At 34.7% G+C, this 72,089-nt stretch overlaps 3 non-coding genes across 3 annotated transcripts; 2 read left to right on the top strand and 1 right to left on the bottom strand.

Moving 5' to 3' along the window:
* Positions 1 to 21,907: 21,907 nt before the first annotated feature.
* TRNAG-GCC (transfer RNA glycine (anticodon GCC)) lies at positions 21,908 to 21,978 on the bottom strand. Its single transcript has one exon. It is a non-coding gene; the product is annotated as a tRNA-Gly (tRNA).
* A 3,574-nt stretch (positions 21,979 to 25,552) lies between these two features.
* Positions 25,553 to 25,623, top strand: TRNAG-GCC (transfer RNA glycine (anticodon GCC)). The gene has a single exon. It is a non-coding gene; the product is annotated as a tRNA-Gly (tRNA).
* An 11,769-nt stretch (positions 25,624 to 37,392) lies between these two features.
* TRNAG-GCC (transfer RNA glycine (anticodon GCC)) lies at positions 37,393 to 37,463 on the top strand. Its single transcript has one exon. It is a non-coding gene; the product is annotated as a tRNA-Gly (tRNA).
* The last annotated feature ends 34,626 nt before the right edge of the window (positions 37,464 to 72,089 follow it).

A 72,089-nucleotide genomic window follows, 5' to 3' on the forward strand; every position in this document is an offset into this window, starting at 1 on the left:
TTCCTCATTTAGAAATCACCACAGGGGACCAAACCCATCATAACAAGCAATGGGAAGTAGCTCATAACAAAATCACAAAAGAAAACATTTCACAAATGAGACCCAGACAATTATCAGTTAGAAGCAGGGCAAAAATATGTAACCAGTTTTTACTATCAAAAATATAAAAATATGGTACCTTGTAGCCAACATTAATTACAATGGCAACAAAGTTGACAAAATTCACAGAGAATGTGCAAAATGTATTTGGGATTCGAAATACGAACCCATACGAAGGTGTACAATATTTCATTATATAGAAACTGGAGGACTTGGTTTAATAAATGTACATTTAAAAACTCTAAGTGCAGAGCAAAACTCATAGAGAGAGCTTACTCAGAACAAAAAGCATGGAGTGCATATGTCATGCACTACATGCAAAGAATAATGCCCCACCAAATAATTTGTTCCCTTCCGCAATCGAATGGCAAAATACCAAAAATGTTCATTGAAGTTGCGGAGGGGTACAAATTCATTAATAACCATATAGAAATAAAAGATATCCTCAAAATGAAACCGAAAATCTCACGCGAGCAGTTATACCACCACAACAACACCGAGAGTTTGAAAAAGGTAAAATTAAATTATCCAATGTACTCAAAAAAGCATTCAGATTACCTATATACCCTAAATTAAAAACATTTTATTACAAGGTCTACCACGCTTGCCTACCCACACATACGTATACAAAGGTATTCCACTCCAAGTCCCAGCCAAATGTTACTTCTGCCCTGAACCAGAAACACTATATCACCTAATGTTATACTGCCCCCATACTTCTCCAATATGGAACACTGTTCAGAAATTCATAAAACACAAAGAACCGGTCACAGAACACACAGTATTCTGGCAAAAGGACGGAAACATAACAATAACCGAAGCAATTATAATTATTCCATAAATTCTGTCACATACAGATGTGGCAGAATTTATGGAAGAGATACAGGCCCAGATATAATGCAAAAACTCAACAAACTAAATGAAATCATAACAGACATAATAAACAGAAAAAAGATAACAAACAATGGCGGAAGACAGGCCTTATCTCTGAAGAATATGAAGAAAACATACAAATAATGGAAATAAAAGCCCCACCATAAAGAAAAACACATGAAAACAAGCCAATACAATTCACTCTGAAAGGAAAAATAACTGAATAGAAAATTAAACACATAATGTAAATATGTATATGTAAGTGTAGAAATATTTTATAGTAATGAACATATCTATTTGCATAAGAGGAAGTATATGTCTTTTGATATTCAGATAAGGTAAAAATATTGTTATATTTCAACGTGTAATTTATGTTAAATGGCAAAATAAATGCCCAAAAGATTGCACAGGACTCTAGGTGAAAATTGATATTGGGCATGTTATCATGTTGTAAATGAAAATTGTTAACTGAAATAAGCATGCTATGTACTTATTGTATATATGTAAATAGTTCGTCCGAATGTATATAGATGCTTTTGATAAAATAAAATATTATCAATCGTAGAATACTCACCTACCACGCGGATAGCCCGGGTTCGATTCTCCGCCGATACAGTTATTTTTTTAAAATTCTGTTTAAAATTTTAAATACTGTTTATAATCAGTGTTTAATAATCTCCGATCATTGAAGTGCACAGTATTTTGTATTTGAAATCTTCCAGTGGAATTCAATTTCGCGGATAATAATACTTCTATAGAAAAGGGATACCTCCTTGTTGTTGGATTAACAAACAAACAATACCAACAAGGTGGAAGAGCACTAATATGGCACACGCCTTCAGCTAAATGACAAAATTACAACTTTTATCAACTGCAATAAATTTTGCAAAGAAACAAAGATTAATTATACAAATTAAAAAGAAATATTCGTAATTTGAAATTTGCATTTAGCTCGGAATGTATTTATAAATATATTCGGTATTTTAGACGTAATTTAAAGAAATAAAGTGTATTTATTTTATTATTATTTCTGCAATAAATGTTTTTGTTCACAATTTTTTCTCTGAATTTCTTCACAAGTGAGCAATAAACAAAAGTTTATCGCTCAATTGTGAAGAAATTCAGAGAACAGCAGATTACCTCACAAACGTTTCCTTTTTCTGTCACATTCGCTTTGAGAAACTGAAAGATCAAGCCATTCGGCACTCATAAAAGTAACTTTCCTATTGAAGACCACTATTTTAGGTACAGATTAAAGAATTTTTAAAATATTTACACAGTACTTAATTCTCTTGCTGAATAAACATTGAACATTGACAAACATATCTTAACGGATCTGCATTAGGTAAGTCAGAAGGTAAAACGTTGTGTCGCGGGGTATCGGTGGTTTAGTGGCGGATTTAATTCGATTCCCTCTCGGTGCATTGGATGTTTTTTACTCTTGCCTTTAAGTAACATACGGCTTCACAATGCCTTATTGGTAAGATAAAAATTATTTCCTGATGTTAGTGGTTTCCTGATCTTTGTCGTACGAAATAACGTTTGACTAGGAAGCTCTTTGTAATCATCATTTGATAAATATCCTCTTTTATGATCATTGATGATTTTATTATTTTCAGCTTTAAATATTTTTTGTATTCTGCATGTTCCGATTCATATTCAATCTCATGGATAACAATAAAGTTGATTTTTTACTTCTTTTCAAATTTTGACATCAACGGCGGCTCATAGTAACTATCTTCAATGAAAAATCACACACTTTAGACAGATAGTTTAGACGCATCCACGGTTATATCGCGCGCATCATCCCGATAAATATCAGCACAAGCTTCGCTACGATCGGTAAGTGGTCGTTCATACGGCTTTGAATATGGAAATTCCTTAGTTCACAAATCCGTACTTAGGCGAAGGGTGTTCTATTTAGTCGTGAAGTTTTAGAGCAGAGACAGGTTGGCGTTTCAATAGTGGTAACAGAGACTGAGGATCGTATCTAGACATTACCCACGACAGTAATTGTTCTCTCGTATGGATTTTGCTACATTAATGTTTTAATATGTACGTGGATTTAAAAAGAAGAGATATTTCATATCCCACATTGTAATAATACTACTTGGCCAATTGAAGCCTTGAGGCCTTTTGTTCAATGTATAGGTATATTATAAGTAAAAGTTTCTAAATAAGAAATGTTTACCGCTTATTAAATATGATATCTCTCTTTTCAGTAGTGTCTACTTACATACGATGATTACTTTGTTGTTGTTTCTCTGGTCATGGCTTTGAAATTTTATTTCTTTATTAGCCAGTGCAAACTATTGGCTAAAAGTGGTATTTTTGAGAATGAAAAATATTGATAACATATCAATGGACTATTTTATCTTGTAAAATAATATAAAACAGGATTATATGCACTGCATGTTAATTGATAATATGATGTAGACTGAGCAATGCGCACTAGAAGGAGCCACTGTGGTAGTCATAGTAGTTGGTAGTATGACTACAACGGTAGTCATCAAATGAATTCAGGTATAACGAAACAAACTCTTAAACAAAATTCAGCAGACAGACCTATATTAGGTCATGAGATGTAAACAGTAGATAAAAGAAAATGAAGCGTAGCATGGGTGGTTCAATGTAGAATACTCACCTTTCACGCAGGTGGTTCGGGTTCAATTCCCAGCGAATGCACTTTTTTTCTTCCTGTCTTTGAGAAAATACCTTAAGGCCTTTTGGTAATTTCTCTTGTTTCTTATCGGTGATGATTCCTATTTTTTCCCTAGTTTGTACGCTTTCTTTTTCTTGGTCTTTTTGATTTCAATCAGTCTCATAGAAAATAATCCTGAATTGCTTCTTGAGCACCTTATTGCCAGTGATTTGAGAAGGCACTGGTTCATAAGTTGCATTTTCCAATGCTATCTGATGCATGTTTTAAAACATTCTTCTCTTCTCGATGTCTGAGCTACATTTTCAAGAATCTGAAATATTGTGCATTACAACAGCACACGATACTTGACGGCTCCAATCCCTGATTCCACTGGCACCGAGAAAGAGGCGATGGGAAACCATGGCTCTGCGGCAGTTTCCACCAGCATTTCGACATGAAAGAATATTTTCTTCTGTCCGATTCATCCTCAGAATTCTCATTTAGTCGGCCAGTTATGGTCAAGACTGGTTGGGTCATGACTTTGACCGACTATATCAAGGTCATATTTCAGTCGCGGTTACGCCCTTGTACGTGTGAGATTCACCATCCGAGCTCGTATTCTAGTAGTGATATTCTACGTTGCAAATTAAAGCATATACAGGGTGTTCGGGATAAATTTGACAGTTTCGTAAGGAAAAAGAAAATCTTCTTTGTATCTATTAAATTTAATGAATTGACAAAAAAACATTACAGGCAGAGTTAATTACAATACTATCAACAAGATTTACTCAAAATAACCACCATTAGCATCGATCACAGCTTCAATTCTGCTTCGGAACCTCGAACAAGCTGATGCTACAGTCTCCCTGGGAAGGGCCGCAAAAACTGTTTTAATTTTATCCATTAACTGGGCTTTTGTATTACTGGAAGTGCGATTGGTGTCTTTTTCAACTGCGCCCCATACAAAATAATCCATGGGGTTAAGGTCTGGGGAGTTTGGAGGCCAAACATTTGGACTGGTGAAGTCGTAGAAATTTTCAGACAACCATTTTTGACTTTTCCCAGAGGTGTGGCAAGGGGCCGAATCCTGCTGCCATACATACGGCCTACCATTGGCTACCCTTGTTATCCAGGGCTTGACTACAGTTAGCAACTCCACGAACAAAGCCCGAATTCCAATGCCAGGGTTCTTCAACACCTGTTCCTGCAGATTTGCGAGGAATTCTGCTGTACGAACGCAATCAGATCGTCTGCTAGGGATCTTTCTTCTTGCTACATCCTCGTAGTCACCATTGCAAGTCTCTAGTTCATGCCTGATTGTTTTTACTGTATTCAGGGAGCATTGGGCAGCAGTCGTAATATCCTTATTTTGATGGCGGGCACGAATCATCATGATACAAGTTATTCTCTTCCATGATTCAGGTGGGTTCCAGCTATCCATCCTTTCTGACATCTTGTATATGAATGAAGAAGGGTCCAAACTTTTAAATGAAGAGAAGTGTGTGTTAATACATGTAACTTACGGAAAAATATAATTAATTATAAATATGTCAAATTTATCTCGAACACCCTGTATTTCAAGGATAAGTATGCTGTAAGAAAGCTCTCGTAGTAACGAATTTGCAATCGCGTTGGTCTCCATGCTATTGGAATCGGCTCTTCTAGTTGTCTAGTTCTGTATGTCCTCTAAATTGCACTAAGTATGTAATATTCTTCTGTCGTATGCACTTTGAGTAACAGCCATAACAACATTCATCAATCGTAAAACTCAATTCCCTTGTGAGATCAGTCATTAACCAATGTAATTAATCGTTAAAAAGTGGACTTTTATCCAGTGATTAAATACTGTGTTAATTGTATACACATTTAGACTTATTAAATGTGGTCTAAATTGTCGAGTTCACATTGCATATTAATTGCTGTGGTTTCAGTAATGCACACGAGATGGCACCACCATGAAAGCGTTGTCATCGAACGAATTCAGGTGTAAGAGAAAATGCTTCTAAACAAGTTTCAACGGACAGACCTATATTAGGACATAAGATGTAAGAAGTAGATAAAGGAAACTTGGCAGCGATGGTTCAGTGGTAGAATACTCGCCTATCACGCGGGTAGCGCGGCTGCGATGCCGGCCAATACAGTGACCTTTTCCCCCTATCGTCTTTAGATCACGTGGTGCTTCCCATCATTTCAGTGGTAAAATGGCCTGTTTTTAGGGATAATATAGCCTACTAACAATTATTTGGTAATTTTTCTTCTATCAGATCACTGACATAATTTTTCCTTTCTGTCTTTCGGATTTGCATAAGTTTCCTTATTCTGAATCTTCGACTGAATTTAGTCTAATGGATAATATTCTGTCATTGCTAGCTTGTGGAGAGACTAAATGTTCTAAGAATTCCAACAGCGATGCTATCAGAACTTCTACCCAGGTAAGGACGTTCTAGGCTGCAAGATCAAGTGGTAGGTTCAGATTAAATGAGACATCGGTCGTCAATCGGGCTGCGAATTTATATTTCAGTGGGCTTCCTGTTTGGAATCAGTACTCCGAGTTCTAAAAGAAGTTGTCACGGGTGTCATTACTGACAATATTAAGATAGGAACCCGAGCGTATAGAGTAATAATGGATGTTTAAGTCTGCGATCGTAGTTACCTGGAAAGATATGAATGGCTAACAGTCGAAGAAAAATCCATAGTGCTTTGATGAAAAGAACTGACGTCTTTCATCGGATCAACAGGATACACAGTGAGTAGCTTTCCTTTACAAATAGAATGATTCCAACAGCAATTGAAAGAAAAGAACTTATCAAGAAGATAACAACGATAAACCTGACTTCTGAAATGTTGGTAACAGTCGCAATAATCTTAGGAAACACAACACCTTTTTGACACTTACTCTCACGGCTTCTTTAGATATCAAAACAGCTGTATGACCTTTTGCTCATAACTGGGTACAAATACCAGTAAATGGTTGAACATTCTCCTCAAAGACAGTGACTCAGGACAATGATGGGAACATTTAAGATGTTAGACAAATATCCCAACATCCAATTAGGGATAACCACTGTTCTTTTTTTTTTTTTTTTTTTTTTGGCTGAAGGTGAATATGCTGAGCACATGAAATCCAGCAAAATTGATAGTTTTGATGATATCTCTGCTGATGTTTTGTGTTTTTTTTTTCAAATTTGGAATCAGGAGATATGCATATCAACGGTGCCTCATAGTAACTATCTTCAATGATAAATCAGACAGTTGAAAATATCAAACTCTCTCTCTCTCTCTCTTAGCTATTAACGGAGAAGATCTCTATTTGTATTTCAGAAAAAAAATCCTTATTTTAGTTGTATTACATGTATGTATTACTTAATGTATTATTTATTTAATATATTACTTAATCACATGTACTATTTAATGTATATTACAGAAAACAATTCTTTTAGAATCACAGTGCAGTTTCGGATAATGTAAGACGCACACATTCCAAGAGAAAGGTTGTGAAACGTCACATTTTGTTTTACTTTGCTTGCATTTCTATAACTAAATGTTGACTCTCTCAGCTAGCTGGGAGAGCTCACTGGAAAATTCACGCTGTCTTTCCACAGTTTATCTTTATTTCAGGTGTAAACAACCTGCAAAATGAAGGCCAATTTCATTAACCTTAATCGACTCAGATCTAAACAAAATCACCAAAATAACAAGAGTGAAAATTTGTACTCATTCTGAAATAAAATTTCAAGTCGTTATGTTAACATTTTCAAATAACTCGATTTACATAAAAACCGGCGTAAATATAAGGATACAAGCACTTCGCCAATAAGTCTGTTGGCTAATCACTTGTCATTTTTTGAGAGAGAAATTCTTCAAACTTGAATCCTTTTCCCTATCCATCATTTGTAGATTAGCAAATATTGGTAGTGATGACATTTACTCTAGTTTGAAATGCGCTATTTCAACTTTCGCGTGTTTAAGAGAACGATATTAAGATGTATGGCACATCCTTGCTGCAGTTATAGTGCAGGCTACATATCGTCTATCAAATGAGATCGCTTAACTGAAAAAGAACCAAAGAAAAAGAGAAATACAGAAGAAGCACTTCAATGGTAACCTCAGAGCGAATATGAAAATATGTTAAAAATAAATGAAGTGCCTAATTTTGTTTATATTTGAAACTGTAAGGTGCCACGTACAGAAGAATAAGATATGATCATTGATCACATAGAAGAATGTTTCTTAATTACCTTAAGAATATATATATATATATATAACAGAAAGTTTTTTACCTTTGGGTGTAAAATATGTTAAAGATACCAAGAAATTTTATAATTGGTTTTAATCCTTTTCCCAAGTAAGCGAAACAAAGTTATGCGCGTAAAATATATTCACGTCTGAACTACTTGTATATAAGACTGATGACTTCATATCACTTGCCTTAGTATGTATCCCATAATGATTTACGGTATGGCATACATACTAAGAAATTTTATACTTATCAAGTTTTTATACATACCAACTAAGAAATTTTATACATACATCTGCATTACTTCATATGTACATATGAAGTAATGCAAACACAAATAGTGAAGTAACACAAATAGTGAAGCCCGCCAACATGAGATAAACTGGACCACAACATTAAACCTTCATATATGCCTCGATGAGGTAGACTCCTATCACATAAACAGTAACCTTAGTTATAATTTACCGGATTCATTTAGCTCTACTATCAGATACTGGCATACTCGTGAAGTCACACGCCCGCAGATGCCTAACAATCGAACTTTAGCTCGGAATGTAGCTTCAGTTTTCAAACTTAACTGTAGTTTATAGTCGGTTTTTAGTGGTACAATGTTTCTTTGTGTTTGCTTTCAATGTTCTCACGCCTGAAGAAGTCGGCTTTCCGACGAAACATGTTGTGTGTTAAATAAAATTAATTGTTTGTCTGATTCTCAGAATTCAGTCAGTAAAAAATATGAACACACACACACACACACACACACACACACACACACACACACACACACACACACACACACACACACATATATATATATATATATATATAAAGTGATAAGATTATTAAATTCCACTCTTATGTGAAATGCGAAATTCAGATTCAGATGTGAAATTTACAAACTAGAAGTAACTTATTTATAGATTTAGAGTTTCTTGGCACAGGTTATAATTTTCACAACGCAAGTGAACGATAATTCTTTGCCAATTTTGTGATGCTTAAAATCCTTTATTAGAATCATCCACATGGTTGCATGCAATAGCCATCGCGTTTTGTTAATTAAACAAATTACCTGAAGTTCCCTATCCACCACGCAGTAACTCTGTTAAAATCGGATATAAAGTGAAATTGAACGTGGAAGGGATCGACAACCGAAGTCTTTTGACAGCTCAGTTGAGATGTCTCCGAAATGTCCTGATTACAACAGTAGTTAAACTGCTCATGTACGATTATCCAACTGAGAACGAATATTTTAATAACGACCACCGATCTCCTGGAAAAAAATAACAATTTGCCATTGTCTCAGATCCTGTACTTCATTTTAAAAATTTTTTTCCCTTGCGTGATGCAAGGGGAAAAATGGTTCTCGCACACCAGTACAGACAATGGCTCCAATTATTGTCAGTGGTGACTTCTCAGGCTGTGATTGGTTCAAAGAACGTACAAAACAGCAGAGCCTCCCCTCCCTGATAAATTTAGACGTAAACATAACTATGTTAATATCAGGTGGTGTATTTTCTGTGACTTGCGTCACCGAATCTGATGCTATTGATTCAGTCGCATTATATTTATTGACGTGGGTTATTTATCTTTTTGGTTGTTATTTTCGATGTTTCTGTTTAGCAGTGTTTCTTTAAGAGTTTCATATCTGACATGATAAGACACCACGAATAAGATCAAAAACCATTATGCGGATAAATAAAAAAATATGACATTTCAAATTTCGTATAAATAGAACAAAATGAGTCAAAAATGACACAAATACAAATAAAAACTACTCGATACAACAATATCAAAAAAAAAAAAAACGCAAACCAAAAATAAAGAGGAAAAAATAAAAATAAAATGCAGGTAACTACTTTACAAAAATATTACACAACAATCTGATGATAACAAAGATTTCGAGATATTCGTGCGTGCATGAAGGAAAAATGAACAATAATATAGGACAACAGCCATAAGAAGAAATACCAACAATATGTTCAATATCAATGGGAATCCCAGCACAAGAGACAACAGGCAGAACAAAACAAAATCGAGTATTAGAAAGAGTGAAAACGCCATCAGTGTCATTGATATCGACGGCAGTGACAACCAACAGAAGCACAGAAGAATGCACAGAATGGCACATAACGATATTCAGAATACCAGGAAATATAAGAGGATAAAGATAAGCTTTTTAAATGTTATTTTTTATCATAAATCCCGTCATATCATAAATAATAGCATTTATAATATGACGGGCAATTTTACCTTATTGCGGACTGCATATAAAATATTCTCGAATCAAATTGGCAGATAACACAATAAAACAGCAAACACCAAAAAATTACACTATTAGAAACACTACGATGTACCGATGTTTGGTTCTTGGTACCTGCGTTTCTCGTATTGGCTTTCGTGTTTCATTTTATTTATTTATTTTTTTGGTGATGAGTTAGTTTCACTGACTTTAAATTGTCAAGTTAGCTGTCGAGTATATGCGGCCCTCTACCTAAACTGGTCACACAAAGGCACCATTTAAACATTTTCCGATTTAACATTTAAGAAAACAACATTCAGTAATGCACACACATTCCCAACAACCCGGAAAAACATCACGCACACGCACACCTGTCTCCCAAAATGCATCAACGTTCGTACACCCCCCCCCCCCAAAAAAAAACATACAAACAAATCACACCAAAGTACGTACACGTGTTTCCCCCCCCCCCCCAAAAAAAAAAAAAAAACTTCAACATACACACACCTGCTGTACCTAAAAAAAAAAAAAAAAACACGCCAACGTATAACTCAATTAATCATAAAGATAAACTCTGATTTTTAAGAGAACACACACAGAAGAAAGAAAAACGAGGGAAAGTAAACATCACCACAACAAGCAAGAACACAATAGCAATGAAATAACAACAAACTTACTTCAAGAAATACTAATAAGAAATACGATTTGAAAATAAAAACTCAAAGCGATTTCAGGAAAAAACAAAAACGCCTCAGTAAACGAACTGACAGCAGCACATCCGGTGATGATAATGACAACACGACGTAGTTCACTTAATTTCGTAATCTCGGTTACACGGAAGGGAGAGCTCCCGTAAAGTATGATCGAGTAAATTGTTGGAAATATTTAAGTCCTCTCTGAGGTATTTGCCGTGGCTTCGATAATTTCGAAATACTATACACAGTAGTACAAATCTCATTAATGGCTGCTAATTAGGACTTTTAATGTATTGGCTTAATTAAAAGCACGGGAAGTAAAAAAAAAATGATACAACTTAGTTAAATTAAATAATATAAGTTTTAAACCCAGTAGTATCTGAAATAATTTAATCCATATTAAATATATATCTTGAAGGAAATAATCAAGAGGACAGATTATACGTATTTGGTTAAAACGAAAATGAGTTAGTTCTGAGAATTCAGAAGTGACGTAGCCTATGACGAAACCGAGTTAGTTGGAAATGGTTGTTTGGTCAGTGAAAGCACACTGAAACGAAATACAGTTGTAGTACAAACGAATATACTACTTATTGGCATTTTAATTAACTTCATACGACTACGACCACACAGCCGAAGGGTATACTCTCAAAAACACTCTGCCACGTTTAAAGCTTTTCATTTCGATATATTTCACTGAGAGAAGAATGGATATTTAATACCCAGTTCTCTCAATACGTGAAAATATTTCTGTTATTTATTGCTATAACTTCAATTGTATATCAAATTGTGATTTCAACTGAATGAAAATTGAATTGTTATCCAGTTGTATACAGAAGTAAGATGACTGATGTGCATTCATCGAAAGAACTCAGGTATAAGGAATCGCATACTTTTCAACAAGTTTCACTGATGTGACCTATATGGGGATATGAGATTTCAGAGGCATATAAATTAACTACATTCGTGGTATCGGTGGTTCAATGGTCGAATAATCGCGTACCACGCGGGTAGTCTGGTTCGATTACCAGACGATGCAGTGATTTTTTTTTAAATTCTGTCTTTCTAGAACATATGGAACTTCGAAATACCTTAATTACGAAACAAATTCTCTTAATATTCGATTAACATCTGCTTTATGAAAGAAATATTTCGACTCCCATGCTGTTTAAAATCAGTGTTTAATCATCTCTGATCACTGAAGTGCACAATATTTGGAATCTTCCAGTGGAATTCCATTTTCCGGATAATAATCCTTCATAAAAAAGGGATATCTCCTCGTTTGTTTGATTAATAAACAAACAATATCAACAACATGTGAAAGTGCACTAAGCATTAAGTATGTTTTCACACCTTCAGGTAGATCACAAGATTAATGCATTTATCAACTTTGCAAGAAATATTACAGAGAATCAAATATTTAATTATACAGATTAAAACTGAATACTCATAATTTGAAATTTATTTAGATAGGAATATATTTATAAATATATTTTGTTTTTAGACATAATTTAAAGAAACAAAGTGCATTTATTTCATAATTATTCCCGCAATAAAGAACGAAAGTGTATTGCTCAGTTGTGAAGAAATTCAGAGAACAGCTGATCACCTCACAAATGTTTCCTTTTTCTGTCACATTCGCTCTGAGAAACTAAAGGATCAAGAGCCATTCGGCACTCATAAAAGTCAGTTTCCTAGTGAAGACCACTATTTTAGGTACAGATTAAAGCTTTTTTAAAATATTAAAAAAGCTTTAATCGACCCGTATTAAGTAAGTCATAAGGTATAACTTTGTGTCGTGGGGGTATGGGTAGTTCAGTGGTTCAGTATTTGTCTCCCATTTCGGTGGATTTGATTCGATTCCGTTTCGGTGCAATGGATTTTTTTTACTAATAAGGAACATACGGGCTTCACAACACCTTAGTTGTAAAATAAAAATTATTTCCTGATGAATGGTTGCAGTACAAAGGGACATTTGACTAGGACACTCTTTGTAATCAGCATTTGATAAATTTCCTCTTTTATGATCATTGATTATTCTTGTTGCTTTCAGCTTTGAATGTTTTTGTATTCTGCATGTTAGGATTTCTATTCAGTCTCATGGATAATAATTTCCGATTACTTCTTTTCGTAGTTTAGACACATCCGCTGTTCTATCACGGGCATCATCCCGATAAATATCAGCACAAGCTTTGCTGCGATCGGTGAGTGTTCGCTGATACGGCTTTGAATATGGAAATTCCTTAGTTCACAAATCCGTACTTAGGCGAAGGGTGTTCTATTTAGTCGTGAAGTTTTAGAGCAGAGACAGGTTGGAGTTTCAATAGTGGTAACAGAGACTGAGGATCGTACCTAGACATTACCCACGACAGTAATTGTTCTCTCGTATGGATTTTGCTACATTCTATACTTAATGGTTTTAATATGTACGTGGATTTAAAAAGAAGAGATATTTCATATCCCACATTGTAATAATACTACTTGGCCAACTGAAGCCTTGAGGCCTTTTGTTCAATGTATAGGTATATTATAAGTAAAAGTTTCTAAATAAGAAATGTTTACCGCTTATTAAATACGATATCTCTCTTTTCAGTAGCGTATACTTACATGCGATGATTACTTTGTTGTTGCTTTTCTGGTCATCGCTTGGAACTTTTATTTCTTTATTAGCGAGTGCAAACTATTGGCTAAAAGTTGTCTCTTTGACAATGAAAAATATTGTAAACAGGATAAATGGACTCTTTCATCTTGTAAAATATATTATAAAATAGCCTAATATGCATTGCGTATTAATTGATTATATGATGTAGATTTAGCAATGCGCACTACACGGAGCCACTATGAAAGGTAGTCATCTAATGAATTCCGGTATAACGTAATAAATATTTAAACAAGTTTCAGCAGACAAACCTATATTAGGTAATGATATGTAAGAAGTAGATAAAAGAATCTTAAAGGTGGTTGAATATTAGAATTCTCGTCTCTAACGCGGGTAATCCGAATTCGATTTCCGCCAAGCACTTTTTTTCCTCCTTTGTTTGAGAAAATAGTCTACGCTTCATTGGAAAACACGAACGTTATCTCTTGATGTTCGGCCAATATTCTTTCCCTCAAGAAATCTAATTAGTAATTTCTCTTGTTTATGATCATTGAAGAGTCCTGTTTTTTTCCTAGTTTGCACTTGTTTATTTTGTTCTGTGCGTCTTCTGATTTAAATCAGTCTCATGGATAATAATTCTGAATTGCTTCTTGAACTCATTATTAACCCAGTGTGTTGAGGAGGCAATGGTGAATAAGGTGCATTTCTTTAAAAATTGATGCATTTTTTAAAAATTCTTCTCTTCTCGTTATCTGAGGCAGAAGGCGTATTTTCAAGACACTCAAATATTGTGTATTACAACAGCGCACAATACTTGACAGCTCCGATCCCTAATTCCAATAGCATGGAGAAAAAGACGATGGGTAACCGTGGCTGTGCGACATTTTTCCACCAGCATCCAGACCACTGAAAGAATATTTTCTCTACCCGATTCACCCTCAGAAGTCTGATTTAGTCGGGCAGTCATGGTCAAAGCTGGGTGGGTCATGACTTTGACCGACTATATCAAGGCCATGACTGAGTCGCTATTTGGCCCTTGGAAGCGTAAGCTTATCCATCAGAGTGTGTACTCTAGTAATGTCATTGTACGTTGTAAGGTAAAGGAAGAGGTTTTAGACCAAATTTGACCGAAGTGGCTAAATTGTGCAAAAGAAAGTATTCTATATTTCAAAGGACATAATGCTGTATGAAATCTCTCGTATTTACGGAATTTCGAATCGCTTTAGTCCATTCTGTTGGAATCGACAGTATGCAACTGACTCTGTTGACCTAAGTGCCATAATTAGATGGTTACTGCTCCGATGGCAACTGGTTTAAAATATTCAGTTTCCTAATGAGAACAACTCTTATTAACCAATGTCATTGGACATGCTACATATTTATGTAAATATGCCAAATTCATATTACTCATTTTTTATGACGTGGACTGAGTAATGTTCCAAAGATGGAGCAATTATGAAAGTGTTGGTCATCAAGAGAATTCAAGTGTAACTAAGCAAGTTTCGAAGAACAAAGTAATATTAGAACATACGATTTCCGATGCACATAAAATCTTCGTTATTCACTGGTAGAATATACGCGCCTGCTCTTGAGCTAACGTTCTTTGAATTCGCGGCTAATGCAATATTGTTGGTTTTTTTATACTCTTCAGTTTTAGCAACATTCTACGCTTCACAACGTTTCTGTGGCCAAACAAATTATCGGTTGATATTAGGCAAATACTCTCCGACCACAGATCCGAGATCCTAGTCTGGAAACTTCCCAAGAAGAGTCAATTCATGTTGAAGGGGGAACAAAAAAATAAGCTGATGTACGAATTGGTCGCCAATACGCAAAATCACGTGTTTTATACATGAAACTTTCCAACTGTTATACAAGCAAAATAGTTACCACTTTAAAAACTAATGTTCATAAAAGAAAAGTTAATTTTCCAACGTGAAATAATAAACCACTCATTCCACAAGATGGATTGATTACCCTATCATCGGGATGGATTCTCCTTCTTCTGACATGGGCAGAAGTGTTAAAGGTCTCGTGTCTGTTGACGTACAGTATTTGTTTTATGGAATTAAAAAATCATCTCGCACGCTATTTAAAACTTGTATTCATTACTGATGGTTCTCGGTTGTTCCTCGTTTTGACTCGCACATGATTTCTATTCGGCATCTTCCAATAATTCGATTTTATGGATAACAAACCTACTTTGGATGAGTTGTTTCTGCTTCACAGTAATTAAGAAAAAAACAAAGAACATAAAGAACATGTAGAACAGCGCTAACCATTAAACAGGTTCAGATAGTTTAATACGATTACCATATTTGTCAACTCTACTGCAGAAAATTCTGTATTTAATTATAAATATTTGATAGTTTGAACGTTTTGTAATTATATGGAATATTTTTTTACCCGTAGAATACACGCCTGCTCGTAGCCTCACGGGGTTTGATGTACGGCAGTACTTTTTTTAATACTCCTGACTTTGAGTAACATTTTGTGTTTACAACATTTCTATGTCAAATCAGTTATCTTGATATCAGGCATATATTTTTTATGGAAGTAAAAATTCACCTAGCACACTATATTAAATAAGCTTTTAATCATATCTCATGGTTATTTAATATAGTGTGCTAGGTGAATTTTTACTTCCATAAAAACTTCCATAAAAATTATTCTGCAACAGAGTTGCAGAAAATTTTATACTTAAATATAAATATTTAAAAATGACTATTGATAGTCGGGACTTAATTGTTAGGTCTTTTGCCAGTGATTAAATACTGCGTTAATTGTTTACACACTGTTTAGTCCTGTTAAATATGGTCTAAATTGTCGAGTACACGTTGCATATTAATTGCAGCAGATTCAGCAACGCACACAAGATGGCACCACTATGAATGGGTAATCATGGAATCTATTCAGTATAACGAAAAATACCTTGAAACAAGTTTTACTGAACAGACCTGTATTAGGACATGGCATGTAAGTACATAAAAGACTGCTACAAGTGGCATCGGCGGTTCAGTGATAGAATACTCGCCTGCCTGATCAGCTATCCTTTTGTGGAAGGATAGGATAGTCGAAAACCGAGCATGCAGGGTAAGGGAGGGAGGGAAAGCAGCAAAAAGCGCTCGTTGTCCGAGATAGAAAAAACTCGAAACCAAAAAATAAAATTTGATGTGTAGAATAGCTGATAATACAAGTAGAAGATGCAATTCGGAGTGGCAGCCGCTAGTAAGTAGTGTGAAGCTAAGATAACGACGGTGAAGTAATAAATCCTAAACTCAAAAAAACTCTCATTTTGAACGCAGAAATATAACAAAATAAATATATAATAAAAGATCTGATAATTTTCGAGTATTTACAGATTAAAGATTAGTCCCCCCCCCCCCACCCCCCCCCCCCCCCACCCCCCCCCCCCCCCACCCCCCCCCCCCCCCACCCCCCCCCCCCCCCACCCCCCCCCCCCCCCACCCCCCCCCCCCCCCACCCCCCCCCCCCCCCACCCCCCCCCCCCCCCACCCCCCCCCCCCCCCACCCCCCCCCCCCCCCACCCCCCCCCCCCCCCACCCCCCCCCCCCCCCACCCCCCCCCCCCCCCACCCCCCCCCCCCCCCACCCCCCCCCCCCCCCACCCCCCCCCCCCCCCACCCCCCCCCCCCCCCACCCCCCCCCCCCCCCACCCCCCCCCCCCCCCACCCCCCCCCCCCCCCACCCCCCCCCCCCCCCACCCCCCCCCCCCCCCACCCCCCCCCCCCCCCACCCCCCCCCCCCCCCACCCCCCCCCCCCCCCACCCCCCCCCCCCCCCACCCCCCCCCCCCCCCACCCCCCCCCCCCCCCACCCCCCCCCCCCCCCACCCCCCCCCCCCCCCACCCCCCAACAAATCATTCAGGCGATTACTAAACCAGCCCATGAATCCACGTTACTTCTTTTGCTCTCTTCCTCGTCCTCCATCCCAAGAAAACTGAAGGGTATTCTACTCTATGCTCTCTCCGATGTCGTACTTCAAATAATTCACGTGATCATACTTTACGAGAGCTGTTCCTTCCCGATAACTGCGATGACGAACTAAATTAACTATGTAAGTGTTCGTATTGGCGTCACCGGATGTGATGATGTCGACTCGTTTACTTTATGTTTAGTGAGGCTTTTTTTTCTGAAATTGCTTTGCGATTTTATTTTCTCATCTTATTTCTTATTAGTATTTCTTGAAGTAAGTTTGTTATGTCATTGCTATTATGGTCTTTCTTCTTATGTTGGTATGTTTATAATCCCTCGTTTTGTTTCTTCTACAGTGTGTGTGTGTGTGTGTGTGTGTGTGTGTGTTCTATTACGAATTGGAGTTTATTTTTATGAAGAATGGAGTTATAACTTGGTTTGTTTTATTAGGTAGAGCAGTTGTGTGTACGTTGAAGTTTTGTTTTATTATTTTTTGAGGGGATGACAGGTGTATGTATTTTTGTGATTTTTGCGTATGTTTTTTGGGTGGGAGGAAATGCGATTGTTGCTTTTTTTGGGGATGGAAATATGGAAATGTGTTTTTGTTGTTGTTTTTTTTTGGAGGGGGGTGAGATGAGCGAGCTTTGATTCATTTGGGGGGGGCTGATGCGTGTGTGTTTTGTGGGGTTGTTGGGAAGGTGTGTGTGCATTATTAAATGTTCTTTTGTTAAATGAATGTGCTCAAGTTAGGTAGAACGTCGCATGTACTCGAGAACTGGCTTGACAATTTAAAGTCAGTGAAATCACCAAATCACCACGTAATCACCACGCAAATTAAAAACAACCAAAAACATGAAACAGCCAATACCAAAAACGCAGGAACCACAAGCCAAACACCAGTACATTGTAGTGTTTGTAGTAGTGGGATTTTTGTATTTGGTGTTTCATTGTTTTATCAGACAATTTTTTTTTATAATATGCAGGGTGTAATATGGTAAAATTGTTCATAATAGTATAAATGCCATTATTTCTTCCAATGTGTTCTTATGCTTTTCAAACCATGTACCAACTAACTTTAACTAACTTGTAATAATTACATTTTTCCCTTTGTTTTTCTTTTAGCATCGATTTTGCCTATTGTTCCTTGTGCTGATCAATACTATCAGATTCGTTAACGCCAATCACATAAAACACACCAGGTGGCATTTTTTAGTTTAGTTTATGTTTATGTCTACGATATCAGAAAGGAGTGGATGTAGTAAAGTTTTATCCTTTTCGTACGTAATTTACACCAATCCTTTTCAGTGACATTTCAAATTAAAATAATGGGAGCCATTGTCTGCATTAGTGTGCGACAACCTGCCCTGCCGGCAACACTTCTTCCAGAAGAACGATGATCATTCTTAAATTGAGTTGGCTAATCGTAAACATGCACTTTAGCCGCTGTTGTAATCCAAACATTTCTGAGACATCTCAAGTGAGCACTTTTAAAAAGCAAAGAGTATTGTGCTTTCAAAAGACTTGAGTTGTCGATCCGTTTCCCCGTCCTATTTAACTTTATATCTAGTTTAACAGTTTTACTGCGTGGTGGAAAGGGAATTTTAGGTAATTTGTTTAATTATCAACATGCGATGGCTATTGCATGCAATCATAAAATCACAAGCATCATAAATTTGGCAAATAATTACCTTCATTTTGAGTTGTGAAAATTACACACTTAGCCACGAACCTTGAAATCTATAAATAGGTTTCTTCGAGTTTGTAAATTTCACATATGAAGTGATAAGAGTGGAATTTAATCACGTTATTTACATGTTTTTAAGTGTTCAATTCAGCTAAAGAAATAAGCACGGTGTTTATTATAACGTACACTTAGTACAGTATTATATTTTTTTTTTATGAGCGATGCCTTACATCCTTTTTATTTAAAAAAAATTAGAATAAAATCATAAATAATGATGATAATAATAAATGAGTAAATATGCACAAAAAAGTCATACTATTCCGTAGACTACACTTGGTGTTATGTAGAATTCCACAAATAAATAAATAAACAGCTGAAAATTTGATACTAAATGTTGGATCACTGAACTCGTTTCTAGTTGCGAATTCATTTGCAAAAATAATAAGTTTAACCATTTTCTTTTAAATAATGCTGATTTATATAGCAAATGTATCAGTTCAAAGCACTGAAATCCATTCGTGTTTGTGCAGTGGAAACTATATCAAAGCATGTTTTTACTTATTTACTTTAAAAAGATTCATTGCGTGGATATTTTCTACCTAATTATCACTAGAGAGAGAGAGAGTAGATTTAAAACATTTAATTGTATAAGATAGTAAGAGTAATTACAAGAATGTATTCCACCAATTATAGTAGTCCTTTTTGCATTTACAATGAAGCTCATAATTCTCTGCAATATATACTGAATAGTTGAAAAACACCGCAATCCTTTCCTCTAGTAGATGAATGTGTGGACTACATATTGAGACTCTCTCTCTCTCCCCCCCACCCTTTCTTCCTTTCAAATTGGAACTTTAATAAACACAATCATGGCTAAGGCAACACTTAGTTAAACCATAGGAATGAAATGCACTGCGGATATACACGTACTTATGATATTATCATTATTGTTATTGTTTATTATGAAAAAAGGCGCTATCTATCTAAGGTTGAATTAATATATACGGGGATGAATGACATCGAAAAATGGGGAATACAGTTTTGTCCAATCACCTAAAAGACGACCCATTAACGATCACGCATTATCAAACGCTGATTTCAAGTCGAGTGCACGTCACACTTCATCCATCACAAATCCTAATATAAAGACGTAATGTTTGTTATGTCACTCAAAGGTTAAAATCATCATCATTATCATGCGTATCAAGGATTTAGGCCTAGCATGGCCTGCTCCGGCCTTAGAAGTCATCGTTGAATCGTTTAAGAGGACGTCCTGGTTTTCTTTTTCCTAATGGTTTGTACTTTAAGGCTTGTTTTGGTAATCTTTCTGTTTTCATTCTTTGAACGTGTTCCATCCATTTATGTTTATATTTTTTAATTTTTTCTATTACTGGTTCTTGGTTTAATTCGTTCATAATTTCTTCGTTCCTTTTGTGATCAAATAGGGTATACTTTGCAGTTTTTCTCATAAACTTCATTTCTGCTGTTAAAGAAACAATAAATATGCATAAAAAGCTGCATCGGCCCGGAATCGAACCCCGGCCACCCGCGTGGCAGGAGAGTATCGGCCACTTACCCACCGTTGCCTTGAACCCAATTCCTTCATACTGATCTTACATTGTGAATATAAATATATGTCAGTAAAATAAAGTTTGGTTACGTTGAGATTTGTTATTCGCACTGTTTCGACGACTGATCTGGCATGGCGGCTCCATCTCGTGGGCGCTATTTAATCTTTAAAAATCAACTTAAAATCAATGAGCCATATGCGTTTGACAGTTTAACTATAATTAACAGAAAGGCATTACATTTGCTAATGAGAGTGATCTGAGTAGTAAACTTACTTTGAAACTAGTGACTAGTGGCACAGTAACAATCTTATTATGACACGTAAGTCAATGGCAGTCTCTTGCGAACGAGTATGATTGCCTTTTGAGAGACACTGAGGAATCCGAAAATGGCTGACTACCTCCATCCATTATCCAAAAGACGTTTTGCAGTGCTAAAATGTGTTTCGAAGATGTATTGCTAATTGAGGAACATTTGTCCATGTGATCGATGATAGCTTTTATTCTTCTCTTCGTAATATCTTGTGGTACATCATACAGTATCAAAATAAACAAAATTAGGCATTTCATTTATTTTTTAATGATCTCCCAGTGCTCATGCCGATGTTACATGTTTTCATATTCGCTCCGAGGTTACCGGTGAAGTGCTTCTTTTGCCCTTCTCTTTTTCTTTGGCTCTCTTTCAGTTACGAGAAGATCTGATTTGAAAAATGACATCTAGTCTACTGTGAAATGACGAATCCAACAAATTTTTGACTGCGAAAGGACACGTTTGTGTCAGCTGTTCTCTGAATTTCTTCACAAATGAGCAATAAACTTTCGGTCTTATTGCAGGAATACCAATGAAAGAAACGTGTTTTATTTTCACAGATTATATTTAAAATACAGAATGTTTCTAAATATAATACATATATCATATTATGAATATTTCATTTTATTCAGTTTAATTCTATATTTGATTCTCTACAATATTTATTGTAAATTGATAAACGCCGTAATCTTGTGACCTAGCTGAAGGTGCAGTTAACATATTTAATGCTTAGCGCCTCACACACGTTGATGATGTTATTCGTTTGTTTGTTAATCTAACAAACAAGAGGTACCCTCTTTTCTGAACAAGGATTATTATCCGTGAGGTTAAATTACACTGGAAGATTCCAACTTCAAAATATTGTGCAACTCAATTATCACAAATTATTAAACACTGATTTTAAGAAAAAGAATTGAATTTTTACTTCCATGAAAGGAATATTAGTGTAATATTAGGAAATAATTTGTTTTGGAGGTGTTTCGAAGCTCCATATGTTCCACAAATACAGAATTTGGGGAAAAAGAAATCATTGCATCGGCCGGGAATCGAACCCGGGCCACCCGCGTGGCAGGCGAGTATTCTACCATTGAACCACCGATGCTATGAAAGTAAGCGCTTCATATGCCTCTGAAATCTCATATCCCCCATATAGGTCACTTCAGTGAAACTTGTTTAAAAGTATGCGGTTCCTTACACTTGAGTTCTTTCGATGAATAACCTATATTTCATAGTGGCTGCATCTCTTGAGCATTACTGAATACACATCAGTCATCTTACTTCTGTATACAACTGGATAATAATTCAATTTTCATTCAGTTGAAAACAGAATTGAATATACAACTGAGGTTATAGCAATAAATAAGAGAAATATTTTCGCATATTGAGAGAACTGGATATTAAATATCCATTCTTCTTTCAGTGAAATATATCGAAATGAAAAGCTTTAAACGTAGCAGAGTTTTTATGAGAGTGTAACGTTCTGCAGTGTGGCTGTCGTCGTATCGAGTTAATAAAAATACGAGTGACTTTGTTAGAACTTTAAATTGCGGCTTCATGTATATTAAGAAATATTTAAAAAGTTGCAACTGTGATATCACATGACTTTTATACTTTAAGGAATGAATATTATTTAATCTATTCAAACTTTGGATTTTTGTTACACTATCGATTCTGACAGACTGAACCCTTATGGAGACACTGACGCTGAATGGCTACTTTATTTCCCCATTTAGGAAAATGTGGAGGTATTTCCACTCAAACTATCATTAAGTTCACAAAAACACTACAAGTATTTCCCGCATTATTCCCGATCTGCTTTACACGAAGTTTCATGAAAGTAATTCTTAATAAATTGTATCCTATCACAACTATTTGAGATTGGACGCATTACTTTGGCTCAGAATGATATAGTAACGGTCACTTTTATGTGAAATGTGGCTACTAGTTCTGTGGTGGTAAATTTGTACTAAACTGATACTCTACAAGCACTTTTTCCGATGAAACTTCCTTTTAGAAATCTTTAAGAGCTTTGTTTGTTTTTATGCTTTAATTTAGCATATGAATTCATGAACTGATATATTAGATCGATGATAGTTTCTTATTCTTCTCTTCTCGGTATGTTGTGGTACACCATACAGTTTCAAAATAAACAAAACTGGGAACTTCATTTATTTTTTAATGATCTACAGCTCCCAGTTGTTTATGCCGATGTTACCTGTTTTCTTATTCTCTCTGAGGTTACCGGTGAAGTGCTTCTTTTGTCCTTCTTTTTTCTTTGGTACTCTTTCGGTTCCGAGAATAAGGTATGATTGAAAAGACTATAGCTGGACAATTGAAACGAACAGTCCTGTAAATTTGTCCTGGATAATCATTGTTGCCTTGGAAATGCGTTATTAAAACCACCAGTGTTATTAGTCTATCTATCTTTGAACTAAATTTTGAGACTTTTGGGACGAAAGCTTTGATATTTTCCCAAGTTGTTAACGGGAGATAATGTGGGTGCTAGTTTTCTAACTAAACGGCATATCTGGAAAATTTCGCATCACAACAGTCCTATAACCAAGTGTACAACTGCAGCATGTTTTTTTTTCCCTTCAGCCTTGTGTCTAGTGGGGCAGCATACGCTACAAATCAGGAAGATGAGTATGAGGAAGGTGGTTTCCTGCTATCTTCCATGCAGCACTTATATTTATGACTGTAGTCGTGTATGTTCAGGGGACCAGTTTGCTTGTTTGGAGCGATGAAAACCCGAGTTAGCGGGAGAAAAAACCTCCAACAACGTATCAGCCCGGTTAACTCCCCCTTTAGTGGAAAGCGACAAGATAAATGTTCCACGTACACTAACTGGAATCGAACCCGAGTCCGACCAAAGGGCTTTGTCCATACCATCTGAGCTACGTTGGCTCTGCAGAATGGATGTGTCAGACATAATATGCTTCTTCTCATAAACATGCGAAAGCTATGAGAGGGCATTTCAACTATGCAAAATTTCATCATCACTGTCAGCATTAAGCTACACATGATGGATAGGGGAAAGGATTCACGTTTTGAAGAGTTTCTCCTTCAAACTGAATCACAAGTGCTTAGCCAACATTATTGTGAACAGGTTGGCGAAGCACTTGTGACCTTATACTCATTCTGGCTCATTTATAGATCGACGTCTTTGAAAATGTTAACATAACGATTTGAAGTTTTGTTTCAGAATGAGTGAAAGGTTAAATTGTTATTTTGATTTGTTTTGCTTAGGTCTGAATTGATTAAGATTAAAATAAATTGACTCTCCTTTTGCAGGCCACTTACACCTGAAATAAAGATGAACTGTAGTAGCAATAGCGTGGCTTGGATGCATATCTCATCTGGCAGAGAGAGTCAAAATTAAGTTACATGATGAGATATGCATCCAAGCCACAAATCAAAACAAATCAAAATAACAATTTAACCTTTCACTCATTCTGAAACAAAACTTCAATCATACCTTATTCTCGGAACCGAAAGAGTACCAAAGAAAAAAGAAGGACAAAAGAAGCACTTCACCGGTAACCTCAGAGAGAATAAGAAAACAGGTAACATCGGCATAAACAACTGGGAGCTGTAGATCATTAAAAAATAAATGAAGTTCCCAGTTTTGTTTATTTTGAAACTGTATGGTGTACCACAACATACCGAGAAGAGAAGAATAAGAAACTATCATCGATCTAATATATCAGTTCATGAATTCATATGCTAAATTAAAGCATAAAAACAAACAAAGCTCTTAAAGATTTCTAAAAGGAAGTTTCATCGGAAAAAGTGCTTGTAGAGTATCAGTTTAGTACAAATTTACCACCACAGAACTAGTAGCCACATTTCACATAAAAGTGACCGTTACTATATCATTCTGAGCCAAAGTAATGCGTCCAATCTCAAATAGTTGTGATAGGATACAATTTATTAAGAATTACTTTCATGAAACTTCGTGTAAAGCAGATCGGGAATAATGCGGGAAATACTTGTAGTGTTTTTGTGAACTTAATGATAGTTTGAGTGGAAATACCTCCACATTTTCCTAAATGGGGAAATAAAGTAGCCATTCAGCGTCAGTGTCTCCATAAGGGTTCAGTCTGTCAGAATCGATAGTGTAACAAAAATCCAAAGTTTGAATAGATTAAATAATATTCATTCCTTAAAGTATAAAAGTCATGTGATATCACAGTTGCAACTTTTTAAATATTTCTTAATATACATGAAGCCGCAATTTAAAGTTCTAACAAAGTCACTCGTATTTTTATTAACTCGATACGACGACAGCCACACTGCAGAACGTTACACTCTCATAAAAACTCTGCTACGTTTAAAGCTTTTCATTTCGATATATTTCACTGAAAGAAGAATGGATATTTAATATCCAGTTCTCTCAATATGCGAAAATATTTCTCTTATTTATTGCTATAACCTCAGTTGTATATTCAATTCTGTTTTCAACTGAATGAAAATTGAATTATTATCCAGTTGTATACAGAAGTAAGATGACTGATGTGTATTCAGTAATGCTCAAGAGATGGAGCCACTATGAAATATAGGTTATTCATCGAAAGAACTCAAGTGTAAGGAACCGCATACTTTTAAACAAGTTTCACTGAAGTGACCAATATGGGGGATATGAGATTTCAGAGGCATATGAAGCGCTTACTTTCATAGCATCGGTGGTTCAATGGTAGAATACTCGCCTGCCACGCGGGTGGCCCGGGTTCGATTCCCGGCCGATGCAATGATTTCTTTTTCCCCAAATTCTGTATTTGTGGAACATATGGAGCTTCGAAACACCTCCAAAACAAATTATTTCCTAATATTACACTAATATTCCTTTCATGGAAGTAAAAATTCAATTCTTTTTCTTAAAATCAGTGTTTAATAATTTGTGATAATTGAGTTGCACAATATTTTGAAGTTGGAATCTTCCAGTGTAATTTAACCTCACGGATAATAATCCTTGTTCAGAAAAGAGGGTACCTCTTGTTTGTTAGATTAACAAACAAACGAATAACATCATCAACGTGTGTGAGGCGCTAAGCATTAAATATGTTAACTGCACCTTCAGCTAGGTCACAAGATTACGGCGTTTATCAATTTACAATAAATATTGTAGAGAATCAAATATAGAATTAAACTGAATAAAATGAAATATTCATAATATGATATATGTATTATATTTAGAAACATTCTGTATTTTAAATATAATCTGTGAAAATAAAACACGTTTCTTTCATTGGTATTCCTGCAATAAGACCGAAAGTTTATTGCTCACTTGTGAAGAAATTCAGAGAACAGCTGACACAAACGTGTCCTTTCGCAGTCAAAAATTTGTTGGATTCGTCATTTCACAGTAGACTAGATGTCATTTTTCAAATCAGATCTTCTCGTAACTGAAAGAGAGCCAAAGAAAAAGAGAAGAGCAAAAGAAGCACTTCACCGGTAACCTCGGAGCGAATATGAAAACATGTAACATCGGCATGAGCACTGGGAGATCATTAAAAAATAAATGAAATGCCTAATTTTGTTTATTTTGATACTGTATGATGTACCACAAGATATTACGAAGAGAAGAATAAAAGCTATCATCGATCACATGGACAAATGTTCCTCAATTAGCAATACATCTTCGAAACACATTTTAGCACTGCAAAACGTCTTTTGGATAATGGATGGAGGTAGTCAGCCATTTTCGGATTCCTCAGTGTCTCTCAAAAGGCAATCATACTCGTTCGCAAGAGACTGCCATTGACTTACGTGTCATAATAAGATTGTTACTGTGCCACTAGTCACTAGTTTCAAAGTAAGTTTACTACTCAGATCACTCTCATTAGCAAATGTAATGCCTTTCTGTTAATTATAGTTAAACTGTCAAACGCATATGGCTCATTGATTTTAAGTTGATTTTTAAAGATTAAATAGCGCCCACGAGATGGAGCCGCCATGCCAGATCAGTCGTCGAAACAGTGCGAATAACAAATCTCAACGTAACCAAACTTTATTTTACTGACATATATTTATATTCACAATGTAAGATCAGTATGCAGGAATTGGGTTCAAGGCAACGGTGGGTAAGTGGCCGATACTCTCCTGCCACGCGGGTGGCCGGGGTTCGATTCCGGGCCGATGCAGCTTTTTATGCATATTTATTGTTTCTTTAACAGCAGAAATGAAGTTTATGAGAAAAACTGCAAAGTATACCCTATTTGATCACAAAAGGAACGAAGAAATTATGAACGAATTAAACCAAGAACCAGTAATAGAAAAAATTAAAAAATATAAACATAAATGGATGGAACACGTTCAAAGAATGAAAACAGAAAGATTACCAAAACAAGCCTTAAAGTACAAACCATTAGGAAAAAGAAAACCAGGACGTCCTCTTAAACGATTCAACGATGACTTCTAAGGCCGGAGCAGGCCATGCTAGGCCTAAATCCTTGATACGCATGATAATGATGATGATTTTAACCTTTGAGTGACATAACAAACATTACGTCTTTATATTAGGATTTGTGATGGATGAAGTGTGACGTGCACTCGACTTGAAATCAGCGTTTGATAATGCGTGATCGTTAATGGGTCGTCTTTTAGGTGATTGGACAAAACTGTATTCCCCATTTTTCGATGTCATTCTTCCCCGTATATATTAATTCAACCTTAGATAGATAGCGCCTTTTTTCATAATAAACAATAACAATAATGATAATATCATAAGTACGTGTATATCCGCAGTGCATTTCATTCCTATGGTTTAACTAAGTGTTGCCTTAGCCATGATTGTGTTTATTAAAGTTCCAATTTGAAAGGAAGAAAGGGTGGGGGGGAGAGAGAGAGAGTCTCAATATGTAGTCCACACATTCATCTACTAGAGGAAAGGATTGCGGTGTTTTTCAACTATTCAGTATATATTGCAGAGAATTATGAGCTTCATTGTAAATGCAAAAAGGACTACTATAATTGGTGGAATACATTCTTGTAATTACTCTTACTATCTTATACAATTAAATGTTTTAAATCTACTCTCTCTCTCTCTAGTGATAATTAGGTAGAAAATATCCACGCAATGAATCTTTTTAAAGTAAATAAGTAAAAACATGCTTTGATATAGTTTCCACTGCACAAACACGAATGGATTTCAGTGCTTTGAACTGATACATTTGCTATATAAATCAGCATTATTTAAAAGAAAATGGTTAAACTTATTATTTTTGCAAATGAATTCGCAACTAGAAACGAGTTCAGTGATCCAACATTTAGTATCAAATTTTCAGCTGTTTATTTATTTATTTGTGGAATTCTACATAACACCAAGTGTAGTCTACGGAATAGTATGACTTTTTTGTGCATATTTACTCATTTATTATTATCATCATTATTTATGATTTTATTCTAATTTTTTTTAAATAAAAAGGATGTAAGGCATCGCTCATAAAAAAAAAATATAATACTGTACTAAGTGTACGTTATAATAAACACCGTGCTTATTTCTTTAGCTGAATTGAACACTTAAAAACATGTAAATAACGTGATTAAATTCCACTCTTATCACTTCATATGTGAAATTTACAAACTCGAAGAAACCTATTTATAGATTTCAAGGTTCGTGGCTAAGTGTGTAATTTTCACAACTCAAAATGAAGGTAATTATTTGCCAAATTTATGATGCTTGTGATTTTATGATTGCATGCAATAGCCATCGCATGTTGATAATTAAACAAATTACCTAAAATTCCCTTTCCACCACGCAGTAAAACTGTTAAACTAGATATAAAGTTAAATAGGACGGGGAAACGGATCGACAACTCAAGTCTTTTGAAAGCACAATACTCTTTGCTTTTTAAAAGTGCTCACTTGAGATGTCTCAGAAATGTTTGGATTACAACAGCGGCTAAAGTGCATGTTTACGATTAGCCAACTCAATTTAAGAATGATCATCGTTCTTCTGGAAGAAGTGTTGCCGGCAGGGCAGGTTGTCGCACACTAATGCAGACAATGGCTCCCATTATTTTAATTTGAAATGTCACTGAAAAGGATTGGTGTAAATTACGTACGAAAAGGATAAAACTTTACTACATCCACTCCTTTCTGATATCGTAGACATAAACATAAACTAAACTAAAAAATGCCACCTGGTGTGTTTTATGTGATTGGCGTTAACGAATCTGATAGTATTGATCAGCACAAGGAACAATAGGCAAAATCGATGCTAAAAGAAAAACAAAGGGAAAAATGTAATTATTACAAGTTAGTTAAAGTTAGTTGGTACATGGTTTGAAAAGCATAAGAACACATTGGAAGAAATAATGGCATTTATACTATTATGAACAATTTTACCATATTACACCCTGCATATTATAAAAAAAAATTGTCTGATAAAACAATGAAACACCAAATACAAAAATCCCACTACTACAAACACTACAATGTACTGGTGTTTGGCTTGTGGTTCCTGCGTTTTTGGTATTGGCTGTTTCATGTTTTTGGTTGTTTTTAATTTGCGTGGTGATTACGTGGTGATTTGGTGATTTCACTGACTTTAAATTGTCAAGCCAGTTCTCGAGTACATGCGACGTTCTACCTAACTTGAGCACATTCATTTAACAAAAGAACATTTAATAATGCACACACACCTTCCCAACAACCCCACAAAACACACACGCATCAGCCCCCCCCAAATGAATCAAAGCTCGCTCATCTCACCCCCCTCCAAAAAAAAACAACAACAAAAACACATTTCCATATTTCCATCCCCAAAAAAAGCAACAATCGCATTTCCTCCCACCCAAAAAACATACGCAAAAATCACAAAAATACATACACCTGTCATCCCCTCAAAAAATAATAAAACAAAACTTCAACGTACACACAACTGCTCTACCTAATAAAACAAACCAAGTTATAACTCCATTCTTCATAAAAATAAACTCCAATTCGTAATAGAACACACACACACACACACACACACACACACACACTGTAGAAGAAACAAAACGAGGGATTATAAACATACCAACATAAGAAGAAAGACCATAATAGCAATGACATAACAAACTTACTTCAAGAAATACTAATAAGAAATAAGATGAGAAAATAAAATCGCAAAGCAATTTCAGAAAAAAAAGCCTCACTAAACATAAAGTAAACGAGTCGACATCATCACATCCGGTGACGCCAATACGAACACTTACATAGTTAATTTAGTTCGTCATCGCAGTTATCGGGAAGGAACAGCTCTCGTAAAGTATGATCACGTGAATTATTTGAAGTACGACATCGGAGAGAGCATAGAGTAGAATACCCTTCAGTTTTCTTGGGATGGAGGACGAGGAAGAGAGCAAAAGAAGTAACGTGGATTCATGGGCTGGTTTAGTAATCGCCTGAATGATTTGTCTGAAGTACCACCTGGAATATAGCATCTCATGACGTTACGCCTCAATGTTGATCTAGAATCAAAGAATTACATTAATGAGTCTGCTGTATTTGAATATCTGAATAATGGCTTCTAGTTCGGTTTAAATTTCGCAATCGACATTTTGGTTTGTTTTCAGTTTGAATCAGAGTCAATTTAATTTAAAAAAATTATTTATTTCAACATCTGAAATACTCAATAGGTGAATTTTATTGAAGTTTTCCATCAAATACGTAAAAACATATCCCACCTTGAATGAAAAGAGCACAAGAACATCATTGCTCACGCATATTTCAAGCATGAATCTGTCTTCCGAATGATCATTTCTAAAGACACTTATTGATATGTCTTCACAGCAGTTCCAAAATGGAAATGAATTTTGGTAGAAAAGCAATCTTCGATAAGATTTTCCAGAAACATCATTAGGTTAGAGATGCAAACACTCTTCAGCATTTCTCAGACCATCAAAATTATGTCTTTGTTCTTGTGATCGGCATCGCAGTCTCTCCATAAGTGAATTGTTGACGACCATGATGAAGAGAACATGACGATACCTATTCTATCAATCGTTAGTAGTGATCGTGTGTCATCAAAGAAAGCAATAATTGCAATCAAGAGCAATAAACAATGATATAATCATACAAAAATCGGTTAGAAGTTTCTGTGATATCGAGAATGGCTGATATTCACGAAAAAATGTATTATTGCTATTAATGGCATGTTCTTTACACTTCCGGAACAAGAGAATTCCATTTACCCTTTTTCTTTTAATAGAATCCTTCCCAAAGTTTTCCAGTTAGGATGTTGCGTCGCATCCCACTCTAGCAGTGAAGTTACCAAACTTTTTCTTAATTTCCGAATGCTGCACGATGCTCAATTTCGAAATCTTTTTTTCGCGTCATCATTCATAATAGAGCACACTCATTAATAATTGTAATGCTCTGATTCTAGATCAATATTGAAACGTAACGTCATGAGATGCTATATTCCAGGTGGTATTTCAGATAAATCAATCAGGGGATTGCTAAACCATCCCATGAATCCACGTTAATTCTTCTACTCTCTTCCTCGCCCTCTATCCCAAGAAAACCAACGGGTATCCTCCTGTATGCTCTCTCCGCTGTCCATGTCCTATATGGTAATTTTCAGAGAGTGCCGGTATTTCTATGTATAGCTGCGCTCTACGTCTCTTCGTGTGGAACAAGCATACCTTTTCAGGTGCTTAAGTCGTATGCTTGTTAGTAACAGTCCTAATGTTTCAGACTGCAAAGAAAATTCATTTTTATACCGCTGCAGAGATTTTATCTGAATATGGCTAATCAGGTGGAGTTAGTGAGCCACACTATTTTAGAGTATGTTTTAGCATTCCACTTCCTACTGTGGCGAACAGAATAAATCCCCCCCCCCCCAAAAAAAAGATGGCTCCTCAGTCTCTGGTACCGCTATTAAAATGCTAAACTTTCTCTGCTCTAAAACTTAACGACTAAATAGATCGCTCCTCGCTTAAGTAAGGATTCTCGAAACTTACGAATTTCCATATTCAGAGTCCCATCAGTGACCACTTACCGATCGAAGCAAAGCTTATTTTGATATACACCGGGATGTGCCGTGCTAGAAACGAGGAAATGTCTAAAGTACGAATAGAAGTGATCAGCATTATTATTATCCATGAGACTGAATGCAATTCAAAACACGCAGAATATATATATATATATATATATATATATTCAAAGCTGAAAATAACAGGAATCGTGAATGATAAAAAAGAAATTATCAAATGCTGATTACAAAAGTTCCCTAGCCAAATTTCATTTCATGGGACAACCATTAATATCAGACGATAATCTTTGTTTTACAATGAAGATGCTGTGAAGCGCCATTTGTTCCTCAAAGGTAAGAGAAACAAATCCATTGCACCGAATGAGAATCGAATCAAATCGATCCACCGAAATGGGAAACAAATACTTCCTACTGAACCACCAATACCCTGCGACAGAACGTTTTACGTAGTAGTTAAACCTTATGACTTACATAATGCAGGTCTGTTAAGGTATGTTTTGTTATACCTGAATGCATTCCATCATTACTTATTCATAGCTTCTCAATCTCGTATGCACTGCTCGATTTACATCTTAGCAATTAATATTCAATGTTTTAATGTTTAATCAGCAAGAGGATTAAGTAGTTAGTAAATATTTTACACAATATTTAATATTTGGCTAAAAAGTGGTCTTCACTAAAAAATTGAATTTTACGTGCTCATAACGACTTCAGTTTCTTACAGCGAGTATGACAAAATAAAACGTTTCTGAGGTGATCAGCTGTTCTCTGAATTTCTTTACAAGTGGGCAATAAACTTTCGTTCTTTATTGTAGGAATACCAATGAAAGAAATGTATTTAGTTAAATATTCCGTTCTCTACAATATTTATTGTAAAGTTGATAAACGTTGTAATCTTGTGGTATAGCTGAAGGTGCGGATCGCATCTCTAACAACAAACGTTGTTGATGTTTATTTTTTAATCTAACAAACAAGGAGGGTACCCTCTTTTTTGAACAAGGATTATTATCCGTGAGGTTGTATTACACTGGAATAATCCAAATTCAAAATATTTTCCACAATATGTTCCACAATGTCAGAATTTCAAAAAAATGAAAATTAAAAATCACTACATCGACCGGGAATCGAACCTGGGCCACCCGCGTGTAAACCACCGATGCTATGATTGAAATTTCTTTATATGCCTCTGAAATTTCATATTCCAATATAGGTTTCTCACTGAAACTTGTTTCAAAGTATGTGGTTCGTTATACCTCAGTTCTTTTCGATGACATAAATTTCATGCTCAAGAGCTCCATCTCTTGAGCATTACTGAATACTCATCAGAAATCTTAATTCTGTATTTACCTTAATAAAAATTCAATTATCATTCAAATGAATTAAAGGTCAATATACAACTGAGTTTAAAGCAATAAATAACAAAGTAATTTTTGCGTGCATTGAGAGAAGAACTGAATTTAAAATATACATTTTTTTTTCAGTCAAATATATTGAAATTAAAATATTTAAGCGTGGCAGAGTGTTTATGAGATATAGCCTTCGGCAGTGTGGTCCTTGTCGTATCTAGTTAATTAAAATACGAGTGACTTTGCGAACAACTGGTATATTCGTATTGTATTAAAATTGTACAATTCGAACTACAATTGTAGTTCTTGCCATTGTGCTTCCACTGACCAAACAACCATTTTAAACTAGTTCTTGTAAAATTGTTCTCGTAAGAGGCTACGTAATTAATTATTCTGAATTCTCAGTGCAGTCTTGATTATTTCTTCAAGATATATATATTTAATATGGAGGGAATTATTTCAGTCACTACTGCGTTTATAACTTATATATATTTAATTTAAGTAGGTTGTATTATTATTTTTTTTCCCTTTCCTTTCCTTTCCTTTCCTTTCCTTTCCTTTAATTATAGAAGTATTAAAGTCCTCTTTGAGACATTTGCTTTCCGTGCTTTAAATTAAGCCAATACATTAAACGTTCTAATTGGCAATCATTAATAAGATTTGTACTACTGTTAACCGTATTTCGAAATTATTTAGTTGCATTCATATGTCATCCAAGTGAACGAGGTTGGCTTGTTTTTCTGATCATCTAAAAATATTAAAAAAAAAAAAAAACTACGTAGAGTGCGTGCTGCGCTTCTTCTTATAATAGCAAGTACTTTTTACCACAATGATGTGTTGAATAGGTTAATAAAAGTAAATAAAAATTGAAACATGTGATGATGTCAATTAGTTTTCTTTATTTTTATTTTGGCGTTTTTATTTTCAAATCGTGTTTCTTAACAGTATTTTTTGAAGTAAGTTTGTTATTAATTGCTACTGTGTTCTTGCTTGTTGCGGTGTGGTTTATTTTTCCTGTCGTTTTCTTTCTTCTACAGTTTATTGTGTGTTTTTAACTAGAACAGGTGTGTGTGTGTGTGTGTGTGTGTGTGTGTGTGCGCCCGTCGCTTTTTTTCGGGGGGCGGGGGAAAGGACAGGTGCATATGCTTTGTAATTTTTGCTGTATGTTTATTAGGGTATTGAAAATGTTTTTTGTTTTTTGGTTTAATTTAATTGGGATGGGAACTTCGTATTTGGTGTGTCTGTGTTATTTTATTTTTTATTTTTTTTTGGAGGGGGAGCGAAGTGTACGAGCTTTAATGCATTTTGAGAGGCAAGTGCGTGCGTGCGTGTGCTGTTTTACGGGTTTGTGGGGGAATGTATGTACATTATTAAATGTAGCTTTGCTAAATGTTAAGAGTCAAGCGATTTCAGAAAAAAAAGAAACGCCTCAGAAAACATATAGGAAATGAACTGACATCATCATCGCATCCGTTGCCGCAATTCGTTATCTGGAAGGGAGAGCTCTCATAAAGTTTGACCGACGTGAATTGTTGGAAGTATTTTAGTCCTCTTTGAGGCATTTGCGTGAATTCGAGTTTATCTTAGTTCGTCATCATCATTATTATCAAAAATCCTGACACGTACTATAAGTGTACAGATATTATGATAGCACTACATAAAAAGAAAAAAAACTACATCACTACCAACTTCCAATCGATAGTTTTCGTCCAAACTAATCTTTAATCTGTAAATACTCGAAAATTATCAGATCTTTTATTATATATTTATTTTGTTATATTTCTGCGTTCAAAATGAGAGTTTTTTTGAGTTTAGGATTTATTACTTCACCGTCGTTATCTTAGCTTCACACTACTTACTAGCGGCTGCCACTCCGAATTGCATCTTCTACTTGTATTATCAGCTATTCTACACATCAAATTTTATTTTTTGGTTTCGAGTTTTTTCTATCTCGGACAACGAGCGCTTTTTGCTGCTTTCCCTCCCTCCCTTACCCTGCATGTACGGTTTTCTACTATCCTATCCTTCCACAAAAGCTGGACTGATAGCTGATCAGGAGTTGTACATTTCAGCTTACATACATCAAAATGTGATTTGTTGTAAATTTATTTCAATACACAGAATTATTATCACTAAACTACCAGCTTCGAAAGTGGCGAGGGTGGGTTGAGAGAGAAGAAGGAAGAGTAAAGTAGGTCGTACATGACGCGACGTTATCCTTAAGAGATGCGTAACAGATTGGGCGCAGATTCAAACAGACAATAGCACATTATCACGGTGTACAAATCGTCAAACCGTTTAATAAAACGATTTAAATTTAAAATGTGTTCAGTTTAATACAATTTGTTCGTTGCAGTGAACATTATAATAAACAAATGTTAAATGTAGGAGGTGAAAATCATCTTGTGGTCAGCTTATTCAATAATTCCACTTCGTGTTCTAATCCATAACATTTTAGATCGTGGTTTTCCGTTTGTTTGAAACTGCTTCACTAGCGTCGTTTTCTCTAGGATTTGCAGATATGTGAGATCTCGACAAGGTAGTCACCTATTCAAAAAAAAAAAAAAAAGAAAAAAAGAATAAAGAAAGAATCACTAAATGAATCTCTAAAATTCGCGTTTAATAATAACGAATCATTTTTCAAATACAGCAAAGCATGCATTTATGTAAGTACTCTGTTAGTGCGACTACTTTGTTTATTAACAGCTATTCAATTAAAGGAATGCAAGCAAGAAAGTTGCTCTTTTAAGCTTACGTCTCTCTTTACTGGATTCCATTCCTTAAGAGTCCGGAAGCTGGTCTTATTGATGACGTTTTAAAAGGGTTTTTATACTAATTACCAAATATTCCCTGGAGCTTGTTCTGCCAAAATATGCATGGGAGGTATCCGAATTGTGCTACGTTGTAGAATAGAGTTGGTCTCAGTCTGAACAAGATACGAGTATGTCGGGGTTTTGTTATATTGCCGTTGAAGTAAGAGAATATAATTTGATCTGATAATCATTCACACATAATTTCATATTTGTGTAAAGTGAATTTGAAATTTACACTATTCGGAGTCAGTTCTGGAATGTCCTCTTCTTCTTCAATGTTTTTGATTGCCAAGTGTTTTTTTCATATTTTTCTAAAACGTATTACATAACCACTTGGAAAAAAATTGAGACCGTTCTTTTTTCATGTTTCAATTTTCATTTTATTAACCTCAATGCCAAAATATATTGAGCATCAGTGTCGTTAAAAGAAGTACTTGCATTTGAATGCAACTGGGTGATTTCGAAATACTATATGTTGATAAAAGTAGTAAAACTTTTTTTTTTATTTCAAATAAAAAAAAAATATAAACATAAATGGACGGAACACATTCAAAGAGTGAAAACAAAAGGATTACTAAAACAAGCCTTAAAGTACAAGCCATTAGGAAAACAGAAAGCCAGGATGTCCTTTTAAGAGATTCAACGATGACTTCTAAGGCCAGAACATGCCTGTTCCGGCATAAATCATTGATAGACATGATGATGATGATGAGGTAGTAAAACTGTTTGGTTGCTAATTAGACTATTGATGTATTGGCCTTACTCAAAACTATTGAAAGTAAAAAAAAAAAAGCAATGATACATCTTAGTTAAATTAATTACAGAAGATTTCAGAAAAACAAATCACGTCGTCTCTGACGAGAGGGAAATAGTTCGAAATGGTTGTTTGGTCAGTGGAAGGTTCATGAAACGAACCAATTAAAGACGAACATACTAATTGTTGGCAAAGTCACTCGTATTTTACTTATGTCGATACGACGACAGCCACACTGCTGAAGGGTATACTCTCAAACACACTTTGCCACGTTTAAATCTTTTAATTTCAATATATTTGAATGAAAAAATAAGAATGGATATTTAAAATCCAGTTCTTTTCTTAATGCACGCAAAAAGTATTTCCTTATTTATTGCCCTAACGTTAGTTGCATATTGATTTTGGAATTCATTTGAATGAAAATTGAATTTTCATTCAACTGTATACAGAATTAAAATTATTGATGCGCATATAGCAATGCTCAAGAGATGGAGCCACTATGAAATGTAGGTCATCGAAAGAACTGCGGTATAAAGAATCACATACTTTTGAACAAGTTTCAGTGCAGTGATCTATGTGGGGATATGCGATTTCAGAGTCATATAAAGAAGTTGCATTCGTAGCATCGGTGGTTCAATGGTAGAATACTCGCCTGCCACGCGGGTGGTCCGGGTTCGATTCCCGGCCGATGCAATTTTTTTTTATTTAAATTCTGTCTTTGTGGAATATGGAGCTTCGAAACAGCTTAATGGCGAAACACATTATCTCTTGATATTAGACTAATATTTGTTTTATGGAGCTGAAAATTTGACTCCCATGCTGTTAAAAATCAGCGCTTAATAATTTTTGTAATTAACTGCACAATACTTTGTATTCGGAATCTTTCAGTGTAATTCATCGCACGGATAATAATCCTTGTTTAGAAAATGGGTATTTCCTTGTTTGGTTCATTAATAAACAAACAAACAGCATTGTTTGTTTGCAATAATTATCGCAGAGAATCGAATGTGTAGTTATACACATTGAAAAGAAATATTCATAATTTGAAATTTGCATTTAGCTTCCAATATATTTATAAACATATTGTGTATTTTAAATATAATTTAAGGGAGTAAAATGTATTACTTAAGAAGTTGTAGGTTAAGCAGTACGTCTTCACGAGATGGAGATGCTATGAAAGGGTCATTATCGAATGAATTCAACAAAACATACATTAACGGAATTGTATTCGGTAAGTCATAAGGTTTGACCACTGCGTAAAAGGTTGTGTCACGGAGAATTGATGGTTTAGTGGTGAAGAATTCGTCTCCCATTTCGGTGGTTTAGTTTAGATTTCCATTCGGTGCAATTGGTTTTTCGCTTACCTTTGAAGAACACGCGGCGCTTAATAACACCTGAGTGGCAAAACAAACAATTATCTCCAAGATTGTTCTATGAAAAGAAATTTGACAAAGAAACTGCTTATAATCAGCGTTTGATAATTTTTTATGATCACTGATGATTCCTGTTATTTTCAGCTTTGAATGTTTTTTGTATTCAGCATGTTCCGGTTTTTATTAATTCTCATGGATAATAATAAATTTTGAATATTTCGTTTCTTAGTAGAAGCACAGATTTGGGTAAAATATGTAACAGAACTTTTCAATGATACTAGACAGAAGCCTATAAATATAAAAGATAACATTCAAGGACCAGCAATCATGAAAAGCGAAATAGAGAATGCTATAGGAACAAGTAAAACAGGAAAAGCCAGTGGACCAGATGGTGTGCAAACAGAATTTTTAAAATTAATAGACCCAGATAACATCAAACTTCCTGAAAAACTATTTAATAAAATATATGAAAGTGATGAATTTCCATCAGATTGGCTCAAATCTACATTTATCACTGTCCCAAAGAAACCCAAAGCGAATTCCTGTGGTGACTTCCGACTTATTAGTCTAATGAGCCAAACATTAAAAATATTTTTGAAAATAATTCAGAATCGTATTTATAGAAAAAGTGAAGAAACTCTAAGTGAAACACAATTCGGCTTTCGGAATGGTTTTGGTACTAGAGAGGCCCTTTTCTGTACCCAAATATTGATACAAAAATGCATAGAAAATCAGAAATCTGTCTTTATGTGTTTCATAGATTTTGAAAAAGCATTCGACAAAGTCAGACACACTAACTTAATAGAAGTCCTTCAACAAATAAGGCTAGACGAACAAGACATAAGACTAATAACAAATCTGTATTGGAATCAGTCAGCTACCGTTCAATTAGACAACATTACCACCAGTGATATTAACATTAAAAGAGGAGTGAGACATGGATGTGCGCTCTCACCACTCCTGTTCAACATATATGCAGAGGTAATCTTTAAAAAAACATTGGAAGAATGTTCAGAGGGAATCACAATAAATGGAAAGATTGTTAACAACCTTCGATATGCAGATGACACCGTGCTAATTGCAGATAATATTATGGATCTCCAAAAACTCATTGACAGAGTATACATAGAAAGCCAAAGAATGGGAATAAATATAAACATCAACAAGACAAAATACATGATCATCAGCAAACATCCAGCCTCATCAATGAAACTGACACTCAATGGGAAAAATATTGATCAAGTGTCAAGATATAAATATCTTGGTTGCTGGCTTAATGAACGGTGGGATCCAGAAATAGATATAAAGACAAGGATTGAAGTTGCACGGCAGTCCTTCATGAAAATGAGAACATTATTCTGCAATAAAGACCTAAACATGGAAGTCAGATGCCGAATGCTGAAATGCTACGTGTGGTCTATTCTGCTCTATGGAGTTGAAACATGGACATTGAAGGCGACAACCATCAAGAAAATCGAAGCCTTTGAGATGTGGCTATACAAAAGAATGCTAAAGATATCATGGGCAGAAAAAATTACCAATGAAGATGTCTTAAAATCCATTGACAAAGCTAAACATCTTGTACAAATAATCAAGAAACGAAAAACATCATATCTTGGCCACATCATGAGAAACAGCAAATATCAACTTCTACAAACTATTTTGGTAGGAAGAATTGATGGCAAAGGAACTAGAGGAAGAAAAAGAATATTATGGTTTGACAACATCAAGAGGTGGCCAGGAAAGAGCAGTGTACAACTGCTCAGATTAGCACAAGAGCGCAATTTGTTCGCTAAGATGGTCGCTGACCTTCGATAGAAGATAGCACAATAATAAGAAGAAGTAGAACTTCCGCGGTTCTAACACGGGAATCATCCCGGTAAATATGAAAACATGATTTCCTGCGATCGGTAAGACTTCACGGATAGGGCTGTGAATATGGAAATTCCTAATTTCACAAATTCATACCTAGGCAATGGGTGTTCTATTTAGTCGTGAGGTTTAGTGTAGAGACAGTTGAGTTTGTCATTAGGGTTACCAAAGACTGAGGATCCATTTTTTGGGTCCTCATTCGTGTCCTCGGGGCTTTATTATGTTCACTGCAGTAGGAAGTGGAACTATAACATACTGTTGCTCACAAACTCTACAACTGAATACCCACGTTCAGCTGAAATCTATGCAGAGGTCGAAAAGTATGAATTTTCTTTGCAATCTGTAAAATTAGGACAGTTAGGAACAATCGCGTTACTTAAAAACATGAAAAATGGTCTGCTTTTTTCCTGACATGAAGAAACGGAGAGTGTGGATGGATGAAGAGGAAGCGGGTTAAGAAGTAATATGGATTCATGGGATATTTTAGCAATCCCGTGAATTACTCGTCTGAAGTAGCAGCTGGATTAGAGAATCGCATAACCTTACGTCTCAAATTTGATCTAGAATCAGAGCATTGCATTTAATAGTGAGCGTGCTCTATGAAGACGGATGACACAAAATCATCAACATCGTCATCACGAACCATGGGCTCACTGCCCGTTGGTGTCTGATCCTTCTTAACTATCTTCTTCCACCTTTCTTTGCCCAGTTCCATACCGGCCCTTTATATCGTCTATCCATTCTCTGTATGATTTACTTGTTCTGTTTACTGCATAATACCACACATGAATTTCTTTATCTTCCGGTCCTCACTCATTCTGCAGATGTGTCCAAATAATTGCAGCTTCCGTTTTATAATCTTCTGCATTATTCGTCTTTAGCTGTATCTTCCATGGCTCAAAAAAATTCAAAATTGAACAGCATCATGTGCACCATTCGGAAGTTAAGAAAAATTGGTTCTTTTTGGTAACTTAAAAGCTAGGGTTGGATGTGGCTAAAAATCCTAGTTGGAAACCTATGGAAAGGATGCTATTAAAAATAGTGAATGGAATTCTCTTCTTCAGGAAGTGTAAAGAACATGCCATTAATAGCAATAATATATATTTTCGTATCCCTGAAATTTGTGTGATTATGTTATTGCTTATTGCTCTTGACAGCAATTTCGCTTTCTTTCAACATTCACGATCACTGCTGACAATTGATAGAATGGACATTGTCTTATTGTTTTCACCATGGCTGTCAACAGTTCACCTATGGAGAGACTGCGATGCAGATCGCAAGAACGGACATAATCTTGATGGTCTGAGAAATCATGCGAAGTACATCCAGTTCCAATACTGCCTAAACAACATGTCGAGCAACCCAGCAACCCAAACGTGTCGAGTAGGATGCTAATTAAGTCTGCCATCCTTGTTACATGCAGAGAAACGACGGCTACCCGTTTAAGAAACTCAAGAGTGATTTCATGAAACTAGCTGGGAAATCTTGTATCTAATCATGAGATACATAATCGTGTTTTCCTTTCTTGTTAGAATGATCCAAACAGACCTTTAAAGAATAGTTGGAATCATTTAAACAAAGGAAATTTCAGAAATCAGAGCAAATGAACAAAGAAGATCCGACTTCCAACAGTGTGGTCGGTGCAGTGTTATTGGAATTTATGATATTTTCAGACACTTTTGATTCCACTTCTTTAGAAACATCACAACAGGTTATTGCGTATTCATGGCGTAAATCACATACAAGCGTCAAACCACTGAGGGACACTTTGCTAAGTCAGTGTTCCCTTTGAGTGAACATTCGGAATGCATTTCTCAGCAATATTCTCGTAGAGACACCTAGATATTGTGATCCAAGATGAACGTCTATTTATTTATTGTTTTGGCTGAAGTTGAATATGCTGTTATGCAAGTGAAATCTAGTCAGACTGCTTGTCTTGAAGGCATCTCTGCTGAGATTATCTAGGAAGGAGGTTTATAACGCACAAACGTCATGTCCACAGTGTCATTGCTTATATTTGTTACCCAAAAGATATGCATTTTAGCATCAGAAGATAGCTGATTGTAATTATCTTCGTGGTAAGGTCAAAAGGTATCAGTTACTATCCAATTAGCTATCCAATTTTTCTGTTATCTATTGATGTGAAGAGCCATGTGTGCAATCTTGCTAACCTGTTCCAGAAAATATTAACTATTCCATAATCTCAGTGCAGTTTATAGGCATAAACTCGTTTGCACAGCAATTCCAGGAGAAATGTTAAGAAACAGAATCACGCTCCCTTCAATACTGTATTTGGTTAGAGCAATAAGTTCCAACCAAAGTGTTTGTATCACTAACCTAATGAAGATTCTGGACAATGTTATCGAAGATAGGTTTTCTACCAAAATTAATTTCCCTTTTTTGGGATATGCTACGGAGATATATCAGTAAGCGTCTTTAGCAGTGATCATTCGGAAGACACATTCATGCTTGAAATATGCGCGAAGCAACGATGTTCTTGTGCTATTTTCATTCATAAGGTGGGATAATGTTTCACATACCTGATGGAAAAACTTCAATAAAATACACCTATTAGATTTTTCAGATGTTGAAATAAATAATCTTTGTTAACTTAAATAGATGTTGATTAAAAACGAAAACAACCAAATTGCTAAATTCAAACCGAACTTAAAGTCATTATTGAGATATTTAAAGTTTATGGATGAATGAGTTTGTAAGTGTAAAGAGGACAAAAGGATTTACCAACCTTTTTCAGTTGATCAGACTAAGAACGCATTGATTTAGAGGGAGAAACTCTAGTGACGTCAGACATTTATTTATCTAGTAGTCATTGTTCATCAAATGCTGACATTGAAATGTCAAAATATAGCGTTTGAATATTTTACAAAAAGAGTGTAGGACCACGGTACTCCTATGCTGCAACCATGCTACTAAATGCTAGTAAAATGTATGAAACAACCCAGCTCTTTCCTTAGGATAGTTATCATCCAAAATTGCTTGTATAATTGTGAAGCTTCTACTGCAAATCTCAGGAACCCGTAAATTTGGAAACATAAAATCGAAGATGTTTTCGAAGAATCCTCAAAATTCAGGGTACAGAGAAAAACGCACTGAAATTGAGTAAAGGGTACTGAAATATTTAGAGAATAATTATCTCGCGCAAACTTTGCTGGATTGAACATGGCACCGTATAACAGCAGCGTCTTTCAAAACAGCTCTGCTTCTCGGAATTGAAAGAAAATAAAAACTTAAAGAATAAAAGAACGCTTCAGGGATATCCTTAAGCCAAATAACAAAGAAACATACATTTATAAACAGCGGAAAGTCTCGGAGGCTCTACATCTGTTAAAATGGAAAAAGGCAGCATCTATACAATCTTATTATTTTGAAAACAAAAAGTGTGCCAACAGAGACGAGAGAAAAAAAAAAGGTATCCCATCAAATGCTCAAAAGCTACACAATCACAACTACTTCGTAGCAGCACGCGTTACTATTGTGCAACATTGTGTGGATTATGTAGACCTAAGAAATCATCTCTGAACTCATCATTAACTGTCCTGAAGATAATCAAACTCGTTCGCAAGTTACTGCTGTTGACATACGTAATATAATTTGATTCTTATTGCTTACCTGGCTCACTGGTGTAAAATTTCTGGATGCATAATTGATGGTTGATTAAGACGACCGTTGAGGATTTAGTAATGCTCACGAGATGGAGCCACTATGAAAGGGAAGTTGTCGAAAGAACTGAGGTATAATGAAGCGTTCATTTAAGTAAGTTTCTGTAAACAAACCAAAGGACATGCGATTTAAGATATATATAAAAGGATTCCTTTCGAAGCATCGGTGGTTCAATGGTAGAATGATCATCTTGTATGATTTCAAAAGAAATTATACGTTATGATGTCTAATAAGTTTCGATATGATATCAAATAACGTCATCACATACAAGAATTATTATATTGCTTGCTGATTGAACTAATCAGCAACATTTTCACTTTAATTTACAACCGAGAAGTATTTTCAAGAGAAGGAATAGTATTAAAAATTCACAGTGCAGTTTTTGTCAAACCGTACGTGCTAGTACGAATTCTTTGTTAGCAGGAAAAGTTGAAAATAAAAACAACACCGCATCCATAATCGACACCGTTATCGACAGGACAGTGACATGTGACTGTCCTGTCGATAAAGATGCCCATACTCCATACCGTTGCGTATCGGCACTATATATAGATTGCTGACATCAGTGGTAGTTTAGACTTTTTCTTTATATTTCTTTGTTGTTGCCTGCTTCTTTTAGACTAATAGAATAAATAGACTATTTAATAAGTACAAAATATATATTTTATTACTTGGTAAATATATGATTAGATTAGAAGTCGTATTATTACCAGATTTAGTATTAGAAGGCAATGAGATGTTTGCTACGCAACTTGTAGTAGTAATGTCCCTTTGATGAATAATAACGACTGGCGTTAGATACGTAAGTTCCCATCAATACATTCCAAGCATATTACTCATTACTTCAAGATTTTCAGAGATTCAGTCCCTTTGTTGTCTCCCAAATAAATGCGAAGGAACTTCACCTGTTAGATTTTGAACTTTGTACAAATAAGAAAGTCTCTCTTAATAATTAGTAAATGCCTTTCATGAATGGATTCCTCATACAAAATGACGTTATGAAGAACGGAAAGTGTAGTGTTTTTGACACTCTTCAACCCTATTTTTGAGATAATTTTTGATCATTATAACTTCCGAAATTTGGAGCATCGTGTTACTTTCACTCACTAGTTTTGTCAAATGGTCTTCTCATATTGATGGTGCTTGTCTGTATAGTTATATCCGTTGTTTTTCACAATATTTAATGTCTCTCGCTTTAAATTTAATTTAAAGTGAGTGCCTTTATTTTAATTTAATTATTGAGGAAATGAAGAATAACTTTTACTTGTTAAGTGTCTTTTCTCTGTTAAAGATGCAATGACAATTATAAATTAGAGTGTAGTTGGCATAGAATTCAACTCAACTCAGCATTGCATTCAACTTCAAGGTTATTCTTTCGCTCAATTTGCAGGAAAAATTGCCCTGTTTAGGAAAACAAGAAAGGCCAAGGAAAATGCATAAATTTCAAGGTGGTTATTGTTATTTTTGAAATTACAGCCGGAGCATCTAATGTTATGAGACAATGTATTATGTTTGTCAATTGAGGAACCTACTTAAGGTGAACGGTATCTTTCCATAAGGCCAGGAAAAACCTTGCCAAAAGAAGTACTCATAAGAACACACGCATCTGGCAGATGTAAATCAGTGATTTCATAGCATTCATATAAAAGGATATTCGGGCCATGTTATTCCTGAAAATGTACCAAGGATGTACTGGCAATACATGTGGCAGTTTTGTTGTTGTTGCGTTGTTATTGGCGATGCTATATTGCCATAAATGGTAAGGAGATAACTTTTACACACACGATTCGAATGCTAATATTATAACAAATGACTTCAAGTGAAGAATCTTTGCACAGAGAGAAGAACGTCAGTAAGTATACATAATGATTGATTACTACAATTTTGTTTTATTACGAAATAATTATATATATATATATATATATATATATATATATATATATAATTATATTGGTATCTTTAACATAGCTTGGTATCTTTAACATATTTATACCCAAGGTAAAAATACTTTCTACATTTATATCTCCTCCAGAGATTTTTATTTAATAAGGTTAAAACACCTTATGGTAACTTGTTTTGGCAAAATACTTACAAGCTCAGTATTACTAAATCTTGATATTTCTAGCCTAGCTCCCACTGACGAGACCTCAATAAAGGTCGAAACCGGTCTGGGTAGTGGCCTCTTGCCTTTAATACAAAACATCATACATCCCCTTCTTGGTGATGTGTTTTGGCATTAAGGGTAAATATTAAGATTAGTGATCGGAGCTTGTTCCACCTTTGCCACGAGTTGCCCTGATCCTGCACTACCTGAGTGGGATCAGCTAGACTTGCATCAATTGCAGGCGCAAACTTGACTTTTAGTCTGTTTGCTTACTTGGGAAATGGAGTAAAACCAGGTTTAAAATTGCTTGGTATCTTTAACATATTTATACCCAAGGTAAAAATACTTTCTACATTTATATCTCCTCCAGAGATTTTTATTTAATAAGGTTAAAACACCTTATGGTAACTTGTTTTGGCAAAATACTTACAAGCTCAGTATTACTAAATCTTGATATTTCTAGCCTAGCTCCCACTGACGAGACCTCAATAAAGGTCGAAACCGGTCTGGGTAGTGGCCTCTTGCCTTTAATACAAAACATCATACATCCCCTTCTTGGTGATGTGTTTTGGCATTAAGGGTAAATATTAAGATTAGTGATCGGAGCTTGTTCCACCTTTGCCACGAGTTGCCCTGATCCTGCACTACCTGTGGGATCAGCTAGACTTGCATCAATTGCAGGCGCAAACTTGACTTTTAGTCTGTTTGCTTACTTGGGAAATGGAGTAAAACCAGGTTTAAAATTGCTTGGTATCTTTAACATATATAATTATATATATATATATATATATATATATATAATTATATATATATAATTATATATATATATATATATATATATAATTATATATATATATATATATATATATATATATATAATTATATATATATATATATAATTATATATATATATATATATATAATTATATATATATATATATAATTATATATATATATATATATTTAATAGATAATAATAATAGATATATTCACAACCTTTCTCATCATTTTCCACCACAAAAATTCGAAACTATTTCCACCTTGGGACACAGAGCACGCTCTCTTTTAAACGATCCAGATGAACTTAGAAAAGAAATTAATCACCTCTCACATGTCTTTGAACAAAATGGATATTATAAAAAAACCATTAAGAAATTTCTTATAGATCCTCCTAGGCATCACAATAAGAAACTAACAATTTTAAAGGTAGCATCTCAATCCCATACATCAGTTCTGTTTCCCAAAAATTGGCTCAAGTCCTTAAGAAGTACAACATCAGGACGTTATTAACTACCCTTCCAAAAATCCGATCTCTTATAACCCATCCTGATAATCTGAAATATCCTGGCATATATAAACTATGGTGTGACTGTAATGTTCCTTATTATGGTCAGACTAATAAGTCTATTGAACTTCGTATGGAGAAACATAAAAGAGATATCTCCTATAAAAGATCACATGCCAGTGCTTTATCCAGCCATATTCTCTTCTCTAACAATCCTCATGATGATTTTCAAGGTCACTCAATTTCCTGAGATAGATCTGAAAATATTTTCCGCTGCCATGATGAATTTCAAAGAAAGATATTTGAATCCAGGAGATCGTCCTTAATCCTGAACATTAAAACAACAATTTAAGCTATAACATCCCTGATAGCCATACTGCTACTACTACCACGCATACAACAAACAATGGCACGTAAAATAGAACAAATGAATGTTAATACAACGTTTTTTATTTCAATTATGTACTGCAATTTATCTGTGCTTCTCAGTTTTTTTTAGAATCTTCAGTTTTTATTATTGTTTCCTCTTCCTGAAAAGATACCTGATGAAGGCTATAAAAAGCCGAAACTAGTTGTGTTTTTTTTATCATTATACCTTTTAATTAAGTCTCGGTTTTTTAGTCATTAAATATCTTTCTAAATATATATATATATATGTAGAAAGTTTTTTTAACTTGGGTATATAATATATTCAAGATAACAAGTAATTTATTGAGGTCTCGTCAGTGGGAACCAGACCTGACAATGCTAAGGTTGAAGTAATGTAGAGCTTATGAATTTTACCTAAACAAGTTGCCCAAGATGCTTTGACCTTATTAAATAAAATATCAGGATGAGAGATAGATGTAGAAAGTTTTTCAACTTGGGTATATTATGTATTCAAGATACCAAGTAATTTTATATAAACTTGGTTTTTAATCCTATTTCCCAAGTAAGCAAACAGACAATTAAGTCAAGTTTGCGCCTGCACGTAGTGCAAGTCCGAGGTAACTCGTTGTAGTGCTACTCTAGGCAACTCATGGTAAAGGTGGATTAAGCTCTGATCACTTTCCTTAGTATTTTTCCCTTAATGTAAAGCACATCCACTTGCGGAGATGTATGATGCTATGCATTAAAGGCAATGGTCTTGAATATATAATATACCCAAGTTTAAAAACTTTCTACATCTATCTCTCATCCTGAGATTTTATTTAATAAGGTCAAAGCATCTTGGGCAACTTGTTTAGGTAAAATTCATAAGCTCTACATTACTTCTACTTTAGCATTGTCAGATCTGGCTCCCACTGACGAGACCTCAATAAAGATCGAAACCAGTATGGGTAGTGACCACTGCCTTTAATGCATAGCATCATACATCTCCGAGAGGGGATGTGCTTTACATTAAGGAAAAAAATACTAAGGAAAGTGATCAGAGCTTAATCCACCTTTATCACGAGTTTCCTCAGACTTGCACTACGTGCAGACGCAAACTTGACTTACTTGTCTGTTTGCTAACTTTGGAAATAGGATTTAAAACCAAGTTTATATAAAATAACTTGGTATATACAGGGTGTTCGGGATAAATTTGACAGTTTCGTAAGGAAAAAGAAAATCTTCTTTGTATCTATTAAATTTAATGAATTGACAAAAAAACATTACAGGCAGAGTTAATTACAATACTATCAACAAGATTTACTCAAAATAACCACCATTAGCATCGATCACAGCTTCAATTCTGTTTCGGAACCTCGAACAAGCTGATGCTACAGTCTCCCTTGGAAGGGCCGCAAAAACTGTTTTAATTTTATCCATTAACTGGGCTTTTGTATTACTGGAAGTGCGATTGGTGTCTTTTTCAATGCGCCCCATACAAAATAATCCATGGGGTTAAGGTCTGGGGAGTTTGGAGGCCAAACATTTGGACTGGTGAAGTCGTAGAAATTTTCAGACAACCATTTTTGACTTTTCCCAGAGGTGTGGCAAGGGGCCGAATCCTGCTGCCATACATACGGCCTACCATTGGCTACCCTTGTTATCCAGGGCTTGACTACAGTTAGCAACTCCACGAACAAAGCCCGAATTCCAATGCCAGGGTTCTTCAACACCTGTTCCTGCAGATTTGCGAGGAATTCTGCTGTACGAACGCAATCAGATCGTCTGCTAGGGATCTTTCTTCTTGCTACATCCTCGTAGTCACCATTGCAAGTCTCTAGTTCATGCCTGATTGTTTTTACTGTATTCAGGGAGCATTGGGCAGCAGTCGTAATATCCTTATTTTGATGCCGGGCACGAATCATCATGATACAAGTTATTCTCTTCCATGATTCAGGTGGGTTCCAGCTATCCATCCTTTCTGACATCTTGTATATGAATGAAGAAGGGTCCAAACTTTTAAATGAAGAGAAGTGTGTAACTACATGTAACTTACGGAAAAATATAATTAATTATAAATATGTCAAATTTATCCCGAACACCCTGTATATATATATATATATATATATATATATATATATATATATATATATATAATCATTTCGCAATAAAAATTGTAGTAATCAATCATTATGATTACTATATACTGAAGTTCGTTTATAAGGATAAAACAATTAAACAATTTATACGGATAAAAGAAACACATTTTTCTTCTTCCTGTGCACGTTTTTCCGCTTCCAGTGCAGGGTCCGCGTGTTGCATAGATACGACTTTTGTTAGTACAATCCCCAGCCGGCCTACCGCTGAGGGGAAATGTATCTTTGACTGCAGCAGCGTCTGTCCAGGGGGTCGGTTTGCCAGCTAGGAGGATGAAACCTCAGATAAACTGGGGGAAAAACCTTGCTGTCCACGTCCAAGACCGGGTAACTTGGCTCTGGCTGAGAAAGATCCTTAAGCTCCTCACGTCATCGACGGGAATCGAACCTAGGACACTCCTTCCCCAAGCATATGGTTGGGAAGCGCATAGCCACTAGGCTAACCGCACGAACAAAAGAAACACATTTTTCTAATTCTGCTAATTGGTACATTTCATGTCTTTTAAATATTTTACTATATATTTTACTTTTATTATAAAATAAAATAAAATATAAATATTTTACTTATATATTATAATAAATATCATGTATTTTTAAATAATACAAGAAATTCATGATAAATATGAATTTCTTTGTCCTTTTCACTCGCATATTTCCATGTACCTTCATTAATTCTTCAAGCTAAATCAAAACTTAAAAACACAAATAGAAATTAATAGATGATTCCTAACATGAATCTTTATTGTGAAGACGCTGATTTATCTATCTATTGTAAGATTTACCAAACAGCTATCAGGAGTATTTTAGAAAAATGACCAGTACAGCATTCTTCTATGCAAAAAATGATGCAGTACGTTCGCACCACCATTAAGAAAGGATTACAGTTATGAAACTCTGTCTAAATCCAATACAGAAAAGTTTACTAATAGAAATTCACGTAATGTTGTGTGTGTGTGTGTGTGTGTATGTGCGTGCGTGTAGTAGTACAAAAACAACGCTCATTCATTATATGTGTATATATTACCACCTGTTCTATTTGACACTTTCGATGGTAAAGGAAATACTAAAGTTGAAATAAATGCGAGAATTATTATTAAAAATATATATGAAATGAATTCCTTCGATTAGGTTCATTGCAAATTTTTAAAACATATTTTTATTACAAATTAAGTCCCATTTAAAGTTCATAAAATACACTTCGGTTTTATATAATCATTAGTCAGACTGAATTATAAATTCATTTTTATTGCGTTTCAAATTAAAAGCCCCATACATCTTAGTTAACTGAAATAAGATAATTTCAGTACCTAACAATAGATAAAGTGTTTTATGATAGATTAGACAGATATCTTTGAAGGAAGTCTTCACGAAGAGAAATTGTACAGATGACAGTAAAAATGAAAATAAGTCAGTTGCCTTCAGAGACCAAGTTTCTGCCTCGAGTAGGAATCGAACCAATTATATCGAAATGCGGTTTGGTCAGTGAAACCGCATCAAACGCACTAAGAGAAAACTGGATTCTGGGGAAAATTTCTTAGGTTTTAAAAGACTAAGAATTGGAGACAACACAGATGTCAATATTTGATTGTACTCTCATAAGACTTTTGCTACATTCTTTATTTAATGGTTTGAATATTATACTTGGATGTGAAAATCAGAAACATTTATTATCAAGCCTCGAAATAATATTAGTTGGCGAATTGAAGCATTTTGCGCTCATACAACATTTCTGGGACCAAATAATTATCGGTTGAGATTAAGCGATATTTGCTTTATGGAATTAAAACTTCATCTCACAAAATGAATCTTTAATAATTTCTGAAGGTTTATTGATTCCTCTTCTTGACTTGCACAAGAATTATATTCTGCACAATTCATGGATAATAAACCTTCTTGGAAGGAGTGATGCCTGATTCATAGTAAATAGCAGTCAACAAACAAACAACATAAATAAAGTGTAGAAGAAGTGTCATAACCATTACACGTGTGTTTAATCAAGTTCAGATAGTTTAACACGATTACCACATATGTCAATTCTGCTGCAGATAATTCTATATTTAATTATAAATATTTAAAATGAACTATTGATAATTGGAATGGTTTGTAATTAACTGGAATTTTATTTTCTTAATATACTCTGTTTCAGTATAAATTTCTTAAATCGAAATTAATTTATTTCATTATTATTCAGTCCCCAGTAATGAACGTGATCGACCGTGTTGTTCACCTTTTTTAAGCAAGTTCTGAGGCTGCCGTTTTACTTAATTACTTTACACACGTTTCCTTCCTCTGTCGTATGTACTATGAGTAACTGCAGTAATAACGTTCAGCAACTGTAAAACTCAATTCTTCATTAGCTAATGTAATTAATGGTTAGTAAGTGGCCGTTTACCCAGTGATTAAATACTGTGTTAATTGTATGCACACTATTTAGTCCTGTTAAATATGCTCTAAATTGTCCAGTACAAATTGCATATTAATTGTGACGGTGATGTAGATTGAGCAATGCATATAAGATCGAAGGTAGTCATCAAACGTATTCAGGTATAACGAAACACCTTTAAACAAGTTTCAACTGACAGACCTATATTATTACAAGAAATATAAGAATTACATAAGAGAACGCTAAATGTAGCATCGGTGGTTCAATGGTAGAACCAGAGCACTGTGAGATTGGAAGAGAACACTTAAACACAGACTATTCTGGTTAAAGGAAGGAAACATAACAATCACCGAAGCAATTATAATTATAACAATAATATATTCCATCTGGACATACAGATGTGACAAAATTTATGAAAGAGAAACAGGTCCAGATATACTTAAAAAAACTCAACAAACAACTAAATGAAATCATCACAGACACAATAAACAGAAAAAAGATAACAAAACACAAATGGCGGCAGATAGGCCTTATCTCTGAAGAATATGAAGAAAACATACAAATCATGAAAACAAGCCCATACAACTCACTCTGAAAAAAAAAATTAATCATGTATATCTATTTGTATAAAAGGAAGTAAACATTATATATATATCTACAGCAACTTATCCTTAAGATAAGTTGCTTATCTAAAAATAGACAAACAACTTATCTATTTTTATATAAGGAAGAGAAAAATGTATACACATTAATAGTAATTCTCACGTAAGATATGTTAACAATATTGTTATAATTTAATATTATATGTTATAATATATCAATAAAGCATATGATATATTGAAAATTACATGTATATCTATTTGTACATATAAAAACATTGTAAATATGACAATCATTTAATCTTTAAGATAAATTACTGATATAAGACTGAGCCAATATTTAACTTATGAAATTCTACCAAATATATGTAAGTGTATATATATGAAAAAGAGTGTATATATGTAAATAGCAACTTATCTCTTCAGATAAGGTAAAACCATTGCATTATTTCAATGTGTAACTTATACTAAATGGAAAATAACTGCTCCAAAGATTATACAGGACTCTAGGTGGAAATAGAGATTCAGCATGTTATCATGTTGTAAATGAAAAGTCAATGAAAAATGTTAACTGAAATAAGTATGCTATGTACGTAATGTATATATATATGTAAATAGTTCGTCCGAATGCACATAGATGCTTTTGAGAAAATAAAATATAATCAGCGGTAAAATACTCGCCTGCATCGCGGATGACCCTGGTTCGATTCCCGGCCGATACAGCTTTTTATCTATGTTTGTTGTTTTATTTTAACCTTCGAGTGACATAATGAACATTACCCCTTTATATTACGATTTGTCCGGAATAAACTTTGACATGCACTGTATTTGAAATACAGTGCATGTCAATGTTTGATAATGTGTGATCTTTCATGGTTCTTCTTGTACATGATTGGACAAAACTGTTTTCCGCATCCTTCAATGATCGTTCAGTCCCACATATAATAATCCAATCTAAGATAGATTGTGCTTTTTTTTAATAAAGAACAATAATGATAATAACATAAACACGTGGAAATACGCTAAGCGTTTGATTTCCTACTTTAACAAATTCGTCTTGGCCATCATTGTGTTTGGCCAAGTGGAAATGATCACGGTATGTTTGTCAATTCTGCAGTATATACTGCCGAGAATTGTCTGTTTATTTATAAATGTGCATAAACTATTTATAATTGGTATGAATATATTTTAAATATATTCAAAATAAACATGATACAGCAATATTAAAAGAAATCCCCAAAACATATATAAACACGATAAAATAAAAATAAAATGGCAAACACATCACAATAATGCTACCTCTTATGTAACAATCACTTAGAAAAGCAAGCAAGAAAACGACAACAAACATTTCGAGATATTTGTGTGTGCATCAATGAACAATGTCGACTGGAACAATGAACAATAATGTAGGACAGCAACCAACAGAAGAAATACTGACAATACCTTCAACATCAAGCGGAATCCCAGCACAAGGAACAGCAGACAATAAAACAATATCGAGTAGTAGAAAGAGTGAAAACCACCAAAGTAATCGTGATCACCGGCAGTGAAAACTAAAAGAAACACAGACAAATGCATAAAATGCAACATGGCAATATTAGCGTACCAAGTGTATAAAGATAAGATTTTTAAATCTCATATTTTTACATAATTCATTACCGGAAGTTTTAGAATGTAGAAAATGCCGAGTACAGAAATAAGCAAAAAAAATCTAATCTATTATTTCGATGCTAAAAGAAAAATAGAGGGAAAAAGTAATTACTACAAGTTAGTTATAACTTGGTCATAAGTAACTGTTATAAGAAAACAATGAAACAGATAACACAAAAATTCTAATACTACAAACATCATAATATATTGGTGTTTGGTTTATTACTCGTGTTTCTAATATTGGCTGTTTCATGTTATTGTTTTAGTTTGTGTGGTAATTTGTTGCTTTCACTGACTTTAAATAGTCACGATAGCTATCGAGGGCCTTTTTTCCACCTAACCTTTCAGCACGAATGCACCATTTAATAAACGACATTTAATAATACACAAAGACTCCCACTCCCACAAAACTGCACACACACATACACACCTGCCTTCCGAAAATACAGCAACGCTTAACCCCCCCCCCCCAAACAAACACATCAACGTACACACTTTCCTCCTCCAAAATAACACACCAACTTACTTACACTTATCCTCGCCAAAACCTCCCAACGTTCATATACTTACTGCATCTAAAAAAACAATACGTCAAAGTAAAACTCTTCATTGATCATAAAAATAAACTGCAATTCCTAACAGAACACATACGAACACAACTGTGGAAAAATCCGGGATTTAAATATTCCATAAATAATAAGCAAGGATAACATAGAAACAAACTACAAGAAATACTACGAAAAAAAAAATAAAACTCATTGCGAATTCTGAAAAAAAAATCGCCTCAGTAAACGTGAAGTAGACGAACTAACACCATAACAGTAATCACGTCATTTACGTTGATGTATTGAATTTCTGGAATGACTAGCTCTCGTAAAGTTTAACTCATGTGAATTGTTTCAAGTGTTCTCTTTGTGGCTTTTGCCGTGACTTCAAGTTTACCTTAGTTCGCCGTTATTATTATAGCTTAACACCACTACCAGAGGCTCTCATTCAATTTCATCGTCTACTTGGCTTATCGTACTATCAGCTATTCTCTTACACGTCAAATTTTCTTTCTTGGTTTCGTGTTGCTTCTATCTTGTATGACAAGCGCTTTTTCCTTCTCTCTTCCTTACTCTGAATGCTCGTTTCTCGACTCCTCACCTACTGGCTTCCTGGATAGCTGATCGTGAGTTGTATATTTTAGCACTGGCATCCTTAATAATACATTTTTTCTCACATGTAGCAAATTCTGTTTTCTTGTGAAATTATTTAAATACATAGAATCTATTTACGAAGGGGATCTGGAAAGTTTTGATAAACACCTACAACAAAAATTATAATTAAAGCAACCGATATAGCCATAAAAAAAAGAAAATACGAGGACATAAGTTACCTCGATAACTCTGCTGCTAGTATGTCATTTCTTGTGGTTATCAGCTGCTTTCATATAATTTTCGTTCTAGGTGTTTATCAGAACTTTCTGCCCCCCCCGTAACGTTTCACGTGGTATATTATGATCGTTAACTACCAGCATAGAAAGTGGCAAGGGTAGGGTATAGAAGAGAAGAAGAACGAGTAAAGTGGGTTGCATACGACGCTAGATTACCCTTAAGATATGCGTAACAGGTTGGCCCCAGATTCAAATAAAGGATGCATGTGAGGTGTCTGAAATTTTCTACATTGTAGAGAAGAAATTCTTCCAGTCAGGAAAAGAGATGTCGGGGTTTTGTTATGGTTTGTTTTGTTAAGAGAAGAGAATTTGATCTGATAAACCTTTTCACATAATTGTCATATCTTATTAAAGTGAATTTGAAATTTATAGAACATCGGCATCAGTACAGAAAGAACATCAGTTTGTCTTTCCCTTTTCTATGTTTGATTACCAAGTGTATTTTCATAATTTTTTAAAAAGCATTCCTTTTACCACTTGGAACATATTTTAGAGCGTTGTTTTTTTCATTTTTCAATTTTCGTTTAACTCTGTTAACTTAGCTATTAATGTCGATGTCAAAATATATTTAATAACAGTATGGTTAAATGCGGGTGGTCCCGCCGAAGCAGTGTTTTACTTTTTTTTTTCTTTCTTCAATTTTTTTCTTCGTAGAACATATAATGCTTCGAAACACTTCCGTGACGAAACAAATTGCGTCTCCATATAAGGCTAACAACTAAATATAAATTTATTTATATACTAACAAATAACAAATAAATAAATAAATAAATAAATATATAAAAATAATAATAAATTCAACTCTCGTGCTGTTAAAAATCAGTGTTTAATAATTTGTGATAATTAATTTCACAATATTTTGAATTTGGAATCTTCCAATATAATACAACCTTACGGATAATAAACCTTGTTCAGAAACGAGGGTACCCTCCTTGTTTATTAGATTAACACACAAACGACATCAACAATGTGAAAGGGCATTAAGCTTAAAATCTATTTATCTACTTTGCAATATTACAGGGAATCAATTATGTGCAACCGTACTAGGGAGTTGCTCATAATCAACTCCTAGTACGGTTGCACATAGCCCCCCCCCCCCCCACACACACACATCAGCCATACGGCTGGTGTGTGTGTGTGGGGGGGGGGGGGGGCTATGTGCAACCGTACTAGGGTGTTGATTATGAGCAAGGTGGTTTTCCCGTCGCCTTCCTTGCTGCAGTATATTTTATGATTGTAGCCGTGTTTGTTCGCGGGACCAGTTTGCCTGTTTTTTGAGGGATGAAAAACCCGAATTATTACCGGGAGAATAAAACCTCCATTTCCTTATGAGATTGGTTAACTCAACTTTAGTCAAAAGAGACCAGATAACGTTTCCTCACATCATTGACGGGAATTGAACCAGGTCTTTCTGACCAAAAGGCTTCGATTATACTGACTGAGCTACGGAGGTTAAATTATTTAATTAAAGAGATTAATATGAAATATTCATAATTTGAAAATGTATTTACTGGGAATATATTTATAAACATATTTTGTATTTTAAATATAATTTAAAGAGATAAAATGCATTTCTTTCATTTTATTCCTGAAATAAAGAACGAAGTTTATTGCTCACGTGTGAAGATATTCAGAGAACAGCTGATCACCTCACTGGTAAAATTCTATTTTTTAATGAAGACGACTCTCTTCGCCAAAGATTAAAGATGGTGTAAAACACACTTCTGAATCCTGTTAAGTATAGCTGTCGTTGCTGATTAGACATTGGATATTAATTACTAGGATGATGTTGGTTGAGCAGTGCACACGGGATGAAGCCGCTATGAAAGGGTAATTATCGAATGCGGTATTGGTGGTTCCATGGTGAAGTACGTGCATCTCATTTCGTCTGAATAGATTTTTTTTTCCATCCTTGTCTTTGAAGAGCACACGGCGATTCACAACAGCTTTGTGGCAAAACTAAAATGATTTCCTGATATTAAGGTTTGTCCTATGGAATGAAAGTTGACTAAGAAACTCTTTGTTTTCAACATTTGGTAATTTTCTGTATGATCCTTGTTTTTTCAACTTTGAATGTTTTTTGTATTTTGCATGTTCCTAGAAATGAAAAGAACTATCACATTATGGGAAAATGCTCGACAATCACCAGTACTTCGTAGCAGCACATGTTACCACTGTGCAACGTCGTGTGGATTACATTGACCTAACAAATCATCCTTGGATTCATCCTTAACTGTTCTGAAGATAATCATACTCGTTCTCAAGTGACTGCTGTTGACATACGTATCATAATTAGATTCTTTTTGCTTATCTGGTCACTGGTTTAAAATTCAGTTTCCTACCGATATCACTCTCATTAGTTAATGTAATTACTTGTGGTAAATATTGCTCATTGGTTTAAGATGATTGTTGTGGGCTTAGTAATACCCACGAGATGGAGCCACTATGAAAGAGGTAATCAAAAGAAATGAAGAATAACAAAGCATAGCATCGGTGGTTCAATGGTAGAATACACGCCTGTGACCCGGGTTAGATTCCAAGCCGATGCAAGTTATTTTTCTATTCAACTTTTTAGTGAAAAAAGAAATTATATTTTAATACTAGTCTAATATATTTAATTTACACACTGTTTGAAATCAGGCTTTGATAACTGATAGTTTCTTGACTTCTAATTGTTAATAGTTCTTTTTTGTTTTAATTGCAAACATTTGGTATTTTGCATCTTACTATGTAATTTAATCTCATGGATGATTTCTTATTTAGATAAGTGGTGTATGCTTTACAATAATTAACGAATCAAAGAAAATTGATGTTTAGACATGCACTAAGCATTAAATATATGATATACACGTTTAGCAAACGGAAAGGTTGATGCGTCTCTTGAACAGCTAAAAATGTAATCCTAGAAGAAACTCCCCTCCCCGACACACACACGATACGACAGTAGAATGAAACTGGTAATAGAAAGTAGTGAAATAATTAGTGGCAGAAAAGGAATAATGTCTTTATAGTGCTTGTCAACTATGCAGCATGTACTGCAAAGCATTAATTGTATTTTAGTGTTAAACACAAAAGAGAATTATGTAATTAAGGATATATAATTGGAGAGGAAATATGTTTCTACTTATCTTTTATGTTTTTGATATAAATTTAAGCAATTAAATGTCTTTTCCTTCATTATTATTCTTTCGGTAATTATGGAACAAAATGACTATATTGCTCGTTTGTTAAGAAAGTTCAGAGACTCTTCATTTAGATGATTAACTCACGAACGTTTCAATTTCTCTATCACATGTGCTATGATTAAGTTGAAATAAAAAAATAATTGATTCCTTTTTTTCTCATCTATTATTTTACTGCTTTCTGTTCGCAGTCACTTTCTGCTATTGCACTGCACTATATGTGTGTATGTGCGAGGAGAAGCAGGTGTGTAATTCTCAAGGATTACAGTTTCCAGCTGTTCAAGAGACGCATCAATGGAATTGTTCTTTCTTCTTAAACACTTACCCACGCATATTACTGATATGCTCTAGGTTTTCAAACATCTTTGTGTGTGTGTGTGTGAGAGAGAGAGAGAGAGATTCAACTGAAATACCAATGATGAATGTCGTTGTCAATTTCAGTTAGTGTATTAATAATGCTGACATGTCGGTGTATTTCATTGGACATAGTATAGAATTTCTTCATAAATACTAAGGAAAGTGATCAGATCTTAATCCACCTTTACCACGAGTTTCCTCAGACTTGCACTACGTGCAGACGCAAACTTGACTTACTTGTCTGTTTGCTAACTTTGGAAATAGGATTTAAAACCAAGTTTATATAAAATAACTTGGTAAATATATATAAATATAATCATTTCGCAATAAAAATTGTAGTAATCAATCATTATGATTACTATATACTGAAGTTCGTTTATAAGGATAAAACAATTAAACAATTTATACGGATAAAAGAAACACTTTTTCTTCTTCCTGTGCACGTTTTTCCGCTTCCATTGCAGGGTTCGCGTGTTGCATAGATACGACTTTTGTTAGTACAATCCCCAGCCGGCCTACCGCTGAGGGGAAATGTATCTTTGACTGCAGCAGCGTCTGTCCAGGGGGTCGGTTTGCCAGCTAGGAGGATGAAACCTCAGATAAACTGGGGGAAAAACCTTGCTGTCCACGTCCAAGACCGGGTAACTTGGCTCTGGCTGAGAAAGATCCTTAAGCTCCTCACGTCATCGACGGGAATCGAACCTAGGACACTCCTTCCCCAAGCATATGGTTGGGAAGCGCATAGCCACCAGGCTAACCGCACGAACAAAAGAAACACAGTTTCCAGCTGTTCAAGAGACGCATCAATGGAATTGTTCTTTCTTCTTAAACACTTACCCACGCATATTACTGATATGCTCTAGGTTTTCAAACATCTTTGTGTGTGTGTGTGTGAGAGAGAGAGAGAGAGATTCAACTGAAATACCAATGATGAATGTCGTTGTCAATTTCAGTTAGTGTATTAATAATGCTGACATGTCGGTGTATTTCATTGGACATAGTATAGAATTTCTTCATAAACCTTAACGTCATTCTCTGTTGTGTGTTTTCTGCACCTAGCAAGTGAATTTTCTCTTGCTGTCCATTACTTCGAATATAAATCAAACTGACTTTCCTCCTCAAACAGTGACTACAAAAATCCAGATCTGGCATACGATTTACCTTGCATATTTTGGGTGCACGGCTGGTGAATGAACCTTTTGTTCACCAGTCGTCATAATACGTTTTCTTTGATTTTTTTTAATTACAGAAAAAATGTTTTTGAGTAAGTTACTTTACTGCTTTTTTACTTTATTAAGATTTCTCACCCAAAGAAACTAGCATATTCAAATAATTTATTAAAGCAGAAAATATAAATACAAAAAAGTGTTCTGTGCCATTACTTTTATTGTTTAGCATTCGAATATTTGAAAACTGGGGCAAATTTGTAGGTCAGAATGTGGTCTTAACAAGTTCAATGCTCCCATCATCCTTGTTTCTGAGACAGGTTGTACACTCGTGATCGAAACCAGAATCTTAACACCAACAGTAGGCTTTCTATGAAATCGCAGATAGCTACAAGTGACACTCCCATCCACACTCCGATGTAACCTCCAATGTAGCTAAAAACTTCGACACTCTGTAAAATGAAGACAAAAAAGCTAACATTAAATTAAATTCGATGAAAGGAAAGTAAAACTTTCACGTGAACAATATTCAAGAAAAACTCCACTGATTGTGCCATATATTTATGCACTCTAAAATATTGTTTCAAGTGTGTTCTATGAGGGTAAATTCACCTGGACGTTTATTACAGTTAATTGAATACCTTTTAATAGATAACTTTCATAAGCAACATATATTTATCATTTCCTTCATCAAAATTACCACAGCTAAAATGTTACATTGCAGTCTATTCTACTTTTGTACGAAGAAATTTGCTTCTATAAAAAAATGCGAAATGCGTATGTACTAAAAAAAAGACAAAAAAAAGCCTAGAACGCGGAACAAATTAAAACGTTTTATACCAAATACGATGAACAACATTTCAATAAAAATAGATATAAAGTAATATATCTCTGTGTGTACATTTTATGTCTATTAATTTAATAGACATAAAATGAAAAACGCAACTTTTCAGTGTGTGTGTGGGGGGGGGGACTGCTTCAACCTTATAAATGTTGTTAGCTTTAATTTGATGGGATACCCTGGTATATAACTGAACTTTAAGGCAAATTCGGTCGTCAGTGCAATACTTGAACTGCTAGAAATATTTAAGTCCTCTTACAATTTAAGTCCTCCTTTCTTTAAGATAAGTTCCTTCAGCGTGAATTCAAGTGTTCTTTAACTCAATTATTAATACGAGTATAATCACCATTGCTACTTCCAACGGCTGTCACTCCTACCTCGAACAATCGTTCTACCTGCTCATCGGTTACCCACCGACTATTCCCTTTTCTTCATATCCTGATTTCGACTTGTTTCTGTTGCTTAGAACGAGTACTGTCTAGAGTTTTTTCCCTAATGCGCATGCTCATTTCTCATCTGTCCCGTTCGACTGGCTTCCTCGGAAGGTGAACGGGTAAGCCAGCTGTTGTGAGTTGTATATTTTACCGCTGTCATCAATCGATAATGTATTGTCTCTCCATATGGCAAAGTACGTTTGTAAACTTATTTAAAAGCATTTTTAACCTTTTTGACCAGCCATTTTTCCACTCCCATAACCTTGTCCATTTGTATTATAATTAAAGTGTGTATTAAGCATGCAGTCTGCTACTTTGTCGTCGTTGAATGCCTGCTTAACAACTGGGAATGGTGTCGGAGAGAAAAAGGAATAAAATAGATTATGTAATAATTTTTTAAAAAATTACATTTATATATTTATACATTTAAATTTGTTTGAAACAATTTACTTCATTGTTGATTCATGGGAGTATGTATAAAAACATTCCTACATTGTGAAGATAATCGGATATTCTGGATCAATGTGGTTGGAGTTGTGACCATTAAAATATCCGAACAAGATGATTTCGTGTTAGGAAAGTTGGACTGAAGAATATAAACATATAAAGAAAAGAAATAAAAAAATGTCCAGAAGGCTTGTTGTAATTAGGAGAGTCAACGAGATAACAAATGAATTTTGTTTAAGATAAGTTCCTTGATCTACACTTGATAACTACACTTGATTTTTCTTCTCTGAAACTCGTGTTTTACATAGGAAAATCTGCTAGAAGAACACACTTAGTTAATAGCAGTGGTGAGCTATAAGGGGCTTGCCCGAGCTCTTTGTTAAATTTTTCTCAAATTTGAGAGCCCCTTGTTCTTCTTGTTTACTTTTTTATTTTTTCGAAAAAAAAAACAAAAAAAAACACATAATTTTTGAAATATATTAAGCGACAAACTCATACGGTAACCTAACAAAGTGATTTTATTAAATAAATATTATACTTACTGTTACTACCAGTTTACAAATAACAATCCACTTTTGGCAATCGCATATAAATAAATAGGACTATAAAATAATGCCCCTTGATTATCACTTGAAGTATAAAAACAAAGAGAAATATAACGTACTTCAATATTATTGTGTTTAGATAATATTTATTTATTATTTATAGGTTGTTTGTCATAAAAACTTCTATGGAAAATGCAAGAAATTTATTTTGTGTATAAAAAAATGCGGGCTATTTCATATGTGCGATTATAAAAGATTTTATTCTTATTATATTTTGATAGTAAGAAAAATGTTTTTCTTATGTAAGATAAATTAACACAGATGATTGTGTGTAAATATTTGATGTCTAAATCACGAAATATTGATTTAAAAATGATAGATTTTACAGGTTGTCCCTTCATACTTTTTGATTGGCATTTGTACACAAGCTGTATTAATAAACGTTTTTGTGTGAAATACGACTTTTTTTTTGCTCGACGATGCGGGCCCTTTGTTAAAATTTCCATAGCTCACCACTGGACTTTACAGCCATAATACTCGTATACTATGCAGATAAGATTAACTGCACTATTAGAGTATTAATTCAGCTTCAAAAACTTAGAATGATTTGGCGCTTATAGGCCACTAAGCCTAACACGCATGGAAAATGAGAAAATAGGATGATATCAATATTTTTGCCTAAAGGTGCATAGGGATGTTTCAAATCATTAGAAGTGATACTAAGCATAAAGAAAAAAAAAGTCAGATTCTAGTCTTAAAAATCTAAGCAGCATAGTAGCATAGGAATCTAAAACAAATGGAGAAGTTTGAAGGAAAAGATTCTGTTCCGTTATTAACACCGTATTCAATATAAAAAAGCGCATTAACTCAAACAGATAGCAACAAAAATTTCATCGATTATGTGATCGTGAACAACGAGCTCATCAGATTAATCGAAGATACAAAGGTGGGTAGGGGATTTGAAAAAGGATGCAATGAGTCACTTATTTTTAAGCACGATTCAGTAAGTATTTCATTGAAAAAATATATGAAAGCTTTAAAAACGAATGATTCCAAAATTTTTAGCATGAGTTGTAGTATACAAGTATTATTTAGACAGAAATTGACTTTAAAACAACAACAGGCCTATGTGACCGAATTTCATATGAAGGACATAATGACTGATAACCAGAAAAGCATGTGCTCAAATTACCTGTAAGGATATAAAAGTAAGAACTATCTGTTGAACGTTCTCGACTGATTAGTCAGGAACTTTCGACATGCTCTCTTACACATTAAACAAACAAAAAAAAAATCAAAATCTGGATAAATAAGTTATGTGTATATATAATTAAACAAAGTCATGAGAAGATTTTGTAGAGAAGATAAAAATAATGAACGTGAAAAAATATTTGGAATATACATGAAAAGAGTATGATGAAAAGAATCAAATCGCTTAAATATTGAGTAAACACTGAATAACACAATCTAGTTGTCTGACGTATCTGTTCTGAAAATGTAACGATAGAACCATTGTCCCGGATAAAAAAAAAAAAAAAAAAAAAGGTAAGTAAAACTGTTAATGTGATAATTGGTTAAATATAAGCCAGATTTTACCATGACCAGGTTTTCGATTAGTGATGATTTCTGTTTAATGAATTCGATTTGCATATCGTTGAGATAATACATATCTTACAGATAATTTAGAAATCAGTTAAGGAGCTAAGGGAAGTTGGTTTAATGTTAAATCAGGGGTAAGGCTAAACTATCTATTAAGTTTCTATGTAGATGATATTATCATAATCTTAAAGAGGATAATGTAATCTGCGATAGTACAGTTTTCTACACAGTTTTCTCAGTGCATAAATTTTAGTGAAGATGGCAAAGTAATTAAAAATTAATACACTCAACATAAAAAGTTGTTCAAAACAGTAGGTTACCTGTATACAAGACGAGAAATAAAACAGTTCGTTAATGACTGAAGTAAAAGACATTAAAGTGAGTGCTTGAGAAGAGTGGGATATAAGAGACGTATCAAAAACTAGAACCCTAGTAGACCGTCTGAATATATGGTAAACTCCTTGAAGGCGTAGAGCAGGCAATGATGAACATGGGAAGCATAAAAATGAAGCTTCTCCAATAACTTTTCTCTGCAAAATTGCAGTAATTGGTAGGTACCTTACCTTCATGAAAATCTTGTTAAGTGACATCTTGTGGAATGAATAAACAATCTAACACAAAGACATGCATTTGAATGCGAGAATGGTATATTAGTAGAAAAAAAAAACATTACCTCGTACTTCGGCTTATAAGAATAAACCACCATATTCCGGTTCAGAAGGAAAGTTAGATTTGCGCCAGTGGGATTTCTGGAATAACGAAAAAAAAAAAAAAAAGATTATTGTTTATGTTTACTCACCCAGTCAGTTAATGGAATTATGTGCTAACTAGAACAGCATTATTTAGAACAAAAATGAGCTTTTTCGTAAATATATTTCATTTTAATTATTCGATATCAATAATTATGAGAGTTTTTATGTTCTTATTCAATATTATCAAATGCAAATGATAATATCCAATCAACAATCATTTTATGTATAACATAAAATGATCTAAATTTAGGTTTCCAGTATTACCTTCGTCAAAATATTTACATAGCGCAGCATTCCGTCTTAATAACACACGCTATTTAATATGGTAAATAGCATCATTAGACAATGTCAAAACCAACATTTGAGACGTTTTGATTTAACTATTCCTTTGTGAAACTGAACAGTTTGGTTCAAAAGCACAAAAACATATTCAGTTTAAGGAATAGACAAAGGAAACGATCTGATCTGAGAACCCTTAATTGAATGCGCGGTGTTCCTTTAAAAGTCATATTATTTTAATTATAGGGTATTTTAAGGCATCAAATTTCAAGAGGAAAAGAAGGAAATTCAAAAATAAACCATTTAATATAATAAACCACCGAATGCCTCTTCATTCCACATGAAGATTAAGTAGCACTCGAAGCAATCTGTTTCCACATTTTATTTGAGTGTATTCCCAAGGTATGCTATATTACCCTATCCATAACTATTTGTTTTTCAGTGTGTTCTTCGATCGATCTTTCTGAGTTGCGGAATTTTCGAGTTTCATTTTGGTGAAGCCCTATTTGATTGCCAACAGGTATAAATGAAAGCGATCCACAATAAAAGTGTAATTTTTGTGCAATTTCATGTATGAAACGAGGTCTATTTTTTTACAGACTTTTGAGTAGGCGTTACCATTGGATGTCACATTAGGGGTCAATCGGTTTATACCATTCCGACGCAGTTAGACATCGGAGATCAAATGTGACTGACTTAACTAAAAGAGAACCGGGAAATAAAATCTAAACAGATAAGAAAGTGATGAAAACGACCGTTGACTTCCTCCATTATGTTCCAATGAATTCTCTCCAGCAGCGTTTAGGACAAGACCAATTAGAAAGGTTTTTACCAGAGCCTTATGGATTGAACTACATACCTCGACTTCTATGGCAGGGTCGCCACTAGTCCAGATGCTGTTCGGGTTTATGGGTAGAAAGGAACTCTCGGTGATTTGACGGTAGATTGAAATTTGTGGCAATATAGAGTGATGAATCATAAATCTGATGGACTGTGTGAGGATGGCGGATATCAGAAGAAGTGTGCTAATTACCAAAGTGCATCGTCCCATCTGTTAGGGATGATGGCAAAGATTCTATTATGTGATGATGATGATGTTTCTCCTGATTTTGACGTCGATCTGTTTGTCGTAATGTCCAGAGAAATGAATAAGGAACTTTATATTGACATTGGAGACAAATGTATATTGTCCATCACTGCGATGCAATTAGTGCAATTTTTGTACAGTTTCATGAATGAATGATACGAGATTTATTTTTTACAGACTTTTGCGTGTTCATGTCAAATGATCTATAAATTTCCATGTAAATGATCTAGCTAAGTATCGGTGAGATAATGCACCACATCACATTGCAACGGTGATAGCGATATGGTTTGAAGAAATACGAATGCAAATAATAAATTGACTTCAACACTCAATTCGGTCACAAGAATGTGATATCGCTGTCATTTTAGTAATGAAATAAACACAATTATGTGAGTTTTCGTTTATTATTAATATTTAGTGGAAAATCTTAATAGCAAACGTGATATATATAATTCCCGGCATGGTAGCTTAGCAACCAAGATATATTTTTTGGAACAATGCGCATGTAGATAGCTGAGAAAAAAAAGAAACTTAATTTGATAGTCAGAAGAAATCAAAACCCTTCATTTAATTGTCAAAAGAAAGCTAACTAATCTCTCAAAAACACAGCAATTAATTTCATTTATCTGATTCAAAGGAAGGGTGCGTTCTTAGGAAGCATGAGAAGAAAAAATGAACATTTCTCATACTGTTCGTAATGAGTTGAAAATGAGATGTATTCTCTTGTATGTATCTTCAGGGGTGAGTATGATTTAGAATAATTAAAGTAAAATGCCAATTCATCACTCTGGACATTATAAATGCATATCACGTGATGCTGTTTTTTGCTTATCGTAACTGGATTTAATAATATCGCTGAAAGCAGGTATTCTTATTGAATTTTATCTGACATGAATAACTTTAATTTATTCTCATATGAATCTATATTTATCGATAGAAAGATGTTTCTTGAGGCGATATAATACCACATTCAGCTTATCGTCTCTGATATAAATGGCGAAGTGTTCTCTCTAAAATAGTTTCAGTAGAAAAAGAAATTTTAACATTTTAACGGGAACTGAAGTTCATATTCATATATATGGTAATATGACTTTAGTTTAATAAAAATATCAAAATAACCTCCTTTTTAAGAGGAAAATCTTAATAGCAAACATAAGAAACACAGCACTTGTCCGTACGTAACTGTTTTTTTTGGTTGTTGTTTTGTTTTGTGTGTGTGTGTGTGTGTGTGTGTGTGTGTGTGTGTGTGTGTGTGTGTGTGCACAGCGGCGTTGCTATAGCTTTTGTCGCCCGGGGCGGTCACTGAGTTTGCCGCCTCTCTCAATACACATCAAAAAATACTACGAAAAGTCAAAACCATGTATAGGGTAAGGTTTCAACGTGCCGCCCGGGTGCGGACCCCCCCCCCTCCCCTTGCTACGTCACCGTGTGTGCACCTTGTTGTAGAATACACAGAGGCCCCCAATTAGAATTGAACTCAGAAACTTATTCAATACTTACGTCACGTCCTTCTTCATGTATTTTTCCTCTATTGAATATATCTAGAATGAAAAGAAAACAACAATGAAGTTGATCCAGATTGTTCTTTATTAAATTAATAAGGAATTTATGGAAAGGAATTTTATTCTAGCAGCTGCAGATATAAAATATTCTTAAGAACTACACTCAATTTTCGAATCGCCTGATCCCTTGCTCGCCATTCCATAAAAATCTAGATTAATCCTCATATTTAGGAGTGAGAAGAGGGGAATAGTAATATGCTATCGGTGAGGTTTAACAAGAAAAACAGTAATTTCATTATAAATGGAAGAATATTACTTAAAATACTTATAACGGATTTTTGAAAAAAAAAAAAAAGAGTAAAATATTGAAACATCGGTTGTTCATTGATTTAAAAAAGAATTACTTTTTTATTTATCTAAATCAAGGATTGGTCACATTAAAAAAATTATCTCAACTTATGGGAAAACTTCCCTCTTTTAATTTTAGTATACTTTTATTTTGATATAAAAAATAATAAATCTTTAATATTTCATTAGATTTTACTTATCTTTTAAATTAACTGCATTTTTACTTCAAAGTTTGGTATTTTACTAATATACTTAAAAAGAGATCACTTATTAAAAATATAACCTTTTGACGAGGCTACATTATGATTTCCGGTTGGGAGGTGAGATGCGGTGATTAATAATACCCTTGGAGTGTAATGGATGGCAATGCTGTAGAAGTTCTAAATGAGGCTCGGCTATTGCTGTTACCCTCCTGCCATGATCAGAACTTTAATAGCTCAATAACACCTTATCCCTACACTCTCCTCTATAGATAACGGAGAAGATGAAAAGCATTCTTGCTCCGCCCCTTTAAGCCAGTCCTTATGAGGACTATAAGGATAATTATGATTTCCGTGGTATTTCGATTGGAGGCATTCCATTGATCTTGAATTGTTGGGATAAGTTATAATGATATTTCATTCCAACCCGAATAATTTTAAAGGTCTTTTTTAACATTTGCATAATAATAAATTACACTTGAAACATTTTTAAAAAATGATTAAATATATTTTAGTTAAATTAATACAATACACATACATTAGATTTAGCGAAGAAAATTAAAGAAATTTAGTGGAGCGCTCAGCTGAGTGGTACGAACTATCTGAGTTTAAACTTTCAATGCAACCAGTTCGAATTACGTGGTTGGAACACGATCGTACCATCAACAAAAAGTGACTATAATGGAGGCCAGGCGATACATTATTTTTTATTTATATTGATATACACCAGAGACAGAGAGACCTATAAGTACACAAGTGCCATGCATGGGGTGCAGATGAGGAGTTGCAGGTTATAGTCGTTTTGGAATACTTCTCTGTCCTATGGAAAGCTATTCCAGAAGACAAAGGTGGACGGAATAAAACAGTAAAAATAGAAGTTTACAGAAGAGGAACAGCAGGTTCGATGAATTTGCAGTTGTACAGTAAAGGGATTCTGGACAGCTGCTTCTCTTGTATTAACAAGTATTACAGAAAGTGAAGGGATGATGGTTAACAGTTCAGTGAAGCAGTGACCATGAAAGTAGCTGTAGAACGGACATATTGCTGAAACACTGCGTCTGTGAGATAGAGGCTGAAGTTAATCTGTAAGAGGGGGGGAGATCATCAATGAGCCTAATTACTTGCCTCTGGACGGCATCAAGGATTTTAAGGCAAGTTTTAGGTATACCACCCCAAACATGTGAACAATATTATAAACATGAGTGGATTTGGGATTTGTATTAAGTGAACAGCTGGTTGGTGTAAAATAGCATCTTGAACGAAACGGATAAGAATACCTAGTTTCTTTTCGATGCTGATGAAGCTAGTGATGTTTATCCTACTGGAGGTAAATGTTAATCCAAGCAGAGAGATCTGATCTTACCTGGTGTATGAGTAAGGGTGGCATTGAATATAATGAGATTGCCCTCACTCCATTGAAGGATATCATGTAGGTTAATGTTTAAAGCACTAGTTGTAGATGATCTTATAGCTTGGGATGTCAGATCTTATAGCATGGTTTGTCAAATAAGTAGGATGAGTGAAGCGTACTATCGTCTGCAAAACTATGGACAAGATTGTGAATAGGACATTTATGTAGAGAAGAAAGAGAGTAGATGATAGGACAGGCCCTTGGGAACTTCGTCACCAAAGCTGGAGTTCAATATGCTCTTAGAAACTATAGAAATCTTAAATGGAGGAAACATCAGCTCTGAAACAAAGAGGACGAGACGCCCTGGAAAATGAGTAAAGAAAGCTCTAAGCCGAGACTGTAAACTCCTCCTACAAATCCACAGCGAACGCGGTAACCCTTAAGTACGTAGCACACTAAAACGCTCAGACTACGAAAACCCCCATACAACCTACATCCTCTGTGAGGTATATGAAATCATCACCAGTCTTGATAATAGTAAAATAGTAGGTGCAAATGGGATCTATAACATTCTCATGAAACGCCTGTATACACAAGGTCACAATGCACATTTTTGCTATTACTTATGCAATACTAAGATTTTCACTAATTCCCACTAAAATGGAAATTAGCCTGGTCTGTTGCCTATGAAAAATAGCCGAGAGGCTAGTACTAACAGAATTGCAGATAATCTCCGATGAACAGTTTCGTTCATCGGAGATTTACTCAAGTCCTTGGAGGCGTGAAGAAGTCATTGTAGGTTATAACTGGAATTAGCATACAAACGCGATCTTTCTTTATTACGAAATCATTTGGCAAGATATGACATACTGGACTTGTTTTCGAACTCCTGGAGACCAAATTTCCACAAGACGTCAAATTTACCAAATCATACCTTGCAAATTTCAAGTGAAGCTGCAGGGTATGAACGCAAAATTCCAGCAGATGCTCCCCCCCCCCACCAAGGATATTCCCGCTATCACCTGTGTTCTTTACTAGATTAGCAAACGCAATCTTAGCACAACATTGTCTAAAAATAGTAAATTAATGTCAATGCAGGTAAGAACACTACAGTGCTATTCACAAAAAAAGACGATTATCCCAGGAGAGCAAAGCAGAGCGGCTCTCGCATTTCATGGTAACCAGTAGCCAAATTCATAGGAATTCAATAAATAAAGGGCTTCACTTCATAACCCATAACGATCATGTCTGCTCAAAAGCAAATAAGTAATAAGTATACTCATTAATCAACCGACATCGCAGGCTAAGTAAACAATTTAAACTATTCGTATGTAAGATGCTAATCAGGCCGGTCCTAACGTATGGCTTATCTACCTGGGGTCACACGGCGGATTCAAACGTTATGAAACTATAGCTAATCCAGAACGAATGCTTATGAATAGCGTTCAATCACCGTGGTTGGTAAGAAAATACTGGAACCATATTTTTTAGACTCACCCCCTGCTATCAGTCACAAATCACAACGTTCTTTTTCTGAAGAGCGTTGTGTTATTTGTGGACTGTTTCTTACTAAATTTAAAAAATTCAATCCTTTCCATCTAAGAGGAGATTTTGTAAGTATTTCGTTTATTTCTATAATATCTTCCATATTATAGTGAAAATATTCAACCGTTAGACGAAATGCAGTAGCATTTCAATGTCTTCAAGTAATTGCTATCCTTCTGTATTTCAATCTATCTTTCATCTATTCTTATTAAGAAAACCAAAACGTCTCATATGCTTTTGTTGCTTTTCTTTTGAAGCTCAAATTTCTGAAAATGAGAATATTGTGTTTTCAGCCTACTTTATTGCTAAGTACTGCAGAATTTTCCATACTGACACACGTGCTTTATGGTTCATTATTCAGAGCAGGTTTAGTGCTTAGTGTTTTTCTTTAAACTGTGATAAGATAGAAAATACTGTAAGTTATGATTTCATTTGAATTCCTTTGTTAATTTAAACAAATCTGCTGTTTTAATTAACTGGAACACTGAAAAGATCCTATCGTTTCCTTTTTTTTCATGCTTAACATAGTTATAATAATAAATGAGGTCTTCCGTTTTTCGATATCTTTTTTACCGTTTTGTGAATGAGATTATAAATTATAAATTTTATTTGAACCATTCTGTGAAGTTAACCATTTCATTGATATTTCGTTGTCGTTTGATTGATGCAAACTGTTTGTGGGTGTCTGTGATTATCTTTAGATTGGTGATGAATTTCCTTGCCCGGTGTGAACCATCTGCGTATTGGAGACCTAAAGTGGCTTGAAAAAGTTCCATGTTTAGTCTCTCTCTC

Source organism: Typopeltis vanoorti, chromosome 17 (genome assembly GCF_054136105.1).
Source record: "Typopeltis vanoorti isolate ZY-2024b chromosome 17, IOZ_Tvanoo_1.0, whole genome shotgun sequence".
NCBI classification, from domain to species: Eukaryota; Metazoa; Arthropoda; class Arachnida; order Uropygi; family Thelyphonidae; genus Typopeltis; species Typopeltis vanoorti.